Here is a 72,089-nt window from a genome sequence, read left to right on the forward strand (position 1 = left end):
TCCGTACTCGCGGGTTCGAGTGGCTGTCAGAGGGGAGGGCCGTGGCAGCGAGGGCGACCAGGGTCGGGGACGTGCTGGGTGCCGGGGGCCTGGGCTGGACGCTGCCGCAGGACATAGCGAGCAGGGCAGCGGTAGACGTCCGGTACGTGGCCACCGCCATCCGACGCCTTAAAACGGCGGTGCTCGGACCCGACGTAGTGCACCGGTTGGAGGACGCTCAGGTGTGCGGTGGGATCCCGTCCGCGCTCACCCCGGCCCGGACGGAATTTCACATTGGCCCCAAGGTCCCGTACTTCCCGCGGGAGCCTGTGCCCCACAACCTGAGCCGCCTCCGGAATTTTAATTTTGTCCCTTTCAGGGATATAAAAAGGAAGGCCCTGTATCGACTGCTGCTGCACACCGTCCACCTCTTCTCCCTCATCCACCGTCCGGACACGCCTTGGCGTGCCCATTTGCCACCGGGCGGTGGGGATCCCCAGTGGAGGGCTCTCTACGCGGGAGTCCTCCCCCTTTCTCTCGGGGATCTGGGGTGGAGGGTGCTGCACGCAGCGGTCCCCTGCAACCGCAGATTGCGGTGGTTCACGGACTCCCAGCCCAACTGCTTGTTCTGTGGCGCTGTGGAGTCCGTGGACCATGTATATATTGGGTGTGGGCGTTTGCACTCCCTTTTTGATTTTCTAAAAAACCTCCTCCTCTGCTTTTGGTTGCACTTTAGTCCCAAGCTCCTGATCTTCGGGCACCCGATACGGAGGAGGGAGGACAGGTCTGAAGACCTCCTCGTGGGTCTGCTCCTAGGCCTGGCCAAACTGGCCATCAACAGGTCCAGGCAGCGGGCCGTGGAGGGGGTCGTTAGGGCCAACTGCCTGCCCCTCTTCCGGGGTTACGTTAAGGCCCGGGTATCCTTGGAGAAGGAGCACGCGGTGTCCACCAACACCCTGGAGTTGTTCAGGGAGAGGTGGGTGCTGCAGGGAGTGGAGTGCATTATTTCCCCGTCCAACTCTATTTTGATTTAGTCCCTACCCTCCCCTTCACTGTTTTGATCACACAGCACAGCTTTGATGTGAAGGGCAGTGCTTGTCACTGGCCACTCGGGTATTTTCCTATCTTCCTGGTGGTGGAAATTGAATAAAGATTCGTGCACTTTATGTCTCTCACTGTCAAAATAAACAGGGATGGTTCCCCTTCACTGTTTTGATCACACAGCTTTGCCTTTTTGTGAAGGTCACTGCTTGTCACTGGCCACTCGGGTGTTTTCCTATCTTCCTGGTGGTGGAAATTGAATAAAGATTCGTACACCTTGTGTCTTTCACTGTGTCTCACACCTGCACACACACACACTATGGGTGCTGGGGAATAAAAATAAGCACTATCGCAGTTAGGTGGTAGTGTGGGGGTTAATTAAAAAAAAAGAAAGAAAAAGAAAAAAAATAAGAGATTCACACAGCATTGCCCTTTGATAAAAAAAACAGGGATGGCTCCCCTTCACTGTTTTATCACACAGCATTGCCTTTTTGTGAAGGGCACTGTTTGTCACTGGCCACTCAGGTGTTTTCCAATGTAAAAAAGTATAAAAACATGGTTCACTTGCATACCTTGCTCTTGGACCCTCTTGAATCTTCTGGATGAGAACAGCATGGCAAGAGGCAGAGATCGGCTGACCATCTACAGAGAGACAGAGAGACAGAGAGAGAGAGAGAGAGGAAGAAAGCAGCTTCGGAGACCCAGAGACTGAGCCAGAGAGAGAAAATGACTGTGTAAATCTACAGGCTTCTCAGGGAGTATTGTAAGGGGTCAAATAGGATTAAAGGCAATATGTTTACTTTTAAAGGTTATTGTAACTTTGTTCCTTATAAATTTGGGATTGTTTTGCATTGGTACTGGCTTGTGGTCGTATTGATTTGACCACTTAGGTATTGTGGGATACCTGGGCAAATTCATTCACAACAGTCTGGTTGGAGTTAGCTAACTTGTTTTAAGGGTGAACTAGATATTATCTCATTAAGCGTACTTTCAGCAGATGCTAAGGCATATCAAGTGAAGGCTCATAGTACTCCAAAGCTGTGCAGGAACAATAAAGGAAAAATGCTGAGAGGAACATTTTCTAGTCAGTGACCACTTTGTAGGTGTCTTGAGGGAATGCACTAGCTGATATGACTCATATGTCTTTGGCACAAGGATCACTTTAGCACAAATATCAGGAGTGCCTCTTAATAGTATTGCTCACTGCTTCACAACTACTTTATCACTGACATTGGTTGAGGGCAAGGTTTGCTCAGGCACTTCACTTTTCAGATATGTAAAACTATAATTTTAGGATAAGGAGTGATAAATCTAAAATAGGTATGGGGAAGAATTAGAAATCAAAAGAACTGCAGATGCTGTAAATCAGAAACAAAAGCAGAAGTTGCTGGAAAATCTCAACAGGTCTGGCAGCATCTGTGAAAAGAAATCAGAGTCAACATTTTGGGTCTAGTGACCCTTCCTCAGAACTGATGGTAGTTAGGAAAATGTCAGAAGAGAGGGTCGGGGAAAGGAGTAAGGAGTAAATGATAGGTGGGAATAGAGCCCAAAGAGTGAGAACAGTTTGACAGACAAAAGAGTGGATAACAAGCTGGCTAGGAGAGTGATTTTTGTTAATGGAGACTGTTAGTGGCTGACAATACGTAGTGTATAATGGTAGACTAGGTGACAGGAGTCAAGGCCTGGTGTGTGGGGGTGGAGCTAGGACATGGGAGAGTTCAGGCCCTAAAATTATTGAACTTGATATTGAGTCTGGAAGGCTGAAGGGTCCCCAAGTGGAAAATGAGATGTGTTCTTGCAGCTTGTGCTGAACTTCGCTGGAATGTTCAATGTCAAGTTCAATCATTTTAGGGCCCAAACTCTCCCATGTCCTAGATCCCTAACCTACATACCAGGCCTTGTTATCACAAGTCTGTCTTTCTCCACAGCCCATTGTCAGTCACCAACAGTCTCCACTAATAGCTTTTCACTCTCCTAGCCTCCTCATTATCTACTGTTTTGTCTGTCTAATTGTTCTCTGTCTTTGGTCTCTATTCCCACCTATCGTTTACTTCTTACCCTCCCCCACCCTATCTTCTCCATATAAACCAACATTTTCCTAGCTGCCACCAGCTCTGAGGAAGGGTCAGTGGACCCAAAATGTTAGCTCCGATTGATCTTCACAGATGCTGCCAGACCTGCTGAGCTTTTCCAGCAACCTCGGTTTTGTTGATGAGGAAGAATTACTTTTCTCAAGAAATCATGACTCTGTGGAATTCACTAACTCAGAATATGTTTGACACAATGGACATTGAATCAGCTTAAAGAGGAGATAGACAGATTTTAATTTAGTCATGGGTTAAAGGGACGTGGGCAGAAAGCACAACTGAGAGCACCCATGAATGTATTAAAGTGATGGAGCAGGTTTGAGGGGCTGAATTACCTACTCCTGCTACTAGTTCTTATGTAAGTGATGACATTTGGTCCATATTTGAAAGTAAAACTGAAGGTTTTATTGAATAATGAACTATCAAAACAGGTAAATCCAATACCAATGTGGAATACAAACAGAAGACTGTTGACTATTCAAATTAAATTATAACTTGCAAATGGAAAGTTTTAGACATCTTGGATGTGGATGGCCATAAAGTTCTCTTTAGCCTTTTGGTCTTTCTGGACCATTGCCTTGTCTTGCAGAAGGCAATTGATAAGGTGCCGCACAAAATGTTAATATACAAGGTAAGATCACGTGGGGTTAGTGGTAATGTTTTAGCTTGGATTTAGGGTTGGTTAAGAACAGTAAGCCGAGGGTCAGGATAATGGGTCTTTTTCTGATTGGCAAGATGTAACTAGTGGGGTACTGCAAGGTTTGATCCTTGGGCCCCAATTATTTACAATCCATCTTAATGACTTGGATGTGGAGATAGAGAGTCTTGTAGTTAAATTTGCAGATAATGCTGAAACAGGTGGGAAAATAAGTTGCAATGAAGAAATAAGAAATTTACAGATGGATATGGATAAGTATGGTGAAATCATCAAAATTTGGTAGAAATAGTTCAATGTGGATAAGTGTGAGGTTATCCATTTTGGTTGCAGGAGTAGAAAGGCAACTTATTAGGTAAATGGAGAGAAAAATCAGAGTTTTGCAATGCAGAGGTACTTAAGTCTGGAAATGTTTCTTCAACTGTATTCGGCATTAGTGAGATTGCACTTGGAGTATTGAGTTCAATTTTGGTCCCCTTATTTGAGGACAGATGTAGCTGCATTGGAAGTAGTTCAGAAGAGGTTCACTGGATTGATTCCAGAGATGAGGGGTATGACTTAAGAAGAGAGATTGAGCAGTTTAGGTCTATACTCTCTGGAGTTTAGAAGAGTAAGAGGAGATCTAATTGAGGTACAGAAGATGCTAAAGGGGATTGACAAAATAAAAGTAGGAAGGATACTTCCTCATGTTGATCAGTCACAAGAGTTCATAGTTTTAGGATAAGGGGCAGAACCCCACTAGTTACATCTTACCAACCAGTAAAAGACCCATTATCCTGACCCTTAGCTTTCTGTTCTTAACCAATCCTCTATCCAAGCTAATAAGTTACCACTAACCCCATGTGATCTTATCTTGTGTATTAACATTTTGTGCGGCACATTATCAAACATCTTCTGCAAGACAAGGCAACTACTTCTCCCAACGGGGCGTGAATCTGTGGAAATCACTACTCCAATAGTGGTGGATGCTAGGACATTGTGGAAATTTAAGAAGATAGACAGAGTTCTAATTGGTAGTGGGTTGAAAGGTTATGGAGAGCTGGCAAGAAAGTGGTTGAAGCCAAGATGAAATCAGCCATGATCATATCAAATGCTGAACTGTCTACTCCTGCTCCTAATTTTATGTTCTTATCCTGTTTTTCCCCCTCTTTCATGCTGTTCCTGTTCCATCAGGGGATCCTCAACCTCATCTTCCTCCTCAGAGAATTCCTTTCAAATCTTCTCATCCAACAAGTCTACTGTTTGGTGACTAATTGTAAAAGGTACTGTACAGCAATATAATGCAAGGCAGTGTGACTGGAATGCACTGTGCACGAACTGGATCCTGCCTCATCCAGGGTTTGAAACCTCCCCTCTTGGAGATCTGTCTTACACACTGGCAGTGGTTGAAGCATGGGCAACAATTTCCCTTTTCTTTTGTGGAGACCTGGGGATTTCTTCGAGTTGCATCAGCCATGTCCAGATCGGGCACCTCTTGTTGCCTAACTACGGGGCCTAATGACCTTTGAAAGATACTGGCACCTCTGATGTTCCAGTATGACAAGTTGAGGCAGCTCCCTGAATATTAGGGCAAACCTGCAAAATCCAGCAGTTATAGTCAGAAATGAGTTGAACACTAAGGGAGTAGAACTTTTATCTGTTCATGAACACTGCTGGTTAGTAATAGGGTGCCCTCAAAGCTCGGTGGGTACATTTAGTTGCACCCCACAGCAAGTGAGTGATGGCTGAGAATCCTAATGTCTTCACTGCTTGACTGGCCAGGTCAAGGGGAATTATATGAGTTGATGGTCTCTAATAAACATAGCATCAGTGAAATTCCAGAGGTCCCAATTGCTCCCTGTGACAAACCACTTACAAAAGAATTAAGGGCATCTGTAATCTGAAGAGCTACCAAGTCCTTGCAGGCATGAATCCTTGTCGAGCAGCTGTCATATTTGTGATGTGATGGATGGGTCAGGGTATCCCTTACTTCTTCTGCGATAGCTCTCAGACATTTACAGATAGTTGCATCAAGATTGGTAGATAAGTTTCTGCACTAGGACTTTCCTCCTTTAATGTTGGAACGTGTCCTGTTGCTATTACCCCTGGAGACTGAATAGCATTCAGTGGTGGATGCTGTTCTTATTGTGTTTTCGGAAGCAGCTGTCTTGTTTTCTTTTGTGCCTGATTCTTTATAGTAGCAACACCACCAGAAAGCAGCTGTTTTGATCTTGGCCATTGAATCCTCAATTGAAGATGATACGTGAAGGTATGAGACAGTACATGGTCTGATTAAAAGCTGCCTGAGTCCTGATCCCTTCGCAACGAAGTCACATATTATGTCCTCACAGAGGGTATTGTAGAGCTGACACAAGGAACTAAATAAAACCTGAAAATGCTGGAGAAACTCAGCAGGTCTGACAGTGTCTGAGGAGAGAGAAGCAAAGTTAGTGCTTCAAGACAAGGGAGTCTGGAGAAGTCTGAAGAAGAATGATTATACTGGAGACGTTAACTCTTGTTGCTCTCTCCAGAGATGCTGCCAGACCTGCTGACTTACTTCAGCATTTCTGTTTTTGTTTCAATTTTCCAGCATCTGCAGTATTTTGCTTCTAATCCTTTGGCATGAAGCAGTTGTCCACCTCCAACACCTCCACCACCTTCTAGCTCAGTAGTCATGTCCTAGCAGTGTTCCTGTCATATGTGAGACAATGGCAGCTAAAATTCGTTGGCTTGCAATCTTTGGGACTGTGTGCCAGGCCAGTTGGGAAGATGAGGTTGTGATTGAAAGTGCCTTGTTCCACTAAGTTTTGTTGAGCTCAGAAATCACGAAGTATTTCCGAATGGATGGATGTTGACATTTGGATGAACTGTGAATTGAAGGTAAATTGTCCAGTACAATCTGGAGTCATGATGGCTGCACTCACCTCCACATTTCTCGTGCTACACTCTGCCCCACTGAAAAACAATTATTTACCCCTTCCACTTCGGGTACCTTTTGCAGCACCTTGCGACATTGTCGCCCTATTGACTTTTGAATGAATATGTTGAGATTCCAGCTTTGCATTTGCATATCAGTCTTGTAGGCTTTACCTGTGACCCCCCAATTTATCCTCCACCTTTCATGTGCTTTATTGGTTTGCTATCCTTGTGTCCCTGATGGGGACTCTTGAGGGTTCACATTGCTCTGATTAGGGATGGGGCAGTTGTGCTGAGGTTAATGCTGGGTACAGGGTAAGGTTGATGACTTGCCTGGATTAGCACCAAGGATGTGATTTCTGACTTTGACCATACTCCCAATGATTGTTCACTCTCCTCCCATTTCAATTTAGCTCCATTACGTTACCATTAATGTGCTCGGCTTACAAACAAAGAAGCAAAGAAAATAAGAATGGGAGTAGGCCATCTAGTCCTTTGATCCTGCTCCACCATTCAATATGTTTATGACTGATCATCCAACTCAATATCCTGTTCCTGCTTTCTCCCTTTATCTTTTTATCCATTTAACTATATATATATCTCCTCTATGAAATTGAATTTAATTTATTTTAGTTTATTGTCACGTGTACCGAAGCACAGAGAAAAGCTTTGTCTTGCGAGCAATACAGGCAGATCATAGATAGATAAATAAATAATAGATACGTAAATAATAGGTAAACAGCAGCAAAAACAACAAAAAAAAACACATGTACGGGTCATGATTTGGAGATGCCGGTGTTGGACTGGGGTGTACAAAGTTAAAAATCACACAACACCAGGTTATAGTCCAACGGGTTTAATTAGAAGCACTAGCTTTCGGAGCGACGCTCCTTCATCAGGTGATAGTGGAGGGCTCAATCCTAACACATAGAATTTATAGCAAAAATTTACAGTGTGATGTAACTGAAATTACACATTGTTAACAGGCAATCAATTTTTCAATGTATAATTTCAGTTACATCACACTGTATGTTTTTGCTATAAATTTTGTGTGTTAGGATTGAGCCCTACACTACCAACTGATGAAGGAGCAACGCTCCGAAAGCTAGTCTGCTTCCGATTAAACCTGTTGGACTATAATCTGGTGTTGTGTGATTTTTAACCATGTAGAGGTGAATGTTAAGAGTTTGTGAGTCCATTCACTATTCTAACCACAGTAGGGTAGAAATGTTACGAAACCGGCTGGTGCATGTGTTCAGGCTTCTGTACCTTCTCCCCGATGGTAGGGGTTGTACAAAAACATTGCCAGGGTGGGGTGGATCTTTGAGAATGCTGGCAGCCTTTTATTGACAGTGGGCCTGGTTGATGGATTCTATAGATGGGAGGTTGGCCTTTGTGATTGTCCAGGCCGAGTTCACCATTCTATGTAACCGTCTCTGATCTTGAATAATACAGTTGCCATACCAGGTAGTGATACATCCAGACAGAATGCTCTCGAGGGCATACCTATAAAAATTGGCAAGGGTATTCGCCATCATGCCAAATTTCCTCAGCTGCCTGAGGAAGAAGAGACGTTGTTGGGCCTTTGTAACTAGTGTGTCCACATGAAGAGTCCAAGAAAGCTTGTTGTGGATGACCATTCCCAGGAGCTTGACACTCCCTGCTCATTCCACCTCTGTGCTGTTAATGTGTAGGGGGGCATGAGTAACATCTCGCCGAAAGTCAAGAATGAGTTCCTTGGTTTTGCCGTCATTGAGAGCTGGGTTGTTCTCAGTGCACCATTTTTCCAGGTCTTCCACCTCCCGTCTGTAGTCTGTTTCGTCGCCATTGGAGATTCAACCGACTATGGTGGTGTCATTAGCGAACTTGTAAATGGCATTATGAAAACATTATTCAATAGGTATGCTCAATTGCTTGCCGTGGCAGAGAATTGCACTGTATGAAAAGAATTCTCCTCATCTCAGTCTTACTCTGTATCCCTAGACTGTGACCCCTGGCTCTGGACTCCCTGGTCATCAGGATAAATTCTTCCTGTGTTTTCCCTGTCAGGCTTCATTGAGATCACCCCTCATTCTTCTAAATGAACATAGTCCTAACTGACCCAGTATTTCTTCATAACTCAGCACTGCCATCTCAGGAATGGTAAACCTTCATTGATCCATCACCAGAACATCCTACTTCAGGTAAGGAGACCAAAACTGCACACCATACTTCCACTGTGGTCTCCCAAGGATCTGCATAATTGCCTCAAAACATTCCTGCTCTTGCACTTGAATCCTCTCACTATGAATGTGAACATATCATCTGCCTTCTTCACCACCTGCTGCACCCGCAGGTTTACTTTCACTTTCACAAGGACACCAGGTCTCATTGCACTTCCCCCTTTCCCAAACTATTGCAATTCAGATGATAACCTGCCTTCCTGGTTTTGCTACCAAAATGGATAATGTCAGTGGGGGGAAGGTAGCTGGGAATGTTATAGTAAATGAAAGTGGGGATGAAAGTGATAGGTTGCAGAGGAGGGTAGAGCAGAGAGGTGGGAAGGACGATGGACAGGTAGAACCATTCAAGAGGGTGATGCCAAGTTGGTAGGTTGGGACTGGGATAGGGTTGGGGGAGGAGAAATGGGGAAACTGGTGAAATCACACTGATCCCATGTAGTTGGAGGGTCCCAAGGTGGAAGATAAGGCATTCTTCCTCCAGGCGTCGGGTGGTTAGGGTTTGGTGATGGAGGAGACCCAGGACTTGCATGTCCTTGGTAGAGTGGGGGGGAGGGGGGGTTACAGTTAAAGTGTTTCCTCATCTAAATCATTAAAATATGTTGTGAATAGCTGGGGTCCAAGAATTGATACCTGCAGCATGTCAGTAATTATTGGCTGCCTCTTGGAAAAAGACCCACTTATTCCTACAATTATCATTGGTACAATTGGTACAGGTACCATGGGTTTTGAGGTGATTATGCCCTTGCTGGCCCTGCAGGCTCCCCCTATCAGGCCAGAGAACCTGAACAGCATTCCTGCTAAACCTTTTTTCTTCTGCATGGACCTCTGATATGCGTGGATGGCAGTGACCTCCATAAGTAGAAGTCAATGCTGTCTGCCCATCAGTTGCCATGGAGCATAGAAGGAACATTGACTCTGACTTGCCTTAACCCTCACTATGAGACAGCATAGTTCCCTCTGATTAACTCCTGATCCCACCAATAATTGCCCCTTATCACTGCAACTATTCCCTTAGTAATAAATACACCGTGAGAGGATTCCCCAGATTTGAGCTACCGCAGCTTTGACAGTGACATGAACTGACCCCTGAAAAGGCCTTGGATTATTTCATTCTGGCTCCCCTATAACTGATCATGGCCTATCTTCCAGTCTAATAGTTGCTCTTCAAACATAATCTCAATCACCAGTTATTTCTTTCTCATTTGTACATGGTATGAGGCATAAATGAAGTTCATTAACTGACCTTTGCTTTTACATTGATATGTATTTCATGTAGTTAAAGCAACAGGACTGAAATTGGAATGGATGCCGACTTCCGGTCATTTTGCCAACATATCTCCAAACTCTCCCCAGAACTAGAAGCAAATGAGGAAAACAGGTGCAGGTAGGATAGCCCTAGCTCACCTCTAGCCAACTCCTGGACTAATTTTGAAATAACATCCCAAGTGACCAATGTGCAAGGCTTAGCTGCCTGTCAGCAAATAAGTGTTGGAGAAAATGAGGACTGCAGATGCTGGAGATCAGAGTCGAGAGTGTGGTGCTGGAAAAGCACAGCAGGAGAATTGATGTTTCAGGCATAAAGCCCTTCATCAGGAATGAGGCTTGTGGGACAGGGGGTGTGGGTGGGAGGGGGAAGGTAGTTGGAAATATAATTGATAGTTGAAGGTGGGGAAGAAGTGATATGTTGGAGAGGAGGGTGGAACAGATAGATGGAAAAGGTGATGGACAGGTCAAGAGGGCGGTGCTGAATTGGAGGCTTGGGACTGGGATAAGGTGGGGGCAGGGGAAATGAGGAAACTGGTGCAATCCATGTTAATCCCACGTGATTCCAGGGTGCCACAGTGGAAGATGAGGCATTCTTCCTCCAGGCGTGTGGTGGTTAGGTTTAGTTAGGCCTGCCCATATCCTGGTGGTCATATCACTGCACACAGAATATTGTGACATGAGTCACACAAGCACAAACACTTCTTGCAGTCTGTCATGATCAGCTGATTTCACAAAGTGAGTCTGCACATGCTTGGGCCATTTTGATGGACAATTCCCCTTCTAAACCCTTTGTTCAAGTGAAGGGAACAATTCTGAAGGTCATGATAGCGTGGGATAGTATAGACAGGGGGATAAGTACAGTCCTCCACAGTCCAGAGCATCAATCAGAAGCCTTTGTTGCCTACTTATTAATAGGGTTTAGAACATCTGTCCTGGATTGCAGAGAATCTCGCAGTGGGAGAGGGAAGTTCAAGTTGTTCTGGTCTCAATTCAAACCAACGACACAGACAGGATTAAAAAAGAAGTTCTGCATAGAGATTATGAGAAGCTAGGGACTAAATTAAAATGGAGAACCTTTAGCAATCTGAGCTATGAACAAATTGGTACAAGGTAATTATGAGTATAGAGACACACACAGTGGAAAACGGGAGCTGTACTGTTGCAATGGGCTTTACCAGAACAATGCTGAGACCAGTATCCTGGTGTGTCATATAACTAGCGATTTAAATGTTTTTTGGGGGTGGAAGCGTGGAGAACAGGGATAATGTCAAAGGAGATGTGAGGAGTCAAAGGAAAACAATGATGTATCAGATAAGGGCAGCAATCTGGGTAATGATAATCACTTTGGCAGGAGAAATGGACAGTACAAACATAAGAAATTAAGGACACAGATTACAAAAATGATATTAAAAAACTATGAACCTGCACCTGTTTTCCTCATTTGCTTCTAGTTCTGGGGAGAGTTTGGAGATATGTTGGCAAAATGACCGGAAGTCGGCATCCATTCCAATTTCAGTCCTGTTGCTTTAACTACATGAAATATATATCAATGTAAAAGCAAAGGTCAGTTAATGAACTTCATTTATGCCTCACACCATGTACAAATGAGAAAGAAATAACTGGTAATTGAGATTATGTTTTAAGAGCAAATATTAGGCAAAGGTAATTACTTAGAGAAAATAGGTGGCTGAAGTTTTATTAAAAATTAAGTGATGAGCTGGAAAGGAGCCTGTGGTTGAGGTGCTACATTTGGGAGCAAATAAGACAACTAGACCCTGTCATCAAGAGTGGAACGAGTTTCAAGTTTGGTCTGGGAGAAAACAGAAAAGTCATTATTGCAAGTAAGAATGCCGGTGGATGGAGGGGTGGGTGGCATCAATTGGGATCCATTACAGATCAGGGGTACTGTTGGTTAATTTGCATGTACAGATGGTGTGGAAAGCCTAGCAAGCATGTGTTTTCTACCGTCAAAACAAAAGAATACAGAGCAAACAAATGATAAGATGAATGGATAAAAATACAGAGCAGAAGCAAGAGATCCTGAGTTTAAAGCTTAATCTGTAACTGCAGGGTAACCACAACTGATCTCTGTCCACCTTCAGGGAAAAGAAATATCTTGACCTAGTAATAGTACATGTGGTGGAGGTGAAGTAATAAACAACGTATGCAAAGAATAGCCTCAAAAATCTTCTGCTGGAGTACTAGCAGCAGTATCCAAAATATTAATCACTGACTCCTGAAGATACCAACCAACTTTAACATTATAGAGAATAAGGCAAGATGTTCAATGAGGATGACTGCTTGGTGCCTCTCAGAAAGGAGACACCCAGTCATACAGTTAAACCCCAAATCAATTATGGCTTCGGACTCAATGATAACTTATTTATATAGCTTCCTTTTACATCATAGTGTCTCTCTCAGAAATATTATAAAACCAAGACACATGTGAACATATGAAAATATTAAGCAAGATGAGCAAAAACTTTGTTAAAGTTGGATTTAATAATTATCATAAAGGAGGAAAGTGAGGTAGAGAGAGATGGAGTAGGATGGGAATTCCAGAGATTGGACCCTAGATAGTTGAAGGTACAGCCACCAGTGGTAGAGTAATTACAATTGGGAATGCAAAGAAAAACAGAATTAGAGAAGCACAGCTATGTTGGAGAGTTATGGGGTTTGAAGTAATTAACAACATGGAGGTTGAGACCTTGCAGGGATTTGAGAACAACGATGAGAATTTTAAAATCAAAATGTTGCTTGACTAGGAGTTGATGAGGGTCAGTAAACATAGGGATGATAAGACAACAGGAATTAGACCATAAGACGTGGGAGCAGAAGTAGGACAATTGGACTATCAAGTCACTTCCACCATTAAATGAAATCATGGCTGATCTGATAATCCTCAACTCTACTTTCCTGTCTTATGCCCATCATCCTTGATTCTCTCAATAGTAATCTATCTCAGCGTTCAATATATTTAACAAACCAGCCTCAAAGGCCCGCTGTGATAAAGAATTGCACAGACCCATCACCCTGAGAGAAAAAAAAAATCCTTGGCTGTCTTAAATGGGTGACTCCTTAGTCTAATTCTCCCACAAGGGGAAACAACCTCTGTTTCTACCTTAGTTGTGCTGGAAGAGCACAGCAGTTCAGGCAGCATCCAAGGAGCAGTAAAATTGACATTTTGGGCAAAAGCCCTTCTTCAGGAATAAAGGCAGTGAGCCTGAAGCGTGGTGAGATAAACTAGAGGAGGGTGGGGGTGGGGAGAAAGTAGCATAGAGTACAATAGGTGAGTGGGGGAGGGGATGAAGGTGATAGGTCAGTGGGGGGGAAGGTGGAGTGGATAGGTGAAAAAGAAGATAGGCAGGTAGGACAACTCATGGGGACAGTGCTGAGCTGGAAGTTTAGAACTAGGGTGAGGTGGGGGAAGGGGAAATGAGGAAACTGTTAAAGTCCACATTGATGCCCTGGGGTTGAAGTGTTCCGAGGCGGAAGATGAGGTGTTCTTCCTCCAGGCGTCTGGTGGTGAGGTAGCGGCGGTGGAGGAGGCCCGGGACCTCCATGTCCTCAGCAGAGTGGGAAGGGGAGTTGAAATGTTGGGCCACAGGGCAGTGTGGTTGATTGGTGCGGGTGTCCCGGAGATGTTCCCTAAAATGCTCTGTTAGGAGGCGTCCAGTCTCCCCAATGTAGAGGAGACCGCATCGGGAGCAACGGATACAATAAATGATATTAGTGGACGTGCAGGTAAAACTTTGATGGATGTGGGGTTTTACAACAACTGCTGTTTGCGAGGAAGCCCAAGGATGGAGCTAACATCGGCTTCACAATGCAGACCACAAACTGATTTGGAGATGCCGGTGTTGGACTGGGGTGTACAAAGTTAAAATTCACACAACACCAGGTTGTAGTCCAACAGGTTTAATTGGAAGCACTAGCTTTCGGAACGCTGCTGCTTGAGCAGGTGTGTGTGGAGGACACCATTGTAAGATACAGAATTGATAGCAAAAGTTTACAGTGTGATGTAACTGAAATTATACATTGAAAATACAACAAACAATCAAGGCATTTTTCAATGTGTATACAATGTTACATCACACTGTAAACTTTTGCTATCAGTTCTGTATCTTACAATTGTGTGCTCCAAAAGCTAGTGGGCTTCCAATCAAACCTGTTGGACTCTAACCTGGTGTTGTGTGACTTTAAACACTGACCACAGAGTTGAGTAGTCCACACCCGGAAGAAGGATGAGGCTGCTCCAGGAGACGGGCGGAAGTGACCTCACAGACTGCCCGACAATGGAGGCGTGAGGCGGAGCGTGCCGCTTCCGGTTCTTGCGCAAGGCGAGTGTGTGAGTGTGTGGTGGGGGCGGGGCTCTCCAACCGTTGGCCCGGTCGCGCGATGGCGGAGAAGTTCGACAACCTGGAGGAGCAGCTGGAGAAGTTCATCGAGAACATCCGGCAGCTCGGCATCATCGTCAGTGACTTCCAGCCCAGCAGCCAGGCCGGACTCAACCAGAAGCTGTAAGCCGGGAGGCGGCCTGGACTTGGGCCGGGCCGTCCCGTTAGATGTGGGGGGTGGGGAATGGGGGCAGTGGGGTTGGGCTGAAGCAAAGCTGGGGGTGAGCCGTGGGGGTGGGGACAGAATGGGGCAGCGAGAGAGGGGGATGGTGGGCAGGGCTGGGGCTGGAGGGTGGGACTGGGACTGGAGGGTGGAACAGGGCAGAGGTACATCAAGGAGACCAAAATAAAGTAGAGGGGTGTTAAAAGTGCCCAGACAGTAAAGTGGTCTGATCTGAAGGTCTTTTGTAGTTGCACTGTGTTCCCTCTATTTTAAGTTGAAGATGGGTGTAATTGCAGCCTGCAAAAGCTTAATTTCATTGTTCACAACAATGCTGTTTCTTTAAGTTACATTCCAGCTGGATGTGGACCTCAAGTAACCTAATCAGGATGCATTTCCATGGCGTAGGCTTTTCCAATGCACATAATTTTATTAATTGGTTTGTGTGCTGATGGTTGCTTTGTGAAGCAAAGTGATGCCAACAGCAAGTTCAATCCCTGCACCGGCCGAGTTACAGTGAAGGGCACTCCTCAACCTTTCCTAGAACCTGAAGCAATGTAACCCTCCAGTTAAACCAGTTACAGTCATGACACACTAATGAGAGCAGTTCCATGGTCTGGTAACACAATGGTGACTTTACCTTTGCTTAAACAGGCAATTTGGCCCTGCTGGGTCTGTGCCAGGAGTGAGCAGGTAGGTGGAGATGGAGACCAGAGAGAGAGAGAGAGAACAGCAGTTAGGGAGACAAAAGGATAGGTGAATGTGTGCTCAGTAGAAAGAAAAACTGATAATGAGGACCATAAGTAGGTGAAAATGGGTTTACTGTACTGAAAGCAGTCCATGTCATGACAGGGCCTGGGGTTCCATTTGGTAAGTGGAACGGAAGAAAGTGTTTAGGTTCTGAAATTATCAAATTTGATATTCAGTTCTGAAGACTGCAGGACGCCCCAGTGAACTATGAAATGTTGTCCTTCCAGCTTGTGCTGCCTCGATGGAGTGCTGCAATAGGCCCAAAAAGGGAATTGAAACATGGTGGTGTGTTGAAGTGGCAGGCAACCGGAAGCTTCAGGCTATTTTTGCAGACAAAATGAAGGTGTTCTGCAAAGCAGTCACCCAGCCTGTGTTTTGTCTCCTCTGTGTAAAAGAATGAGTAGTGAATACAATAGATTAGATTCAGTGGAGTGCAGCTAAATTGTTGTTTCACCTGGAAGGTGTGTCTGGAGCCTTGCAAAATGAAGAGGGAGAATGCAAAAGGGCAGGTTTACACATTCTGCAATTGCATAGGAAGGTGCTGCAGGGATGTGGGGAGATGTTGGAAATGGCGAAGTAGTGGACCAGGGTGCCCTGGAGGGTACGGTCCCTATGGAATGCTGATGAGAAGGGTGGCAGTATATGTCTGGCAGCATTCCCCTGCAGTTGGCAGAAATGGAAGCTTATGATCCTTTGGCTGTCGATGTTAGTCGATTGGAAAGTGAGGACCTTATTGGTACTGTTGGAGGGAAGGGAATAGGTAAGAGCAGAAGTGTGCAAAATGAGTCAGCCATGGCCGAGGGTCCTGTCACCTTGTCTGTCTTTGCCTCAATGCAAGTTTAACCCACAACACTATGTCCTGCACTGAGTCAGCAGGATCCATTATGGCCAAACAGGGATTGAACCCTGTGCAATTTGCACCAATTTGATCAATTTGTGGTATCCAACTAACTGAACAACTATCCTCCTCCTAAGGAGTCTTGTGTGTTGTGACATTGTAAACTTTACGTGCATTTTGTAGGCTGGAGCTATAGGTAGTGATAAAACATAAGAAACTTAAACTTGTAAAAGCATTTGGCCCCTTGAGACTGCATCTTTGTTAACTACATTATGGCTGATCATGCTTGATGCCATTTTCCCACTCTATCCCCATATCCTTTAATATCTTTATATCTGGAAATATCTAACTTGAACAAGCCCAATGACTGCACCTCTACAGCCCTCGGATAGAGAATTCTAAATATTTACCGTACTTTTTGTGAAGGAGTTCCTCCCTATTTCAGTTCTGAGACTTTTCTGGGGTTAGACCTCCAAGCTGGGGGAACATCCTGCAACTATGTTGTTAGGCCCTGTAAAAACCTTGTATGATTCAATGAGACCACTTTTCATTTTGCCAAACATGACAAAATAAAGGCCAATCTCCTTGATTTAATCTGCCCATCGCAGTATGATTAAATGGGAGTTGAACACCAGGACCTGATAAAGTAAAAATAGCATGGGTATCAGTGAATTGTTGGTTATATTCTAATTCAGGTTTCAGAATATGGATCTTGTTTATATTTAATGTACTTACGGTGGCAATTTAGCAAATCCAGGTAAAATTGTTCACTAGTATAAATAAAGGTGAAGCCTTCTAAAATCTAAATCAAGGTACATAATTAAATCTTTTAACAGGATTCATCAGTAATCATAGGGTCATTGAGATATACAGCACGGAAACAGACTCTTCGGTCCAACTTGTCCGTGATGACCAGATATCCTAAATAAACCTAGTCCCATTTGCCAGCATTTGGCCCATATCCCTCTAAACCCTTCCTTATTTACGGTCACTGCCTTTGTCTTCCTTCTTTTTTAAAGTGCTGTTGTTTTGATCTCGCTCCCTTCTCTTCGTCTCTTTCCTCCTCCCCCCCCCCCCCCCCCCCCCCCCATTCTGAAACAATGCAACAGCTTATAAAGCTGTAACTACTGCTTCTAGAATTTGAGGAAGTCCGCTCCAACACTGAAAATACCTCAAAAAAAGGAATAGCTCTTAAACAGCCACAATTTATTCCCATCAACCATCTTGGATTCCTTTCTGGGTGTTTCACAACAAGGCTTTGTAAAATAGTCTGTTTTTAAACATTAAGTTAGAGTATATGTTTTACATATAACATTAATCAAGCAAAAAGTACGATTGCCCAAAGATTTTGCTGATAATATCTTGTACAAATCCTTGATTTAATTTGATAGTTTGTTAGTAAAATCATATTTCACTCTTCTTCTCCAGAAATTCTATGATTACGGGGTTGCAGGATGTCGATAAATGCCGACAACAGCTGCATGATATTAATGTACCTCTGGAAGTATTTGAGTAAGTATGAATTATAACTCATAATTTGTGACACAAAGTAAGTCTTGACAAATAATTTTTGCAGCCAAGCTTGCAAGTGTGGACTCAGCAGGATATTTGTATGAGATATCTGTAGTATGCAATGTATTACTGAATTGTGAAGATCAACTTTCATTTGGTGAGTTTTTAATATGTAAATAGGTTAATGCAAGTCACTTCAATTGTTTCACAAGTGAAAGTGGTTAAAGTACCTATAGCCTTTACTGTAATTATATTAAATCTTTGTTGTTTAAAGCTGCATTTACACAAGAACAGTTGATTGCAAAATGGGTGTACTTGAACTATTTTTGTAAATCCAGAATCAAACTTTTTTTTGTAGGGTAAAGTGATAATAAAATTCCCTGAAATTTTTTTAATGTACTTTTAGTTTCATCACAGCAGTCTAGGGCTTTGCAGCTTCAAAGTCTGGATTATGATTGTTGTCATCAGAAAACTCTTGATAAAAGAAATACTTCACTGTGAGACTGAATCGCTGTTGGTTTTTCTAACTTGACTGATGGAATCAGCTTTGAAGAGGAAGGCCTCTGAATAAAGTGGGAATGATTGGTCTCGACATCATGGCAGGATTTGGCTGGCAGCAACGAACCCCAGCAAAATTGAAATCAGTGGGAGTCAGGGCAACTCTCCATTGGATGGAGTCATAACTAGGAAAGAAAGATGGTTATGGTTATTGCAATGAATTATCTCAATCTCAGAACATTGTTGCAGGAGTTCTGAGGGTAGTATTCTAGGTTCAGTTACCTTCAACCATTTAATGACATTTCTGTATCGAGGTGAAAAATGAGGACGTTCTCTGCTTGTACAGCATCAAATACTACTCTTGAAGACCTCAGTTACTGAAACAAGCAATAAGACTTGGACGGCATGCCACCCAAGTCGCTGATATTCAGTGGTATTATCATTATTATTTCCTAACTATTAACATTTTTGGGTTGCTATTGACCAGAAATATAACAGGATGAGTCATATAAATACAGCCGCTATCTAAAGCTCTCTGAAGAAGTTTGTTTTTGTTCTTGTTCTAAATCTCTTGCATTTAATTTTGGAGCAGTGTGGAAATAGAATTGGTAAATCTTCCTCTTCTTTCTCCTCTTCAAAGTTTAGCATTCAGTCTAGTTAAAAGGTTAATAAGGTAGCTGACTCCAATGATATGCAATAAACAGTGCATACATGTGAGGAATATTAAAACTGACAATAAGACCTTTTAAAAATACTTCCCAGAAAATTAATCTGGGAAGGTACTACTGGGGAACAAGGAAATGGCAGAGGAATTAAACACATATATTGCTTCAGTTTTTACAGTGGAAGATATTATGAGTATCCCATTAATAGTAAAGAAAAACAGGGAAGAATTAAGTACCACTATCAGAGTAGTAGTATAAGGCTAATTAAGTTAAAGACAGATAAGCCCTTTGACCCTGATGTCTTGCTTCCTAGGATCCTAAAAGAGGTAACTACAGAGGTACTTGGATACATTAGTTCTAATTTTCCAAAAACCTTTGGATTCTGAAAAACATTGGAAAACATCCCTATTCAAAAAGGGAGGGAGGTAAAAAAGTGGGTAAGTATGGGGGTTAATTAGCCTGCCATCTGTTATTGGAAAAATATTGGAATCAATTGTCAAGACTTAATAGCAACACATTTGAAAATCATAATCCAACCCAGCAGAGTCAGCATGGCTGCATGAAAGGGAAACTGTCTAGCTAATTTATTCGAAGTCAGATGTCACAACAAGGTTATAATAAACCAGGTTTATTTGAAGTACTTTTGGAGTACTGAAAGCTTGTGATTTCAAATAAACCCGCTGGACTATGACCTGGTGTCATGTGACTTCTGACTTTGCCCACCCCAGTCCAACACTGGCATCTCTACATCATAATTTGTTCAAGTTTTTCGAGAAAGTCTCAACCAGAGTAGATAGAGGGGAGCCAGTGAATGTGCTGTATTTGGATGACCAAAGGTGTTTGACAAGATACCTCACAAGAGGTAACCTAAGATAAGTATCCGTTATGTTGGAGGTTGTATGTTGGCATAATGAATTGGCTCATGGGCAGGAAACAATGAGTGGGGATAAGGGGTTATTTTCAGGTTGGCAATGTGACCAGTGGATTCCGAAGACAATGATTAAACAGTTGCGGTCCCAACACTAAAATATATATGAATGATTTGCAGGAAATACTGTAGCCAGATTTGCAGACAACACTAAAATAGGTGGTAAGGCAGTTTGTGAGAAGGATGCAAGCAGTTTACAGAGATATTAATAGGTTATGAAAGTGGACAAAAAAATTGTAAATGGAGTATAATGTGGGAAAATGTGAACTTGTTCATTTTGGAAGGGAAATCAAAAGGACAGTATTATTTATGTGGCGAAAATAACTGCTGGAAGCTGCAATTCAGTGTTTGAAACACAGGAACTAGCGCACAGCTGCAGCAAGCAACCAGGAAGGAGAATAGAATGTTGGCCCTTATAGCTTAGGCTTTATGATTATGGGATATGATTAGGGAAGTCTTACTGCAACTGTACATGGTGCTGATGAGACCACATCTACTTCTGAGAGCAGTTTTGGTCCCCTTATTTAAGGTAAAAGATAATTTTGGTGGGGGGGTGGGAAGGGGAATTGTCTTGAGCAAAGGCTGGAATTATTTGGAAGTTTGCTCACTGAGGTTTAGAAAAATGAGCGGTGATCTCACTTAAATATATAAGATTTTTAAGGGGATTGGCAGATAGATGCTGAGAGGATGTTTCATGTTATGGGAGAGTCCAGGACCACCGGGCATAATCTCAAAATTAAGACTGAGATAAGGAATTTATTATCACGATTGAGTCTTTGGAACTCCTTGCCATAGAGAGTTGTGGGTGCAAAGTCCTTGTCTACATTTAAGTTTGAGAAAGATAGGTTCTTGATTAATACAGTGTAACAATTAAGGGTTAAGTGGATATGACAAATATTGAATCAGCCACAATGCTTTTAAAGGTGGAGTAGGCTCAAGGAGTTGAAAGGCTTACTCATGTTTTTTCTGAATTTTGTTTCATGATCAGTCACTATGAAGAGAGGAAATGCACCGTAAGCAAGGATGGAAATTGCCAGGGCACTTGCCATAACTTTCCAGTTCTTCTTAGGTACAGATCCAGTGCCAGAGCTCTGGAGAATTCCCAATATTATACCTTTTTGTTTAAAAACCCAGCAGCTACAGGCTAGTTAGTTGAGCCTCAGTAGGAGGCTGTCCTTTGGAACTGATAATTTGGGACACAATTAGCTCACTTTTGCAAATGTGGGTTCTTTAAGGAAAGCCAACATTGAGCCCATCCGTTTTTGTTCTTACATAGCGTTAAAGGCTTACAGGTTTTGAAACTGATTAACGAGCACGTTAATTTTTTGATGCAAGTCACTATAATTCAAGCATCAGGATATGAATGTATTTCTTGAATAAAATAGCATGATAATTTAAGTTTGTTCCAGTAACTGGGTTGAAGGAGTAATGTGGTTGCCATGGACTTCCAAAACACATTTAATAAAGTGCTCCAACAGTTTTATAAACAAAGCTAGGACTCCTAGAATATAAGGGACAGCAGCAACATGGATGTGACATTCACTGAAAAATAGCAGTGAACAGTTTTCTTTTGGACTGGAGGAACATTTATATTGCGGCTGCTCAGAGACTGATGTTGGAATCTAGCTCTTTTTAAAATTAATGACCTAAACTTTGGTGTAAATGGCACAATGTCAAAGTTCCAGATGAAATAAAGATTGGAAGTAATGTGAACTGTGCACATTGAGGAAACTTGTGTAGAATGCAAAGTGGTCTAGACAGGTTTGTGGCAATAAATGGACAAATGACAACTGGAATTTAATGTAGAGAGCTATGAAGTGACTTATTTTGGTCTGAATTCTAACTCTAAAGAGAATTCAGGAGCAAAGGGACCATTTGCACGAACCATTGGAGGTATCAGGATGATAAAGCATTCACAATTCTGCGAGGTATATAAAATCAAAGCAAGTATAAAAGATTGATTCAGCTTCATCCTTGTTTTTATTTCACCAATTCTTAATGTTGTGAAGACATTAGAATGCAGGAAAAACTTAATGATTCCATGGATGAAAATCTTCAGTTATGTGGATAGTTTTGAAAAGCTGGGCTTGCTCCTCTTGTAAAAGAGAAGGTTAAGAGGAAATTGATAGAGATATTCAGAATTATAAAGGATAGTGAGAGTAGATGGGGAGAAGATGTACCCTTGGGAAGAATTAAGAACCAGAGTGCCCATTTAAGGTAATTGAGAAAATCAACATTAGTATGATGAGTAACTTGAAGCAGTGAATGGTTAAGATCTGAATTGCACTACCTGAAAGTTTGGCAGAGATAGATTTAATTATGGCTTTCATGATGAATTGTATGAATTTGATTAAGTAAAGTTTGCAGCACTGTGGTGAAAAAGGTAGGGAATTGGAACTCAAATTGCTCTGGTAAAGAACTAATCCTGTTACGAGTTGAATCACTGCATTTGTACTGTAGCTATTCTGATTCTATGATGTGTTACCCTTTAATTATTGGAAGTAGTCTTTTTTTTTTAATCAACCTTGTCTCATCCCTTCATAATTCTGGGAAAAAACAACACATTTGCATTCTTTCACATGATTTTCCTTGTATTTCTATGTCTTCAATGTGTGCCATATATTTTCAAAACTCTTAGCTTTTATTTCGCAGACTCCAATAGTCTGTACCACTCTATAACTGAGGTGTTAAGGTTTTATAAAAGCTCATGATTGCCTGAGAATTTTTATATCTATATTTTTTGGGATAGTTCTATTAGTATTTTTACTGTTATCCCAGTTGATGGTAAAACTGGACAAGTCAGATCCCAAAGTGAAACATGGCTAGACCGACCATAAGTTTTATTTTTGCATTTGTTTACTTTGGTGATCTGTCACTGAACATTTTCTCAAGAGGATGCTGAGAGGTTTATAGAAAGAAAGTAAAGATTTGGGGCGGCATGTGGCTCAGTGGTTAGCACTGCCGCCTGACAGCACCAGGGACCCGAGTTTGATTCCAGCCTCTGGCAACTGTCTGTGGAGTTTGCACATTCTCCCCGAATATATATGGGTTTCCTCCGGGTGCTTCAGTTTCCTCCCACAATTCAAAGATGTGCAGGTCAGGTGAATTGGCCATGCTAAATTGCCCATAGTGTTAGGTGCATTAGTCAGGGGTAAATATAGGGTAGGTATATGGGTCTGGGTGGCTTATTTTTCTGAGGGTCGTTGTGGACTTGTTGGGCCGAAAGGCCTGTTTCCATATTGTAGGGAATCTAATTTAATTTATTATACAGGAAAAAAAATTACACTCTGAAAGAATTGTTTGAAATGGTTTTATTGCAAATATCATGCATAAGATTTCAACTCTTTTGCGCTCAGCAAGAACTGTGCAGGTATTCAACTTTTGGAGAAGGGTCATTCTGTCTCCACTTTAAAGCAGCTTGTTCAGTTGGCATACTTATAATTGGTCTACTTTGGAAATTTATTTTGCATTCACTCCATATTGCTTTCTCTAGTTAATGTCTTTTCTTGATATCCTTAAATAGTTGGCTAACACAGCTCACTTGTTATTTAACATTGGCTGTTTAAATGCATCCAGAAGGAATTTTCTTCCAAACAATTTGAGACATTTTCACCACCTCAGCTGCTTTGGAGACTGGTATAAAAGTACTTCTGCAGACATTTTCCTCTCTGAATGAAGCCTGTTATTGCCTGACCTTTTTTGGGTTGTTCTGATTTTATGTTGCTTCACTCTTGTTTTTTGCTCCTACCTTTTTGTTCCTAATGCACTGAACTAATAATCGTCTGTGTTTTAAAGAGCTTGTCTAAATGCATATAAACAAACCTAGTCTGTCATCATTCTTGCAACACATCTAAAATGAAAGTACAAAGAATTGAAATCTATTAAAAATGCTCTCTCCTTAACACACAATGTAGAAATACAAAACAAACTTAAATCCATAGATCATCCTTCCACTTAGATTAATAATCTATTATGAACCTACACCACATTGCAGATACATTTACCTTGGATGCTAACATTAATGTTTTAATAGGCTCACACAAGTGGCTCATTCAACAAATTGTCCTGCTCCATCATTCCATGTGATCAGTGTTGATCCTCTCTTCCACTGTCATAGTCTCACTTTCTCCCATATTTCTTGATATTTTTTAAACATATTTTATTGAAAAATAGATTTTTTGCTATTACAAAAAATATAAAACATTATAGATCAATGTTTAGGTAGTCCAATAAGGGCTGCCATGTCTTATAAACATTCTCAGTTTTATGGTGTACCATACATGTAAGTAAATTCAAAGGGATATGCTCCAAAACTACCTTACACCAACCCGACAGACCCGGAGGATTTTCAGACACCCAATCAAACAAAATATTCTTTCTTGTGCAAAAAAGTAAGTATGTTGAAAAGTTTTTTTTTCTTATGCACACCTACAGGACAGGCCAGGAGGAGGAGAAACCAAGTCCATCTCCACCCTTTTCCCTGAGATCCTCACTATTGCACCTACCATAGAGCTCCAGTATGTCCGGAGCCTGCAGCAGAACCAGAGGCAATGAGTAAGAGTGCCCGTAATTGCTTTGCATTTGGGGCACGCTGAAGTGGACCCTGTGGAGAATCTTCAACTGTAAAGCATGGCTCCTATTGCAAATCAAAATCTTTCTCGTGTTTTCCTAAATATCTTCCCATGTCTCTGAAGTGGTCTCAATACCCAACTCTCTCTCCCGCACTCTGCAAAGCCATTTGGTCTCAACAGGTGATAGAGTGCTGACAGAAAGTGTTTTCTTAGCACTGAGCACCCTCTTCTCTGTCAGATCTGTAGAGATTGGTTAAAAGTATAGCCCTTTTTTGAATGAAATCCCTGGCCTTTGGCGAACCTGCTCACCCCTAAGGCATGCTTGGATGGCGAAAACGCAGGTAAGTGTCTTAGAACTTCCTAGGACTCTGATTTTTTCAGAATTCTAGAATACTGCGATGACCTGGGTAGCATGGTTTTGGACTTTGCCCCGCCTGCAAACCGAGCTCTGCAAAGCGATCTTCCTACCAGATCACTACCAGATATTCAAGTTTGTGCTCGTGAGGAATTACCAGAGTAAAGATGTGACTTGCTCCTGATAGGAATGATCAGGATGGAAGGGATTGAAGATTTTCATAAGTAGACAAGGGCAGAAGTGGGATTAATTGATTAGATCAGCAGCTGCCAAAGTATTGCAGTGAATGGAGGGCCTGAGTTTAAACAATAAGGTATCATGACTGTTGAGTGCTAATAGTATTTGGAAAGCTTTATCTTTTCTGGACTTTAAGGTGGGGTGGGGAGGGGCGTGGGGGCGTTTGAGTGAATGCAAGAGAATAATCAATGTGGTCTTATAATTGGAGACTTGTTTGAACTTCTGTTTCTTCTGAGTTCTTAGTGCTCAGAATGGCTACTCTTGTGCAATATTGCTGTGTAATACTTCGAAAAAAATACACACACAGCATCTCATGCGTTTCATGTTCTTAATTTTAAACAGGTATATTGATCAAGGCCGAAATCCCCAACTTTACACCAAAGAATGCCTGGAGCGAGCCTTGGCCAAGAATGAACAAGTCAAAGGAAAAATTGACACATTAAAGGTAGACAATCTGAAGAATTACTTAGTCAGTACTGATTCAAATGAATCATTTTACGAGACTACCAAAGAGTATGCTTATTCAAGTCCCAGCTTTGGCCAAATTGCAGCCTCACTTCCACAATATCAATGAGATTGCACTGGTTTGTTTTTACTTGTTCGTCTTCCTTGCTTTGCATGTTGCGTGCATTGAGAAAGTCTTTGAATTATCCTTTTTAATATTTTTCCATTTTGTGAGCCTAATTAAGGACAAAAGGGTAACTAGGGAGTGAATAGGGCCCCTCAAGGATCAGCAAGGCGGCCTTTGTGTGGAGCTGCAAGAGATGGGGAGATGTTAGATGAGTATTTTGCATCAGTATTTACTGTGGAAAAGGGCATGGAAGATATAGAATGTAGGGAAATAAATGGTGACATCTTGAAAAATGTCCATATTACAGAGGAGGAAGTGCTGGATGTCTTGAAAAGCATAAAGGTGGATAAATCCTTCGGACCTGATCAGATGTACCCTAGAACGCTGTGGGAAGCTAGGGAAGGATTGCTGGGCCTCATGCTGAGATATTTGGATCATCAATAGTCACAGGTGAGGTGCTGGAAGACTGGAGGTTGGCTAACGTGGTGCCACAGTTTAAGAAGGGTGGTAAGGACAAGCCAGGGAACTATAGACCAGTGAACTGATGTTGGTGGTGGACAAGTTGTTGGAGGGAATCCTGAGGGATAGGATGTACATGTATTTGGAAAGGCAAGAATAAAGCTACAAGAGTTCATGGTTTAAAATAAAAGTTATTTTTCCTATACAAGGGTCAAACAAGGGAAATGCTAAATACTATCTTAGGTAAGGAGTGATACCTAAACCCAGAATCACTATAAGCTAAACACGAATTAACAGAAATTATAATTAATTATAAATGACTAACTTCTTGGTCGATGCAACCAACATGTTATGATTGGCTCAGCAGTCCATTTGGCATTTATGACATAAACGTCTGGCAGAAAATCCTTCAAAACTCTCTTTCTCAAAGAATTTTAGCCTTCTAGTGGCTAACTTGCTGTTCAACTGTCAGCATTTTCCAAGTTCTTCACCAAAATGGCGTACATCTGCAAGCTCTTCTCAGCTTTGAATGTACACCACACAGATCACAATGTTATCATTAAGTAATAGACACAACTGCAGTAACTAACTTATGTTAATAGAAAGCTTTGTGGTTGAGCTACTGTCGTCTTCAACCTGTCTGTACTGCATCATTAGACTTGTCTACAACTAACAGCTCTAGTTTTTCCTTTTTATATAGTTTCAACTGCTCTTTTTGTTTTGTTTTCCAATATTGGTTTCAGCCTTCATTTCTGTAACAAATGAAAGGTGATTTTTCAGTCTGTGTCTTTGTCAAAAACAATAATCCCTTTTCTCAGATTTAATCACGTTAACATTTCTTCGTTTAATAGGCAAATGAGTTATTTTAGTTTTTTGTTTTGAATAAAATAATTTGGGTCGAATGTTCACAAGGGAATATTTGTACTCAAGGAAGTGAAAGTAACACATGGTCACAGCCCATTTTCTTTCAGGTAACACTTGGCCAATTTCTGGTAAAATTCACCCCATACTCTTTAGGGCCTCTTGTATCACTCCGAAGTTTCTAAACAAGACAGCCATCGGAACGTAGTGAGATAATAGAAGTCTAATTGTGTCAGGTGGGCCAATGTAAAGAAGAATGATATAAGTGATCAACATTCTGAAAAACATGTTAGAAAATAAAGTCCTGCAGGAACCGAAAAGTATGTATGTTTTACTGTGAATTTGAAATCTAGTTGCAAGCGATTAAAAACGCCTAATTGTGGGAAACTATATAGTAGACCCCTAATAGTCAGCGGGAAATTGAGTAACAAACATGTAGGGAGTTTTCCGTTATCTGTAAGAATAAGAGGGTGGGTATGGTAGGGGATTTTAACTTTCCAAACATAGACCGAGATTGCCATAGTGTTAAGGATTTAGATGGAGAGGAATTTAAGTGTGTACAAGAACATTTTCTGATTCAGTATGTGAATGTACCTACTAGAGAAGGTGCAAAAGTTGACCGACTCTTGGGAAATAAGGCCGGGGACGTGACTGAGGTGTCAGTGGGGGAGCACTTTGAGGCATGTGACCATAATTCTACTAGATTTAAAATAATGATGGAAAAGGATAGACCGGATCTAAAAGTTGAAGTTCTAAATTGGAGGAAGGCCAATCTTGATGGTATTAGGCAAAACTTTTAAAAGCTGATTGGGGTCAGATGTTCGCAGGTAAAGGGATGGCTGGAAAATGGGAAGCTTTCAAAAACGAGAGAACAAGAGTCCAGAGACAGTATATTCTTAGGGTGAAAGAAAAGGTTGGTAGGTATAGGAAAAACTGGATGACTAGAGAAATTGAGGTTTTGGTTTAAAAAAAATAAGCCTTTGTCAGGTATAGACAGGAGAGATCGAGTGAATCCTTAGCGTATAAAGGCAGTAGGAGTATACTTAAGAGGGCAAAAATTGGACATGAGAAAGCTTTGGCAAATAGGGGAAAGGAAACTTCCACAGGGTTTTTATAAATGCATTAAGGACAAGACGGTAACTAGGGAGAGAATAGGACCCCTCTAAGCTCAGCAAGGCAGCCTATGTGTGCAGCCGTTGAAGACTGGGGAGGTACTAAACGAGTATTTTGCATCAGTGTTTACTGTGAAGGGCATGGAAGATATAGAATGTAGGAAAATAGATGGTGACGTCTTGAAAAATGTCCATATTAGAGAGGATGATGTTGTGCTGGATGTCTTGAAACACAAAAGTGGATAAATCTCCAGCACCTGATCATATATACCCTAGAACTCTGTGGGAAGCTAGGGAAGTGATTGCTGGGACCTTGCTGCGATATTTGTGTCATTGATTGTCACAAGTAAGGTGCTGGAAGACTGGAGGTTGGCTAATGTGGTGTCACTGTTTAAGAAGGGTGGTAAGGAAAAGCCTGGGAACTATAGACCAGTGAGCCTGACATCAGTGGTGGGCAAGTTGTTGGAGGAAATCCTGAAGGACAGGATTTACGTGTATTTGGAAAGGCAAGAACTGATTAGGGATAGTCAGCATGGCTTTGTGCATGGGAAATCATGTCTCATGAACTTGATTGAGTTTTTTGAAGAAGTAACAAAGAGGATTGATGAGGGCAGCGCGATGGGCGTGATCTATATGGACTTCAGTAAGGCGTTCGACAAGGTTCCCCATGGGAGACTGGTTAGCAAGGTTAGATCTTATGGAATACAGGGAGAACTAGCCATTTGGATACAAAACTGGCTTGATAGTAGAAGACAGAGGGTGCTGGTGGAGGGTTGATTTTCAGACTGGAGGCCTGTGACCAGTGGAGTGTGAGAAGGATTGGTGCTGAGTCCAGTACTTTTCCAAATTTATATAAATAATTTGGATGTGAGCATAAGAGGTATAGTTAGTAAGTTTGCAAATGATACTAAAATTGGAGGTCTAGTGGACAGCAAAGATGATTACCTCAGAGTACAATGGGATCTTGATGAGATGGGCCAATGGTCTGAGGAGTGGCAGATGGAGTTTAATTTTAGATGTGAGGTGCTGCATTTTGGAAAAGCAAGTCAGAGCAGGACTTGTAAACTTAATGGTAAGGTCCTGGGGAGCGTTGCTGAACAAAGAACTTGGAGTGCAAGCTAATAGCTCCTTGAAAGTAGAGTCGCAGGTAGATAGGATAGTGAAGGCAGCGTTTGCTATGCTTTCTTTTACTGGTCAGAGCATTGGGTAGGGGAGTTGGGAGGCCATGTTGTGGCTATACAGAACATTGGTTGTGCCACTTTTGGAATATTGCGTGCAATTATTCTGATCTCCTGACGGAAGAATGTTGTGAAATTTGAAAGGATTCAGAAAAGTTTTACAAGGCTGTTGCCAGGTTTGGAGGATTTGCGCTAAAGGGAGAGGTTGCGTAGACTGGGGTTGTTTTCCCTGGCACGTTGGAGGCTGAGGGGTGACTTTCATTGAGGTTTATAAAATCATGAGGGGCATGGATAGGATAAAAAGACAGAGTTTTTTCCCTGCTGTGGGGGAGCCCAGAACTAGAGGGCAATAATTTAGGGTGAGAGGGGAAAGACCTAAAAGGGACCAAAGGGATAACTTTTTCATGCAGAAGGTGGTCCGTGTATGGAATGAGCTGCCAGAGGAAGTGAAGGAGGCTGGTACAATTGCAACATTTAAAAGGCATCTGCATGGGTATATGAATAGGAAGGATTTTGAGGGCTATGGGCCAGGTCTTGGCAAATGGAACTAGATTTTAGGTTACCATATCTAGTTGGCATGGACAAGTTGGACAAGTTGTTTCCGTGCTGTACATCTGTATGACTCTATAAATGTAGTAAGTGGACAAGCATGGATGAAGTGAGAAACAAAGGAAAGATGTTGAGGATTTGAAATTACAAGAGGACAAGAATTTTTTACAGTAAGTTTTGTTCTTCAATTTCCATTATTTAATATTACTGAAGAAGGTAATATTTATCAAAACATTCTTGCATGTATCAAGAAAATTGACAAACATACCAAGCCGAAGGGAAAATCAACATTTATACTACATGAGGAGAGTGCTGATTCATTATCACCTGAGTTCTGGTCGATTGTTCTCATGACAAGTGTACCTAATAATGATTGACTGTTAACTGTCAGGCTGTGTTTAAATTTGAAACCAGACAGGTTGACCCTAATTAGCCAGGCATTGGACAGAAAGGTGATACTACTTTTATTGGGTTGAAACAGGCACAATATGTGAATGTATTCTTTCTTTTTGCAAAGAGCAGGGCCCTGTGTATTATGTGCAGCTTCCATTCCACGCAAGTCCCTCACAATGTGAGCCTAACTGACGATCTAAATGGGATGTCAGTGTGATTCTATGTACAATCAGGATTATCCAGCAAATATTTGGTTTGAGATAAACATCAAATGTGAATATGATTTGCTGCAGTCTTAATGGCAATGCCTCTACCAGTGAGAGACCATTTTCAAGAACTGTTATCTCATGCGGTATGAATTTTGGTATTCCCCTTGAATTAGTGTTGTGAATTATCCTGATGAACGCAAAATGAAAAGCTTTGACAAATTGATTTCTTTTCAACAATATTCAAGAAATGGAAGAGGTAACAATAAGTTGCACTTGAAAGAAAACAATGAAGATCAAGATTTGGAGATGCCCGTGTTGGACTGGGGTGTACAAAGTTAAAAATCACATCACACCACCTAATGAAGGAGCAGCGCTCCAAAAGCCAGTGCTTCCAATTAAACCTGTTGGACTATAACCTGGTGTTGAATGAAGATCAAAGAATTCTAAACTGTTGAGCAAGGACAAAAACCCTAGGATTAATTTTCTTGTATGTCTCAACAATGATCTTAGGAATTTTTGATGTAGCTGAGCTGTAAAAGATTTGGAGAGAGTAACGATACAGGAAGAAAGGGAAACCTTTTCTGTAGTTAACCTGCTAAGGTTGAATGTTGTGCTTTCACTATAGCAGTTTTTCTGACAGAATTGACCTCAAGCATACATGTCCATTGTTGAATGCATCTCGCTAATTAGTATTCTTCACATTTCTGCACACCTGCTTTTAATTTGGTCTCTTCTGAGCTACATTTCTAGCACTTTGGCCTTTCAGAAGATATTTCACTCCATACTACTCAAATCACTTCTCTTTTCATCAATTGTGCTTCTTTCACTGGTCTTCTCTTCAATTCAGTTGCACATTTCAAACAGAAGATGGAGTTAAAATCAGTTCAATGTTGCTACCACGTGGGAATGTTCAATCTGGCAACATGGCATCACAACTGTTTTATAATTCTTGACTTCCAAAATTTGTCAGGTTGTCACTTTATTTTTTTTCCTTTCTAATACTTGCTGAAACTTAATGCAATTTGAACTTTTCTCTGTTCAGATAAAATATTATGGATGTGAAACGTGACCTCTATTTCTCTGTCCTTGTTACTAGCTGACCTTTGGTGTAATTGGTGTGTGATTTGATATTTCTTGATGAAAGGATGACTATAATTTAGGCAGCAATGAAAACATACATTGGTTCATGGAGCTATCAGTGATTCATTTGTCTAGGTGTATGCTTCTCACTTTTGGCGAACTAGTTAATTAATATGTAAGAGGTCCCAAATTCACATCCCAGAGAAGCTGTCATATGCTGCCAGGTTGTTGGTAAGATGTCCGGTAAGACCGTGTTGCTAACACTGTGGAGGCAAAGAGTTATCTACATATATGTAAATCACACCACATCACTTGTGTGAGAGCTCTCTCCATCTGTTCACTGGACATGTTGTTGATTGCTGTCTGACACTGCATCCTCCAGTTCCACCCCATTCCCTTCCCCCACATTACTCACATCTCTCCTCCATTTGATGGTAGGGTTGTCAAAAAAACACAACCTTTTAATTGATCTTGTACTTAAGCAGGTGGGATTTACTAAAATAAGGAGTAGATTTCCTAACCTTAGGAGTCAATGCAACCAACTTCTCATTGCAGCACACATGCAGGGAACAAAAATGTACTCAAAAGCCTATTTGCTTGTGTGATTATACTCTGAAAATATGAATGAATACAACTCCATGCTTGTAGGTTCAGGGAACTGGCTGAATGTATGTAATACTGACAGAACTAGGAGTCCTACAGTTTAATTTGCATTCACTTTGTTCTGAGGCTTTCAATGAACCAAAAATGAGTCTTTGTGTGGCTGAGCAATCTAAATCAGGACAGTTGGGTTAGACTAAAATCAATTGCTGGGCAGCAAATGTTTGACAATGGTTTCACTTGTCAGAGTTAAAAATCTCACAACACCAGGTTATAGTGGAAGTACAAGCTTTCGGAGCTTTGTTTTGCTACTAATGAAGGAGCAGTGCTCCGAAAGCTAGTGCTTCCAAATAAATCAGTTGGACTATAACCTGGTGGTTGTGACTTTTAACTTTGCCCACCCCAGTCTAACACCAACACCTTCACATCATTGTCCGATAGTGTTAGAGAGAGAACGTTGCACAGCAAATGTTAAGAGTGGCAGTTTATTTTCTGACAACCTGGTCTAGTAAATGAACCAGACTACCAATGAACTCATCCACAGAGTCAAGGTGTGAAAGAAAATGATTGACCACCTGCCATCAGGCTGACCGCAAGGCTATTGGCTATCTCCAGTGAAGCTCTGTGCTCCCTTGTGGGATAACATCTCCTCTTTTCAATGCAACACTTCACAAACTTCCAGAGTCAACACGGAGTTCAATAATATCACTTTGGATGCTGCCCTAATTTTAACTTCTTCACTTTGCAGGTATGAATCTTAGCCTTGTACAAGTGAATGTTGTTTGGATATCAGTTGTTCATCAGTCTGCTGTTCACACTTCTTCCAGACACAGCTTTTGGATTTTGTTGTGTTGCTTCATTTCAAATAATTTAGAGACATTGTATCCCATTCATGGTCTTTCATCTCCTCTCTTTTGCTTTGTTTGACTTTCTTTTTCCTTTCCTCTTTCTCTCTGTCATAGTCTTCCCTCCTTCTTTGCCTCCTAGTCTCTGTCACAGGTAGTATCGAAGACTTATTCCTGATCCAAGCAGTTTGTTCTTCAGGGATAACAAGAGATAAAGAATTGGTGAAATAAGCAAACAACTGTCTGGATTCAAATCATGCTTTCTGGTTATTATTCAGGAATTCAACCTTCCAGACCCATCTTTCTCATAGATTAAGATCCTTGAATCTTTTTAAAGCAGTGGTCGGTAGATTATGAAGCTGAGGGGTTATTGGGCAGGTGGGAGTGTGCATTTGGTGTTGCAAATCAGGTCAATAAGTAATTATTCTAGTGAAACAAAGCACTTCTAAACTGTCTGTGATATTTCTGGGAAAATAATCATTTGATGGTGGTGCGTTGTATTATCAAAAGCCATTTTAATCTTTCAGTTAATTCTGAATATTTCAGCTCCTTTAGCAGGATGTAGGGGTGAATGGCCTCATCCACTCCTAATTTCAAAGTTTGTGTAGAAAGTATTTGTTAAAGATGTTGCAGAATCAATTGCATTGTAAGTTAAGGGAATGTCCGTGTGCCCTCAGATATGTGTTAAATAGATCTCCATAAAAGTGGAGTGTATGGAAAGCGTTTGCATAGGGATTAGGTAGTCAGAAAAATAGAGACTCTGACTGTTGGTTTGTTTGTTTTATGAAGTATGCATCCAAAGGTTAAGGTGAATCTAAGCAAAGGAGATGAAATATGAATGATGGTACTGATATCATTGTTCTGTCATGGTGATTTTTCTTGGAGAGAAATGAGACATAAATTATTGCCAAAGCTTGAAGTTGAGTGTGAAAAGGATAAGATTAAATGGTTTTCAATCATAGAATGTGCAATCATTAAATAGTTATTTTCGCAAAAGTTAGAATCTAATTATTATTTTTATGCACTAAGGAATTATGTAGGCTGGAGAAATTACATGACCTGTATAATTTAAAGGACACAACTGTAGTTGGGGAGTTGGTTAGGATGTTTGAAAGGTGAAGAGAAGGAACAGATTTGTGTAGGATGACCTATCAGGTGACAGGACTGCATCATTGCTGGATTAATGAGTGGCACTTAATTTGATGAAGCTTTCGCTGACTATCCAGCTGACTGGCGGGACCACTGCAGCCAATGATAAATACTTCCTGCTGTTTTCAGTTTGCACCAAATCTTAGCTACTGACTCCACTCCTTTTCCAGACAATAGTCTCAGGCTGAACCAAACTAGTTGACTTCAAGATAAGCATGAGTTGATATCAGTACTGCATCACCAAGGATGTTTATTCTCTTGTTAGATTAGATTAGATTAGATTAGACATTTTGTGTCGAGTCCATCATATCATCTGTTCATCTGTAATCCTTATCCATGCCTTTGTTATCTATTAACATGGCTAATTCATCGCACCTATGTCTGGTCTTCAATCTTTCACACTCCATAAATTTCAGAATTCTACTCCACGTTACCTTACATTGCATTCCTGTTCTCAGAGATAATTTGACTCCTGGTCAATTAACAGCACAATTGAAAAAAATGTTCATATTTGTTGGAACATATCATCAAGTCACCTCTTTTGTAACCTCCTCCAGGCATACATCTCTCATTCTTCCACTACTCCAGTTGTGGCATCTTGTTCACACCAGATTTTAATCATTTCAGTGATCAGCCATTCCTTCTGCCTTTGCCTTAAACTATGAAATTGCCTCCCTAAACCTCACCCCTCTCTATTTCTTTCTTTCCTTATTTCAAGATGCTCCTTAAAACCAACCTTTTAACCAAGCTTTCAATTATCTGTCCTCGTCTAATTTTGTTCATGTGCTTGTGAATGTTTTCATGTTTTGCTATGTTAAAGATTTTTATAAGGAACCTGTTGCCTCCTCATTTTGCATCAACATCTAAACTCCAATCTAAGACTCTTCTCTAGATACATGCTACTTTGTATCTCTCTTATAGAGAAAGACACAATGGAAACAAATTGAGACATGGTATCTCGCATTGGCACTAAATGTCTGCAACAGAGCATAGCTAAGGGAGTCCACATTTTTCTTATTTATGGGATCAGTGTTTACTGCAAAGAGCTGTTCTGTTATGTTTCCTTATCTGTATTGATATTTGTATTAGATGTTTGTAACTTTTCAAAGCTGTGAGGTTTAAAAATGTTGAGCTTTTAACTTTTGTACTGATTTCAGTATCATTTGAGTGTTTTTTGGAAACATTTTGTTTTGCTTAGACAATACTGCCATAAACGTTGTACTTCCATATTGTCCCTTCAGTGTCATGTTGCAAGTATTCACTGAAGCTGTTTAATGCATAGGGTCACATTCCATGTTTTTATTGTTAACCCTGCATAGTAAACCTGTGTGCCTCAAATACAAATAGTGCATTACATATCCAAAAAATTGAGGCTGTATGATGTGATGACTATGTTCTTGTAGATCTATCTTGATAAAATAATGACCCGAATCTTCTATTGGAAACATAAAAACCTAGAAGATAGGAAGCCAGTTGGTCCTTTGAGCCTGCTCTGCCATTCATCGCGATCATGGCTGATCGTCCAACTCAATAGCTTAATCCTGCTTTCTTACTGTTACCGTTGCTCCCATTCATCCCAAGTGCTTTATTTAACTGCCTATTGAATACATTCAATGTTCTGGCATCCTGTAGTAATGAATTTCACAGGTTCGCCACTCTGTGTGTGAAGAAATGTCTCCTCATCTCTGTTTTAAATGGTCTACCCCGATTCCTCAGACTGTGACTCCTGGTTCTGGACGCACTCACCATTGGGGACATGCTCCCTACAGAATTTATAAGTCTGTTAGAATTTTATAAGTCATTATGTGATGTCCCCTCATTTGTCTGTACCTCAGTGAAAACAATCCTAGCCTAGCCAATCTCTCCTCATGTCAGTCCTGCGATCCCTTAATGTAGGGACCAGCGAATTGTTGAACTTGGCTGATGTGTATTGCGACCCTGAAGAAGTCTCAACATGCACAAATGTCTGATACTTACCTGGGAAGTTTCGGTTTCTAATTGTTAGTTTTACTGTTCTTGAATGATGTGCAGTTCTATAAAACATAAGGATCAGGTAACCAGAAAAATAGAGACTCTGACTGTTTGCCCAACTTGGCGCGCAAGTTCAGATGTTCAGTTGTTTGTGAGATTCATTTGCCCTGATTATCTCAATTATCAGCATGGTGGCTCAGTGTTTAGCACTGCTGCCTCAGCGCCAGGGACCCGGATTCAATTCCAGCCTCGGGCGACTGTCTGTGTGAAGTTTACACATTTTCCCCATGTCTGTGTGGGTTTCCTCCGGGTGCTCCAGTTTTCTCCCACAATCCAAAGATGTGCAGGTCAGGTGGATTGGCCATGCTAAATTGCCCATAGTGTTAGGTGCATTCGTCGGAGGGAATTGGGTCTGGGTGGGTTACTCTTAGGAGGGTTGGTGTGGACTTGTTGTGCCAAAGGGCCTGTTTCCATATTGTAGGAATCTAATTTTCTTAGCAGGTGTGTGTAAAGCTTGCTGGAAAGTGTAGCGTGAAGTAACTCTGTTGTGAAAGCATTCTTGAAAACTATGTTGACACCACTCCCATTCCAACAATGTTTATGGACCCCCTTGCTTCCCACAACTCTTTCTCTTCCTCTTGTCATCCATCCTCTGCGATGAGTGTGTCCAATCCTCCTTACCAAGGCTCACCCCTCCACTGTTATCACCTGCTCCCAGCTAATATTTGTCACTCCTCCTCATTTGTCTTATGGGGTCCCTGTTCACAGTTGGGGGAGTGATAATTTTTTTTGGGCAAGTTTCTGAGCTGACATAGCAGTTTAAAACAGTAAATGGTAATGAACCGAAGACATCTTAAATGGCGAGCCTTCAGTTCACGATGACAAAAGGCCTAGGCATGGCTTCATTGTAGTTATTCTTATTACTAGCCTCCCAATTTTGTCACTGCTGGATTTGAACTCAACTTTCAGGTATCCAGTGCCAGCTATGATTTGAGGAAGAAGGCCCAGGGGCCAATGCATCTAGATGCACCAAGCACACCAGAAGCAAAACTGTAAGGTAAAACTGCGAGCTTCCCAGGTTCTGAATACTGTAGTGACTGTTGATGAACTGCAATAGGCAGAATTTCCTTTCGGCCATCTTAATTATGCATTTGCCTGTTAAGATGTGAACTGAACTGGGAGTATTTCTTGTCTAGTCCATTTTTTGTCTGTTTTGTGTGCAGTTAATTTACTCTAAACTTGAGAGAAACTATCCTTCTGCACCCAGGTTGAAAGTAAGGAAGTTTGTCCTTCTGTCTTCTATTTCTTATAATAAATTTGCTGCTTATCTTCAGCTGACATTGTTGTGAGCATGGTTTTGAACTAGGAGCAAACTTGTTTCGGTTGTGTTTTTTTCCTATTTCACACTGGTAATTACATCCAAGTTCATTGCTTTACAACACAATGAGAATCTCAAAATTGTGTGAAGAATTGCAACATTTTGCATACTATTCTGAGCCATCTTAATATTTCGATAATCATTTTTCTTTGTTTTGCTTTTTATATATAAAAGTCTTCAAACGTTGCAGCAATCTTTCTTTTGAACATTCAAAAATGAATGAGGATACTCAAACTCTAAATAATAGAACCCGAAAATAACTAGTATCCATCAAGATTGCATGGAGAGGTAGATGGTGTTGGTGTAATGGATGGATAAAACACAGAGAACTATGAACTAAAATGAAATAAAACTAATATTTTAAGCTTGTCATGTAAAAACATCTTGCAATTAATGAATCTTCTTCATTGTTCTAGAAATTCAAGGGACTTCTGATTCATGAACTGAGCAAAGTTTTTCCTGAAGAAATGTCCAAATACCGAGCTATCCGATGTGAAGATCACCTGTCCACGTAGCTGGATACAATAAGTTCTATTTGATGGAATGAAACTGCTTCCTTTTTTCAGGAACTAACTGAATGTGGCTAACTTTTTGCACCCAGAGTTGTTCTTCCTCGATGCTGAAAAGTAATACAAAATTTGTTTCCGACTGGAAAATTGACTAGAAACTTATTTGAGAAATGTGCAACGGCCTTCTTACTTCCTAGATGTATTAGTGTTTGGACTAAATGGGATTTATTTAGTACATGACATAATGTGAAGGCACCACTGTTTGGATGGGAAGATAAACTCAATAAAATAGATTGAAATACTTTTCTACCAGTATATGTGATAAAATCACTTTGTAGAGTGCTAGTCAATGCAGTAATTTTTGTAACAAAATAAGTTCTTTGCTACCAGAGTGCTTAAACAGATTTTTGGCTTATCATATTTATTACTAACTGTACAATTTTTGAATGGATTTAAAAGTGGCAAATGAGACCATTAGAAAACCGATACAAAAGAGACTGTTTAGCTCAGCGTATATTATCCAGAGTCCATGGGTGTCCTTCCACACTGCAGTAACAAGTACTAAAGTTTTTCCATGACTCTGCTGATAGTGCTGAATCAGGTAGTGATGTTAATTCTTTCTGAAATCTCAATCTCACTGTTTAACAGTTAATATCACAGCTTTAATACAGTGCTAGTCATTCCCAATCAATCATTGTCCTGAAATGTTCATTGTTTCTTTGTCCACAAATGCTGTCAGACCTGAGTGTTTCTGGAATTTTCTGATTTTGTTCTAACTCTGCTTTGTGGGTTGGTGGGGGGAGGAAAGGGTATTTTTCTGATCCCTGAGGTTTGTGAATTTTTATGTCTTTAAGGCATATGTCCATGGAAATAAAATTAGATTTTTCCAGATGTTTACTGTACAATGCCTTTTTATTATGTACTGTTATTGACAAAATAAATATCAACAAACTCACTTTATTTCCCCTTTCACTGATCCCATGAATGGTGCCATTTCCCATTGAATTTGATGAACAAGTAATCATTTAAAAGCCTTCAGCCATAACATTTCAACTGCAGCTCAGATTTCTAACTGAGTTTTCCTTAAGACTAGTAACTTAAACTTTGCAGTTAATATTTTTGCAACTGAAATCATAACCAGTACAATTATTAACATTTTATTATTTTGTAATAGTCATTGAAATTATTGACATCTTTTTTGAATCTTTAAATTTGTAAATGTTTCCTCTCAGCACTATTCTGATTTTTGTTTTAATGTAAATTTGATATCCGACAATGAAAACTTGCCATTAAGTTAGCAAGTACCAAGGTAAGGATATTAGATTTAATTTAGACTTGGGGATTTTTCACTTTGCCAACCCTGTAGGCTTCCATGGAACCATTTTGAAAACAGTATTCCAGTATTTTGAATAAAAGTTGGATCCTAAAGTAAATTTGGTCAGAAACAACTAAATAACATAGACCAAAGCTAGTTTAATAACAATTATTATTAAAAATATTGCCATGTAAGGAATTAATGAGATAAATCAAGATTAGACCCCATGGTCTGATGGGGCAAGATACTGGCGTGTATAGAGATTTGGCTGACTGACAAAAGGCAGAGAGTAGGGTTAAAGGGGCCTTTCAGGATGACAGCTGGTGACAAGTAGAGTTCTGCAGGATTCATTGTTGGGACCACAACCATTCATGTTATACATTAACAAGCTAGATGAAGGAATTGAGGGCATCTTTGCTAAGTTTGCTAATGATGGAAATGTAGGTGGGACAGATATTGAGGAAGGGGGATGCTACAGATAGACTTGGGTATGCTAGGCAAGTGGTCAAAGAAGTGGCAGATGCAATACAATGTGGGAAGGTGTGAGGTTTTGCACTTTTGTAGGAAGAATAGAGGTATAGACTATTTTCTGAATTGGGAAAGGCTTTAGAAATCTGAAGTGCACGGGGACTTAAGAAGTCCTAAGGTTAGCACGCAGGTTCAGTTGGCAGTTCGAAAAGCAAATGCAATTTGGAATATTGTGAGCGGTTTTGGGTCCTGTATCAAGGAAAAGTTCAGAAGAGATTTACAGGAACGATCCTGGGGATGAAAGGCTTGTCATATGAGGAGTGGTTGAGGTCTCTGGAGTAGTGAAGTAGCATGAGGAGAGATCTTATTGAATTTTTCGGATACTGAGAGGCCTGGATAGAGTGAACTTGGAGAAGATGTTTCCGCTAGTAGGAGTAGACAGGACCTAGGGGCACAACCTCAGAAAGAAGGGGCAACCATTTAGAACTGAAATAGGAATTTCTGCAGCCAGAGGTTCGTGGCTGTGGAACTTATTAACACAGGGCTATGGAGGCCAAGTCATTGAAAGTATTTAAGACAGAGGTTCTTGATCAGCAAGGCAATTGAAAGTTAGTGAGAGATGGCAAATGAATGTGACTGTGAATAGTCATGATCAACTGGCGGAGCGGACTTGATGGCCTATTATTTTGCTCCTAATCTTATGGTCGAATGTTTTATAGCTAACTCTACGTTTACCATTCTGTGAATAAGAAGTGTTATGGCAAGCAGATCAAGGAGTTTTTGTAGTCGAGGGGTACAGCAACTGAAGCTTCATTTGCTCTCAATTTGAAGTGTTCTATATGTGGGTGCAAAATTCTGAGCTATAGCTGCAAGAACTTCTGAGCTTTTGCTATGAATGTTGAAGACTGGCTTGAATGCTGAACCAGCACTAATTCAGCACCAAAATAATCTTATGGAAGACTTAATTTCAGTTATGACTTTTTAGTTAATCTACTTAAAAACAGTTCTTGCTGTATTCTGAGCTGAGGAAAGTGCATGTGCAACCAGTATCCATCCAAATTATATCTGCATAGTGATTTAGTTGCCATTTTAGATGGTATTTAATAATCCTGTAAAAGTGTGGTCAACGTGGATATAGTTACTTTTAATTACTTTGATGCAAACATTTGATAAATGAGGAAATAATTTAAAACAAACATTTTTAATTTGAATCTTTTGAGAATTGGGATAAGAAAACGAATAATAACTGAATTTAATGTATTTTGTATGCCATGTGCAAACAGCTCTGCATTGAGGCTCAGTACACTACTCATCCAAAAACTCTGGCATTGTGTTTAAGCTTAGTTCAGTGTCTCAGATGGACAATTACTGTATTTCTTGACGAAGATAGGCATTAAAAAATTAATTGTTAAAAGCTTTAAAATCAAATTAGAGATTAGTTCACAAACATTTACGTGATATTGCACTGCTTTGAGTTATTTGATTTCCTTCAAATTGGACATATTACCAATAGGGGTAATAGTCTATAAGTACTGTTTAATTTTGATTCCCATCTGGCAAATTGGCACATTGCCTTATTTGAATCTGGTAATGCTCATTCAAAAATGCAAATACCCTTTGGGCCATTAACATGTATCATATAAAGATATTTCACTTGTGTCTAATCTTTATTGGACTCACTTAACAATGATTTTTGTACATGACTTTGATTTTCAGAAAATAGAAGTAACAGCTCCCAATTGTATGCACATAGTCTCAAGCTCACCTTGAAGGTCAGAAGTTAGAAACACTTGTCACTTTGATTAGTCCTGTGGGCCCGTATGAAAATGATGCTGTTCAGTTAGCATGCGATTTTCTAAAACGGTAAACTTGAAATTTCTCTTATCACAGATCCGGCTAAACATACTGCATGTTTTCAGCAGTTTGTTTATTTTGTTATAAATAAACCTTAATTGGGGATTAAGCTTTTGTTGTAATCCTTTTGTGTGAGAATTTTGATGCTTATGCCTCAGAGATCAGTATTGGGACAGCACTTGTTTACATAGGTGGTTTAGAATTGGGAACAAGTATAGCATGTTCAAAATTTGCAGATGAACTGGTAGAGCAAAATGTACAGAGGATACTAAAAAAGTCTGCAGAGAGATATAGAAGTGAGTGGGCAAGGGTCTGGCAGATGGAGTACAATGTTGGTAAATGTGAGGTCATTGATTTTGGATGGTGAAATGGTGAATTGAATGGTGAAAACTGGCAGCATGCTGCTGTGCAGAGGGATCTGGGTGTGGTTATGCATAGAACATAGAACAGTACAGCACAGAATAGGCCCTTCAGCCCACGATGTTGTGCTTACCACTGATCCTCATGTATGCACCCTCAAATTTCTGTGACCATATGCATGTCTAGGAGTCTTGTAAATGTCCCTAATGACCCTGCCTCCACAACTGCTGGCAACGCATTCCACTCTCAACTCTGTGTAAAGTACCCGCCTCTGACATCCCCTCTATTCTTTCCTCCAACCAGCTTAAAACTATGACCCCTCGTGTTAGTCATTTCTGCCCTGGGAAATAGTCACTGGCTATCGACTCTATCTATGCGCCTCATTATCTTGTATACCTCAATTAGGTCCCCTCTTCTCCTCCTTTTCTCCAATGAAAAAAGTCCGAGCTCAGTCAACCTCTCCTTATAAGACAAGCCCTCCAGTCCAGGCAGCATCCTGGTAAACTTCCTCTGAACCCTCTCCAAAGCATCCACATCTTTCTTATAAAAGGGCGACCAGAACTGGACACAGTATTCTAAATGCGGTCTAACCGAAGTTTTATAGAGCTGCAACAAGATATCACGACTCTTAAACTCAAACTCAATCCCCCTGTTAATGAAAGCCAAAACACCATATGCTTTCTTAACAACCTTGTCCACTTGGGTGGCCATTTTAAGGGATCTATGTACCTGCACACCAAGATCCCTCTGCTCCTCCACACTGCCAAGAATCCTATCCTTAATCCGGTACTCAGCTTTCAAATTCAGCCTTCCAAAATGCATCACCTCGCATTTATCCAGGTTGAACTCCATCTGCCACCTCTCAGCCCATCTCTGCATCCTGTCAATGTCCTGCTACAGCCTACAACAGCCCTCTATACTGTCAACAACACCTCCAACCTTTGTGTCATCTGCAAACTTGCTGACCCATCCTTCAGTCCCCTCATCCAAGTCACTAATAAAAATTACAAACAATAGAGGCCCAAGGACAGAGCCCTGTGGAACACCACTCACCACAGACTTCCAGGCAGAATATTTTCCTTCTACTACCACTCGCTGTCTTCTGTTGGCCAGCCAATTCTGTATCCAGGCAGCTATGTTCTCCTGAATCCCATTCCTCCTGACCTTCTGAATAAGCCTACCATGGGGAACCTTATTAAATGCCTTGCTGAAGTCCATATACGCCACATCCACAACTCGACCCTTATCAACTTTTCTAGTCACATCCTCAAAGAACTCGATAAGGTTTGTGAGGCATGACCTGCCCCTCTCAAAGCCGTGTTGACTGCATTTAATCAAGCCATGCTCTTCCAGATGGTCATAAATCCTATCCCTCAGAATCCTTTCTAACACCTTGCAGATGACAGACGTGAGACTTACTGGTGTGTAATTGCCAGGGATTTCCCTATTTCCTTTCCTGAAGAGAGGAATTACATTTGCCCCTCTCCAGTCCTCAGGTACGACTCCAGTGGAGAGCGAGGATGAAAAGATCTTCGCAAGTGGCAAAGCAATTGCATTTCTCGTTTCCCAAAGCAGCTGAGGACAAATCTGGTCCGGGCCTGGCGACTTGTCAATCTTAATGTTTGACAAAATTTTCAGCACATCAGCTTCCTCTATCTCTATCCATTTCAGCATGCACACCTGCTCTTCAAAGGTTTCATTCACTACAAAGTTCGTTTCTTTCGTAAAGACAGAAGCAAAAAACTCATTTAGGGCTTCCCCTACCTCCTCAGACTCCACACACAAATTCCCTATCCCTGATCGGCCCTACTCTTTCTTTGACCATTCTCTTATTCCTCTCACAAGTGTAAAATGCCTTAGTGTTCTCCCTAATCCGTTCTGCCAAGCTTTTCTCGTGCCCCCTCCTGGCTCTCCTCAGACCATTTTTGAGCTCCTTCCTCGCCTGCCTGTAATCCTGTAGAGCAGAGCTTGACCCTAGCTTCCTCCACCTTCTTCCTTTTGACAACAAGCTCCACCGCTCTTGTCATCAAGGTTCCTTTATCATACCACTTCTTGCCTGTCTCGGATATATTTATTCATCACTTGCAACAACTGTTCCTTAAACAGTTTCCACATGTCTATAGTGCCTTTACCATGGAACAATTGCTCCCAATCCATGCTTCCTAACTCATGTCTAATCGCATTATAGTTTCCTCTTCCCCAATTAAATATCCTCCCATTTTGCCTAATCCTCTCCTCCTCCATAGCTATGTAGAATGTGAGGCAGTTGTGGTCACTATCACCAAAATGCTCTCCCACCACAAAATCTGATACCAGCCCCGGCTCATTGCCGAGCACTAAGTCTAGAATGGCCTCTCCCCTTGTCGGCCTGTCAACGTACTGAGTTAGGAAACCCTCCTGAACACACCTTACAAAAACAGCTCCATTGAAATCTTCTGCTTGAAGGAGGTTCCAATCAATATTGGGAAAGTTAAACTTATCCTACTACGTCCACACTTTTCCAAAATCTGCCGACCTATGCTTTCTTCTATCTCCCTGCTGCTATTGGGGGCCCTGTAGTAAACCCCTAACGAGGTGACTGCTCCCTTGCTGTTCCTAATTTCCACCCATACTGACTCGGTAGGCAGATCTTCCTCGACAATGGAAGCTTTTGTAGCTGTGATACCCTCTCTGATTAGTAGTGCTGCACCCCCTCCCTATTCTTTTTAAATGCTCTAAACCCTAGAACATCCAACAATCGTTCCTGCCCCTGAGAAACCCATGTCTCTGTGATGGCCACAACATCATAGCACCAGGTACTGATCCATGCTCTAAGTTCGTCACTTTTATTCCTGATACTCCTTGCGTTAAAGCAAACACACTTTAACTGATCCCTTGGTCCCTTCCCAGGAAAATCCTTCCCACTAGCTGGTCTACCTCTTGCTATTGCCTCATCTGCATCAACTCTCACCTCCGGTATACAGCTCAGGTTCCCACCCCCCTGCCATACTAGTTTAAACACTCTCAAACTACTCAAGCAAACCTTCCACCCAGGACATTGGTCCCCTTCCAGTTCAGATGCAACCCGTCCTTCTTGTACAGGTCCCACCTTCCCCGGAAGGCATCCCAATTATCTACATATCTGAAGATCTCCCTCCTACACCAGCTGCGCAGCCACGTATTAAACTGCGCCCGCTCCCTGTTCCTCACCTCGCTATCTCGTGGCATTGGTAGTAAGCTAGAGAACACTACTCTGTTCGTCTTGCTTTGCAGCTTCCATCCTAACTCCCTGAAATCACTTTTTATATCTTCGATCCTTTTTCTGGCTATATCATTAGTGCCAGTATGTAACAAGATTTCTGGCTGTTCGCCCTCCCCTTTTAGAACCTTATACGCCTGATCGGAGACGTCCCGGACCCTAGCACCAGGGAGGCAACATACCTTCTGGGAATCCCGATCCTGACCACAAAATCTCCTGTTGATTCCCCTAACTATCGAGTCCTCTACTATGAGTACTTTTCTATTCTGCCCCCTTCCCTTCTTTGCCACAGTGTCAGGCTCAATGAATCGCCAAAAGTTGATTTGCAGGTGTAGCAGGTAATCAAGAAAGTAAATGAATATTGTCCTTCATTGCTAGAGGGATGGAGTTTAAAAACAGGAAGGTTATGCTGCAGCTATACAGGGTACTGGTGTGGCCTCACCTGTACATTTTTGGTGTTCTTCCTTGAGAAGAGATGTACTGGCACTGGAAGGGATGCAAAGAAAGTTCACTAGGAGTTGAGAGGGTTAGTTTATGAGGAGAGATTGAGTAGATAGGGATTATACTCATTGGAATTTGGAAGAATGAGTGGGGAACTACTAGAAACATAAAATTGTGAAGGGGATAGCTGAGATAAAAGCAGGGAGGTTGTTTCCACTGGTGTGTGAAACTCGAACTAGGGGACATAGCCTCAAAATAATGGGAAGCGTTTTTAGGACTGAGTTGAAGACCTTTTTCAGCCAAGGTGTTATGAATCTGTGGAGCAGTTGAGACTACCTTGTTGAATGTGTTTAAGGCAAAGATAGATTTTTGGACAGTTAATGGTTATGGTGAGAGAGCTAGTAAGTGGAGCTGAGTTCATGAAAAGATCAGCTATGATCTTAGAGCTATAGAGTCGTAGAGATGTACAGCATGGAAACAGACCCTCTGGTCCAACCCGTCTGTGCCGACCAGATATCCCAACCCAATCTAGTCCCACCTGCCAGCACCCGGCCCATATCCCTCCAAACCCTTCCTATTCATATACCCATCCAAATGCCTCTTAAATGTTGCAATTGTACCAGCCTCCACCACATCCTCTGGCAGCTCATTCCATACATGTACCACCCTCTACGTGAAAATGTTGCCTCTTAGGTCTCTCTTATATCTTTCCCCTCTCACCCTATACCTATGCCCTCTAGTTCTGGACTCCTCGACCCCAGGGAAAAGACTTTGTCTATTTATCCTATCCATGCCCCTCATAATTTTGTAAACCTCTTTAAGGTCACCCCTCAGCCTCCGATGCTCCAGGGAAAACAGCCCCAGCCTGTTCAGCCTCTCTCTGTAGCTCAGATCCTCCAACCCTGGCAACATCCTTGTAAATCTTTTCTGAGCCCTTTCAAATTTCACAACATCTTTCTGATAGGAAGGAGACCAGAATTGCATTCAATATTCCAACAGTAGCCTAACCAATGTCCTGTACAGCCGCAACATGACCTCCCAACTCCCGTACTCAATACTCTGACCGATAAAGGAAAGCATACCAAATGCCGCCTTCACTATTCTATCTACCTGCGACTCCACTTTCAAGGAGCTATGAACCTGCACTCCAAGGTCTCTTTGTTCATCAACACTCCCTAGGACCTTACTATTAAGTGTATAAGCCCTGCTAAGATTTGCTTTCCCAAAATACAGCACCTCGCATTTATCTGAATTAAACTCCATCTGCCACTTCTCAGCCTATTGGCCCATCTGGTCCAGATCCTGTTGGAATGTGAGGTAACCCTCTTCGCTATCCACTGCATCTCCAATTTTGGTGTCATCTGCAAACTTACTAACTGTACCTCTTATGCTCACATCCAAACCATTTATGTAAATGACAAAAAGTAGAGGGCGCAGCACCGATCCTTGTGGCACTCCACTGTTCACAGGCCTCCAGTCTGAAAAACAACCCTCCACCACCACCCTCAGTCTTCTACCTTTGAGCCAGTTCTGTATCCAAATGGCTAGTTCTCACTGTATTCCATGAGATCTAACCTTGCTAATCAGTCTCCCATGGGGAACCTTGTCGAACGCCTTACTGAAGTCCATATAGATCACATCTACTGCTCTGCCCTCATCAATCCTCTTTGTTACTTCTTCAAAAAACTCAATCAAGTTTGTGAGACATGATTTCCCATTCACAAAGTCATGTTGACTACTCCGAATCAGTCCTTGCCTTTCCAAATACATGTACATCCTGTCCCTCAGGATTCCCTCCAACAACTTGCTACCACCGACGTCAGGCTCACCGGCCTATAGTTCCCTGGCTTGTCTTTACCGCCCTTCTTAAACAGTGGCACCACATTTGCCAACCTCCGGTCTTCTGGCACCTCACCTGTGACTATCAATGATACAAATATCTCAGCAAGAGGCCCAGCAATCACTTCTCTAGCTTCCCACAGAGTTCTCGGCTACACCTGATCGGGTCCTGTGGATTTATCCACCTTTATGCATTTTAAGACATCCAGCACTTTCTCCATTGTAATCTGGACATTTTGCAAGATGTCACCATCTATTTCCCTACATTCTATATCTTCCGTATCCTTTTCCACAGTAAATATTGATGCAAATATGCAGTCAGTATCTTCCCCCATTTTCTGTGGCTCCACACAAAGGCCACCTTGCTGACCTTTGAGGGACCCTATTCTCTCCCTAGTTACCCTTTTGTCCTTAATATATTAATATAACCCTTTGGATTCTCCTTAATTCTATTTGCCAAAGCTATCTCATGTCGCCGTTTTGCCCTCCTGATTTCTCTCTTAAGTATTCTTTATGCTCTTCTAAGGATCCACTCAATCTATCCTGTCAATACCTGACATATGCTTGCTTCCTTTTTCTTAACCAAACCCTCAATTTTGTTAGCCATCCAGCATTCCCTATACCTACAAGCCTTCCCTTTCACCCTGACAGGAATGTACTTTCTCCGGATTCTTGTTATCTCATTTCTGAAGGCTTCCCATTTTCCAGCCGTCCCTTTACCTACGAACATCTGCCTCCAATCAGCTTTCGAAAGTTCTTGCCTAATACGATCAAAATTGGCCTTTCTCCGATTTAGAACTTCAACTTTTAGATCTGGTCTATCCTTTTCCATCACTATTTTAAAACGAATAGAATTATGGTCGCTGGCCCCAAAGTACTCCCCCACTGACACCTCAGTCACCTGCCCTGCCTTATTTCCCAAGTTTTGCACCTTCTCTAGTAGGTACATCCACATACTGAATCAGAAAATTGTCTTGTACACACTTAAGAAATTCCTCTTTATCTAAACCTTTAACACTATGGCAGTCCCAGTCGATGTTTGGAAAGTTAAAATCCCCTACCATAACTACCCTATTATTCTTACAGATAGCTGAGATCTCCTTACAAGTTTGTTTCTCAATTTCTGTCTGATTATTGGGGGTGGGGGGTCTATAATATAATCCCAATAAGGTGATTATCCCTTTCTTATTTCTCAGTTCCACCCAAATAACTTCCCTGGATCTATTTCCGGGAATATCCTCCCTCAGCACAGCTGTAAAGCTATCCCTTATCAAAAATGCCATTTCCCCTCGTCTTTTGCCTCCCTTTCAATCCTTCCTGTAGCACTTGTATCCTGGAACATTAAGCTGTCAGTCCTGTCCATCCCTAAGCCATATTTCCATAATTGCTATGATATCCCAGTCCCATGTTCCTAACCATGCCCTGAGTTCATCTGCCTTCCCTGTTAGGCCCCTTACATTGAAATAAATGCAGTTTAATTTATTAGTCCTACCTTGTCCCTGCCTGCCCTGACTGCTTGACTCACTTCTGTTCTCAGCTGTACCCGTCTCAGATCGATCTCTTTCCTCACTATCTCCCTGGGTCCCACCTCTCCCCCCCCCCCCCCCCCCCCCCCCCCGCCACCTTACTAGTTTAAATCATCCCAAACAGTTCTAGCAAATTTCCCTGCCAGTATATTAGTCCCCTTCCAATTTAGGTGCAATCCGTCCTTCTTGTACAGGTCACTTCTACCCCAAAAGAGAGATTCCAATGATCCAAAAATGTGAATCCTTCTCCCATACACCAGCTCCTCAGCCATGCAATCATCTGCTCTATCTTCCTATTCCTGCTGTCACTAGCTCGTAGTACTGGGAGTAATCCAGATATTACTACCCTTGAGGGCCTCCTTTTTAAATTTCTGGCTAACTCTCTGTAATCTCCCTTCAGAATCTCAACCTTTTCCCTTCCAATGTCGTTGGTTCCAATGTGGACAATGACCTCCTGCTGGCCCCTCTCCCCCGTGAGAACATTCTGCACCCTCTCTGAGACATCCTTGATCCTGGCACCAGGGAAGCAACACACCATTCTGCTTTTTCGCTGCTGGCCACAGAAATGTCTGTCTGTACATCTGACTACAGAATCCCCTTGGAAGTCGAAGTACCCCTCGTTGCATTAGAGCCAGTCTCAATACCAGAAACTTGGCTGTTCGTGCTACGTTCCTCTGAGAATCCATCACCCCTTACATTTTCTAAAACAGCATACCTGTTTGAAACGGGTATATCCACAAAAGACTCCTGCACTAGTTGCCTACCTCTCTTACCTTTCCTGGAGTTAACCCATCTATGTGACTGTATCTGAGACTTGCCCCCCTTCCTATAACTGCCATCCATCACATACTGTTGCTGTTGCAAATTCCTCATCGCTTCTATCTGTCTCTCCAACCAAACCACTCGATCTATAAGATTTGCATCCAACAGCATTTATGGCAGATATAATCCGCAGTAACCCTTAAACTCTCTTTAAACTCCCACATCTGACAAGAAGTACATATCACTGCAAAGGCCATTTTTGCTCCTTCACAATCTACAGACCCAGAAAATAACACTTATTGAATGGCTGAGCAGACTTGATGGGCCAGATGGCGTACTTCATCTCCTATTTCTTGTCTTTATTTGGCACATCATAAAGCAAGAAAATAGTGAATTCTTGTGTTCATGCAATGTAAGCAAAGTTAGGACAATCTGTAAAGTTGTATCTTTTGGTGCAACAGGAGAACCTGCAATTTTTTCACCAGTAAACTTACCTCTTCCTGCTGCACAATGCCTCAAGTTAGTAGTATCCTAGTAGTATGATATGAAAACAACCTTTGCAGTTTTCTTTAAGTTCAATCCCTCAATTGTATGCTGCTATAGTAGAATACTATTCCTTTATAACATACAGTGGAAATATCTAATAATGTTTCAGTAACACTTGAACATAAATTGCATGATTTGCAGTGTCTATTCATCTGTTGTGGTATGAAAGCCAATTTGGGGCTAAAAATGCTTGTATTTATAAAATGCCTTTAATATTGTACAAGGTTTCAAGGCACTTCACATGATCTGAATCAGAAGGCTAGCCAAATAATCATTGCCATATTATGAGCTGGAGAAATTGTTGAAAAATTGTTAGATTCTATGAAATTGATTGTAATATTTTAATAATTTGGAAGCAGATTCAGCAGTGACTGACAAAAAGAAATTGGTAGATACTTGTAGGGGAAAATTTTAAGATCCGTGTGGCAGGGATGAACAAGTAAAATAGTGTTTTCAAATTGCTGACACAGGCTCAAAGGGCCGAATCACTCTTTTGTGAGACATTTACTCGACCAAATAACAATTGTGTTCTGATTGTTCGTTAATGGTTTAAACATGCAGAACAGGTTTATCTAATCTTAATCCCTTAAAGCAAAATCAAAATGCTGGATAGAAAAACAATGTTGGAATTACTGAGCAGGCAGTTTCCATCTGTAGAGACAGAAATAGAATTAACACGTCAGGTCAGCAACCACCTGGAAAAACCTAGAAATGCAATGGATTTTAAGCAGGCAAAATTGGGAGAGGGTGCAAGACAGGGAGATTAATTGATAAGGTGATGGCTCAGATTCTAAAAAGAGATAGTAAAACATAAACAAGATATAATAAAAGAAGGATTAAGTTGCACACCGATGAGCAGCTGCTGTCCAATGCAAAGCTGAGACTTGAGAGGAAACATGCAAAGAGAAAATAGGGGTTGAGATAAGGTCTGATAAAGTTGAATTCAAAAGTTGCAATCTGAAGTTTAACCAAATGAAGCTGTTCCTTGAGCTGCAAAAGGGCAGAGAGGTTAGCATTAAAACTGGCTGCAGAATGAAAGGATAAGTGACCAGAAGTTTAGGGTTGTATCAGTGGACTGAAGAGGGGTATTTTGCAAAATGGTCACCCATTTGGTTTCTTCTGTGTAAACTATTATGAGCAAAGGATGCAACATGCTAAATTGAAATAAACACAATTAAATCACTCTTGATGCAGAGGAATATTTGGGTGTCATGGACTGTGGAAATGGAGGAGGTAAGAGGACAGGGTGTTGCATCTCCTGTGTTTGTGTGTAAACACAGCATTAGAAGTGGAAGATTTTTTAAGAGTACCCCAGGAATAGACTAGGATGTTACAAAGTGAACATACCCTTTTGGGCTGTCAAGGGAAGGGAAAATGTGTTCATTGGTGGTATTCTGCCAGAGGTGGAAGAAATGGTGCACGATGATCCGTTGAACATGGGGGTTGGTGAGGTTAAAGATGAGGCCAAAAACAAACCCATTGGAGCTCTGGGAGTGAAAGAGTAGGCTAAGAGCAAAAGTGTTAAGTGCAAAATGGGACCGGCATACTGAGGCCCCTGTCAACTGTCCCTCTTGTAGTGATATCCTGGGTCTGAAATGATATTTATTTCCAACAATCTCAAGCCATGCTACTTTGTGCTGGGTATGGCTCCAACCAGCAGAGAATCTGAAAGATTCTGTCCCCCCCCCCACTCCTACAGTTCCCATTGACTCCTGTTTGCTAGGAATCCTATCTACACGCTGAGCACAAGCCTTCATTACTAATGCCAGGATGTTATTCGGTCACTTCAGCCATTTCTTGATATCATATGGAGTCAATTGTATTAACTGAAGACTGGTAACTGTGATACTGAGGACATCAGGAGGAGACTGAGATTGATTATCCACTTGACAATCTTGATGGAAACTTTAAATGTTGACTGTTTCTCTTTTCACAATTCTGACTGAACTGAGTGTTTCCAGCATTTTTGATTTTTGACTGTTTCATGTACTGCTTGTTCCTTATTCTCAACCAAGGAAGATGCAGACGCTATAACACATCTGTGTTCCCAGGTTTGGAAACAGAAAAACGTTCTTCAAACTAATTAGTGTGCATCATGTCATACTGAAAGATGGCCTGTACAAATCATTGGTGAAACGGAAATGCTTTGAACTGTGTTCTCCCCTACAGTCAAGAAACCTCGCTATGATAAACCTCTTTGTAAAGAATGCTTACTTGGATTTAAGAGTGACTAAAAATCATGGTGCTGATTCCCAAGAAGAAATAAATCCCTTCAAAGTACAAGTTTAAAGATAAATTAACAAGGGGGGTGGTTCATTTCTGAGAGGGCCTGGTTAGAACAAAACTAAAGCAATTTAAATCATAGTCTATTTGTGCTACAGCTAATATAGCAAATAGCCTGAAATAAATTGGTGAAGCTGTTTACATTGAGAAACTCAGCTACCATGAACTGAAAATGGCTGGCAAAATCTGAATCCTGTAAAGTGTTTTTGCCTGAAGTAATATTTCCATACAAGTAGAACTCAGTGGTGGGTTATTCTGTGGACTTTGTTTTGGTACTTGTGGAGTTTTTGCATCGAACTGCAAGTTAAAGAAAACATGCTGAAATAGTTTGAGTTGAGATGTCATGGTGAGTTTAAGTGGAAAGGTATTGGATTTTCCACGACATGTTATACAGAAAAGCACACTATCAGAAGGCAGTCATTTCTGAAGAACTGAATTTGTAAAGATCAGAAGGAAAGGTTGAATTGCTGCTGCTTCATCAGCACTCCATCTGTATCACTGATGTTGGATATAAGAACAGGTGTAGACCATTCAGCCCTTCAATCTTGCTCTACTATTCTAGATCATGGCTGATCATCTCCCTCAATGCCATATTAATGGGAGCTTGAAATCTATTGATCTCTGTCTTGTACTTACTTCAATGACTTAGCATCTCGAGTAGAGAATACCAAAGATTCACTATACTCTGCATTTTAATCTTAAATGGTCTTTTATTCTGAGACTGTGTCCTTGGATCCATACTCCTCAGCAGGAAGATATCCTTTCTACAGTTACACTGTCAATTACTTTAAGAACTTTATGTCTCTGAGACAGTCTTTCATTCTTCTAAATTTCAGTCTTCTCAGTCTCCCTTAATATTATCATTACCATTATAGCAGAGGTCAATTTGGTGAACCTCTGTTGTAACCCTTTGCAGAATAGAGATGGGAGGGGCAATCTTTTCAAAAATCTTTTTTGCTCTGAAAATGATTTCATTGTACAAGTACCTTTTTAATGTTTTTATAGAAACAATTTGGTTGACAAGTGCTCTGACTGAAACTGCAAAAAGACAATGCAAACAAAGGCCATTTGCATTTTTGAAATAATGGCTTAAATTAAGATGATCTTGCTAAGAAGTATTTAGGCAGGAGAATTCACATACCAGTCTGAGTTACTGGAGTTACATACTTTCCTGGATAGTAGCAAGGGGCTCTTGAGATGCTGTGGTAGTGATTGTGCCTCTGAGTCAGAAGGTCTGGGTTCAACTTCCACCTACGCTGGCAGTGTGCCTAAACAGGTTTCGCATTAGACAGACTTTGCTGGGCTGACATATAGTACATAAGTGAAAATTTGGATTAGAAGGGCTTCTGACCAGCTTCCTCTAAAGGGAAGTCCATAGGACATAGGAGCAGAAATTAGGCCATTCAGCTCAAGTCTGCTCTGCCAGTCAAAGATGGTTGGTAAGTTTCTCAACCTTATTCTCCTTTCTCCCTGTAACCTTTGATCCCCTTAATATTGTACTCAAGAACCGATCTTTCTCAGTCTTAAATACACTCAATGACCTGGCCTCCACAGCTTTCTGTGGCAATGAATTCCATAGATTCAACACTCTGGCTGACTAAGTTTCTCCTTATCTCCATTCTAAATGGTCTTTACTGTAAAGCTGTGCCCTTGGGTCCTAGTGTTTCCTACCAATGAAAACATCTTCCCAACATCTACTCTGTATGTTTCAATTAGATTCCCCCCTCTTCCTTCTAAACTCCATTGAGTATAAACCCAGAGTCCTCAAACGTTCCTCATATGTTAAGCTTTTCATTGCTGTCTGTGTATATGTTCGTAAGGGCAGTTTATAAGGGTGTTAAGAGTTTTAACCGGTAGCGTTACATGCCAGCAGTTAGAGTCTATTTACTGTAATAACTGGTAATTCTGATCCAAGCTTTCCATCAACTTGGGTCTTAAAGGCAAGTACATTGAGAGCGTTCTGTGTGCTTTTTAAAACCTGTAACTTTTGTGATAACTCTGGAAATAAAGGGGCTTGAATTCCAGTGTGCTTACCTCAGAGAGGCATAATAGGAGCCAAATAACCCACCTGTAACATATCAGATTTGAATGTCACAGGCAAGGATCTATTAGTTGCTCAACCACAATTGCCCTTGAGAAAGTCATGCTGGGCTACCTTCTAAATGAACAACTTGCTTGGTCCTTTCAGAGGGTATTTAAGAAGAAACAATATTGCTGAGTCTGAAATCACATCTGGGCCAGACCAGACATGAACATCATGTTTCCTTCCCTAAAGGATGCTAGTGAACCAGATTGGTTTTCACGGCACTCTATAATTCTGCTGTCAGTGTTTCTCAGTCAAACTTATAATTGTAGATTTATTAATCAATTGAATTTAGGTTTCAGAACTGTTATGGAATTTTGAACCCATATCCTTACCAAATAGTCTGCACTTTTGGATGACTAGTCCATTAACATGGTAGACTTTGGGAAAGGGGGAATGGAGGATGCGTTGGATGGAGAAACCATAGAATTTAGTTATTTTCAAGTAGGCGTGTTATAGGCAGTGGAGTACTGCAGCATTCAGTGCTGGGATCTCAGCTCTATACAGTCAATTGAATCAAAGAATGATAGAATTTTATTGTAAAGAATGAGGCCATTCTATCCAATGTCTGTACTGGCTCCTGAAAGAGCTACCCACCAAGTCCCATCTCCATAGGTCTCTAAATTCTTCACTTTTAATATATATCTAGCTCTCCTTTAAAACTTCCTTTGGAATCTACCTCCACCATTCTTTCAAGCGGTCCATTCCAAATCCTAACAACTGAGTTAAGAAATGTATCCTTATCTCAATCTAAGCTCTTTTGGTGACAATCTTGAAATTGTGACCTCTAGTTACTGACATGCCAATCAATGGAAACAGAATATCCTTATTTACCCTGTCAAAATTGTGCATAATTTTGAACACCTTAATGAATATTTTAATCCTCTGCTCCAAGAAGAATAGGCTCAATTTCTCTGATCTCTCCTATTAACTGAACTCCCTCATTCCTGGTATTATTCTTGTAAATCTCCTTTGAACTCTCTCCAAAGCTTTAACAGTCTTCCTTAAATAATGTGCCCAGAACTGAATATATCAATCTAAATGTGGTCTGATCAATGATTTGTAGATGTATGTACTGCATAATTTCCTTGCTTTTATACTGTCAGCAGCAATTTATAAATCCAAGGATTCCATAAGCCATCTTAATAACTGTTTCAACTTGCCAGACCATCTTCAGAGAATTATGCATGTAAACCCCAAAGTCCCTCTACTCCTGTATTATTGAGCTGGAATTGCCTGTACATGTTTCTTCTAACAATACACATAACCGCCTTGAAATTCATGTACCATGTGTCTATCCATTTGACCATCTTGTCAATGTTCCTCTGAAGTCGCTCAGTGTCATCCTCACAATTCACTATTGTCCCTAGGTCAGCATCATCTGCAAATTTATAGATTTTTCCCACAACACTAATCTCCAAATTGTTTATATAAATCAGAAAAAGCAAGATCCCAACACCAATCCCTGGGGATTACCACTTTCAACTCTCCAATCTGAGAAATGCTCATTTGTACCAAACCCCCGTTTCTTATCTTTCAGCCAAATTCTAATCGATGCTGCTGAGAACCCGCCAATCCCAAATATTTCTAATTTCTTGACCAGTCTGCCATGTGGTACCATATCAAATTCTTTTTGAAAGTCCAAATATACAACATCCACAGCACTACAACTCATCCACTGCTTGTGTCACCTCATCAAAGAACTCAATCAAAGTTATGATGTGGAGGTGCTGGTGTTAGATTGGGGTGGCCAAAGTTAAAAATCACACCACACCAGGGTATAGTCCAACAGGTTTATTTGAAAGTACAAGCTTTCGGAATGCTGCTCCTTCATCAGTTAGCTAGTGGGGCAGGACCATTTTACTAAACATTTTGTGTCTGATGATCCTGATGAGAGCAACGCTCTGAAAGCTTGTGCTTCCAAATAAACCTGTTGGATTATAACTTGGTGTTGTGTAATTTTTAACTCAGTCAAAGTTGTCAGACATTACCTGTCCTTGCCAAAGCCATGTTAATTGTCTAATATTAACTTATTCTTCTCTAAGTGTATATTTATCTTATCCTGTATTATGGCCTCCATCAGTTTCTGTGCTATTAATGTCAAGTTTAAAGGTCTGTGGTTTCTTGGGTTATCCTTTGCCCCTTTCTTAAACAATGTTAATTACTTAAATGAAATGACAGTAATATATGTATATCTAAGCAAAATTGTAAGGAAAGCTGTAGAGAGGACAGAAAGACTGCAAGGTGATGTAGAAAAGTTAAGTGAGTAGGCAACAAGATGATGGATGGACTATAATGTGGAGAAGTGTAAAGTTATCACTGGTTGTAAGAGTAGAAAAGCAGAATACATTTTAAAAGTTATGAAACTTGTAAATGTTGCTGCTCAGACAGTACTGGGAATGTGTATACAAGGAATGAACAAAGCTATCTTGCAGGTACAATAAATATTTAGGAAGGCCATTATTGCCAGGGAATTGAAGTACCAGAATAAAAAATTCTGGCTACAGTTGTACTGCGCTATGATGAGTCCACACCTGGAATTCTGTGTAGTCTTAATCTTTGGATTTAAGGCAGGATATATCTTGCACTGAAGGTTCACTAAATTGATCCCTGGGATGAAGGTGGTCTTCTGCAATGAGACGCTGAGCAAATTTAACCTCTGTTCTCTGGCGTTTAGAAGAGAGAGATCTTATCAAGACATATATAAAATTACAAAGGGGCTTGGTAGAATGCATGCCCAGAGATTGTATTCACTAGTCGTGGAATCACAGTCTTATGACAAGGGGTGAATTATTTAGGACTACCATGACAGGATTTATGTCACTCAAATTATTGAGAACTTCACTTCAATGTGCTGGCTGTTCACAGTGAATCAAATGATTTCAAAAGTGGATTTGATGTTCAACAGGCATTATGACTGATTCCTTCTACTTCCTGTGTAAAATCAGCATTGCATCATTGTTCCCTTTGAACTGTGTGTTTGTTCATTGGAGAATGTTACTATCCAATTAGGTGTTTCACTGGCAATTGTAAAGGGAAGCATTCAGTTTCTCTCCATGGATAAGCTTAGAATGTATCTGGTATCATCTAATGAAGCATCAAACCTTAATTTAGTATTTATACAATCAAGAGTACTCCAGTATCACCAGTTTAATTTCAAGAAGAACTTAATTTTTTAGTATTATTGTGAGGACCAATTCAGTTACATAAACTAAAGAGATATACAGCATGGAAACAGACCATTTGATCCAACTTGTCCATATGGATCAAATACTCTAAATTAATCTAGTCCTATTTGCCAGCATTTGGCCCATATCCCTCTAACTCCTTCCTACACAAGTACCTATCCAGATGCCTTTTAAATGTTGTAATTGTAGCAGCCTCCGCCACTTCCTCTAGCTGCTCATCCATACACGCACCATCCTCGACATGAAAAAGTTGTCCCTTATGTCCTTTTTAAATTTTTGCGCTCTCACCTTAATCTATGCCCTCTGGTTTTGGACTCCCCATTCTTTGGCTGTTCACCCTGTCTATGCCCTTCATGATTATTATAAGCTTCTCTAAGACCACTCCTCAACCTTTGACACTCCACGGAAAATAGCCTCAGCCTATCCTGCCTATAGGGAGACCCTATAGCTCAAACTCTCCAACTCTAACAACTCCTGGCATAGTGGTCAGTATCCCCACACAGCAGACCGAGGTTCAGTTCCCTGTTGGGAGGGAATACGAATATTTGTGGTGGCACAGTGGCTCAGTGGTTAGTACTGCTGCCTCACAGTGCCAGGGACATGGGTTTTATTCCAGCCTTGGATGACTGCGTGTGGAGTTTGCACATTCTCCCCATCTCTGTGTGGGTTTCCTCTGGATGCTCCAGTTTCTTCCCACATTCCAAAGATGTGAGGGTTTGGTGAATTGGCCATGCTAAATTGCCCATAGTGTTCAGGAATGTGTAGGTTGGGTGCATTGGGTAAATGTAGAATAATAGGTCTGGGTGGATTGCTCTTTGGAGGTTTAGAGTGGACTTGTTGGGCAAGATGGCCTGTTTCCACACTGCAGGGATTCTATGGAATCTTTTCCACACCTTTTCAAGCTTAATAACATCTTTCCTCTCACATGGAGTCCAGAATTGAACACAGTATTCCAAACGTGGTCTAGGCAATGTCCTGTACAGCTGTAACATGACTTAATGCATTGACCAATAAAGGCAAGTGGACCAAATGCTGCCTTCACTATCCTGTCTACCTGCAACTCCACTTTCAAGAAACCCCAAGATCTCTCTGTTCGGCAACACTTCCCAGGATACTATCAGTAAGTGTATCAGATCTGTCAATCCTGGTACAGTTCCATTTATTCGAAATTTGTTCACTTATGTTTAAATATAATTCAGTACAAATTGTCAATAATCCGATTCAAGTTCATTAATCAGCTGGTCAGTCTTTGAAGTAGGATTTGTGAAACACATTCATTTCAATAATACACAAAACATATTTTGTAAATTATGTTTTCTCTTTAATATCTTAACAATCTCAACAGTTCAGCCAGTGCTACTGCCAGAAAGGAATATGTCACTACTAAAAAGGAATGCATTTTAGACCCACCAGTGCTGTAAAGCTGGGGAAGAATTACATTAAGAGACATATATTGACTGTGAACCACATCATGTCTCTCAGCATCAGGTTGAACATGAACAAGGAAGCCTCCTGTTGACTACCACCTGGCATCCTCCTCAGGTTAAATCCCACTTGGAGGAAATACTGAGGGGAGCAAAGGCTCAGAAAATACTCTAGGTGAGGGACTTCAATGGTCAATACTAAATGTGCTTACGTAGATCCACTACTGACTGAGCCGGCCAAGTCTCGTTTATGGAAAATGGTGTGCAAATCCACAATAGGGAAAAATCTACTTATCTTGTCATCCCCAATCTACCTGTTGCCAATGCATCGTCAATGACAGTATTGATCGGAGTGATCACCTTATGGAGGCTAAATCTCATTTTCACAGTGTAATCATTGTATTTTAGAATTGTGTTCAAACATCTGTAAAACCCATGGCCTGGTGTATCCATCACTTCACCATTACCATCACACTGGAAGATCAACCCTGCGACAATGAGGTGTATAGAGGGATGTGCCAGGAGCAGGGATGAAGTGTCAACCTGATGAAGCTACAACATAGGAATATTTGCATACCAAACAGTGAAACTGCATGCAATAGATAAGGCTAAGTATCCCACAACCAATGGATTAGATTCAAGCTCTGCAGTCCTGCAAAATCCAGACTCCCTAAATATCCCTCACCTCAATGATAGGGAGCTCAACACATCAATGCAAGTAGCATGGCTGAAGTCATTGTATCCATTTCCAACTGAAAGTGCCAATTGGATGATGCTCTATCACAGCCACCTCCCAAGGCCCCCAATTAAAAAAACATGAGAATTTTCAACCATTCAATTTGTCAAGGGATTGACCAAATTATTGCAAAATGTATGGTGTCAATTAAGGTAATAGGAATTGCTTTAACTATATTGCATTATATCCTGAATTCTAAAAGATGCCAAGAAGTATCAGACAGAAATGGAAAATGTGTGGGACTCTGAGGCACTTTGGAAGGTAGCCAGACATTTGTGACAAAACCAGATGAGAGAACTGTTTGAGCCATATGAATTTGGGCGGCACGGTGGCACATTGGTTAGCACTGTTGCCTCACAGCGCCAGAGACCCATGTTCAATTTCCGCCTCAGGCGACTGACTGTGTGGAGTTTGCACATTCTCCCCGTGTCTGCGTGGGTTTCCTCCGGATGCTCCGGTTTCCTCCCACAGTCCAAAGATATGCAGGTCAGGTGAATTGGCCATGCTAAATTGCCCGTAGTGTTAGGTAAAGGGTAAGTGTAGGGGTATGGGTTGGTTGCGCTTCGGCGGGTCGGAGTGGACTTGTTGGGCCGAAGGGCCTGTTTCCACACTGTAATGTAATCTAATCTAATCTAATTCATGAGAAAACAGTATTAGCAAAATTGATAAGGTTGTTTTTGCGCAAATAGCAACAACAATGACATCCTACCTTGTTCAGAAACAAATCATAAAGCGATACATAGATATTAAAACAAAGCCAGAGAGGTAGAACAGTTGCCATATTAAGGCACAACAGGGTCAACTTTATCACAAACTTCCTACTGAGGAAAAGAATGTAATTAAAGTATATTGGATTTTGAGTATTATTGAATATTCAAGGTGCATTTAAACATTGTGTAAATTTAAACTGTTACAATATCATAATATAAGTATCTTTGATATTCTATGATATTGTAATTTAGAATTTGTTCTTACAAGAAATATCAATAAGCAAGTATAAGCATTGTCATTTCATACTAAAATCTTCACAAATCCTCATCTTGACATAATTCATTTAGAATTTTGAAATGTGAATTTAAAATGTTGGTATTAGTAAACTTAAGAAAATGAGTTATTTCTGCTTTAATATACTTGTATGGATATTCAATCCTGGAATAAATTTGCTGGTTTAAGCACATAACAGACATTACATTCCCGGACCCACTCTATAACTTGTAAAGGTGACAAAGTTCTTTTAACTATCTACAGTTTCTTCTTGTAGAGATGTTTTAACCTATCAAAAAGTTTGACTGGTTAGGTTTTCCTTGTCAGAGGTAAAAAGATATACAACATCAAGAAATGGCTGAAGGTACTGAATATGGCAAAAGCTGCAGGAGATACAGGGCGTGGGTGCTTAGTGGGAGGGCACTAACTACTGGTTCAATTAAGAGTGTGCAGGACAGCATGTTTTGAAATGAACTGTCAACCTGGTCAAGCTACAAAACAGGACTACATATATGATAAGAAGCAGCATACAAGATACAGAGCTAAACAATCATTCAACCAATGGATCACATCTAACCTCTGCAGTCCTGCCATGTTCAGTTGTGAATAGTGGTGGACAATTTAACAACTCACTGGAGGAGGTGGCTCCACAAATAACCCCAACCTCAATGCTGGGGAAGTCTAACATGTCAGTGCAAAAGGTGAAGGTTAAGAATTTGCAAACATTTCTATCCATAAGTTCTGACCAAATGACACATCTTGGCCTCCCCCTGAGATCCTTAGCATCACAAAGGCCATCCTTCTGGTAAGTCAATTCACTCAAGAAATGGCTGAAGGTATTGGATTGACAACATTCTGGCAAAGTGCTGAAAACATGTATTGTGGAACTATTTGCAACCTAGCTAAGCTGTTTCAGTAGAGCCAAAATGCTGGCAACTACCCAACAATATGGATCATTGATTAGGTACATAATGCATGCAAAAAAGCTGGGCAAATCCAAGTTGGTTCCAATCAGTCCTATCAGTCTACACTTGATCATCAGCAAAGAGATGGAAGGGATCATCAAACCAAGCAAATACTTCTTAACAATAACCTGCTCATTGATGCCCAGTTTGTGTTTTGGCAGGACCACTCAGCTCCTGACCTCATTACAACCTTAGTTCAAACATGAACAAAGCAACTAAATTCCAGAGGTCAGAGAGATTGATTGCCCTTGACATCAAGGCAGCATTTGACTGAGTGGTCAGAGATAGATTCTTGATCAGTAAGGGAATTAGGGGTTATGGAGAAAGGGCAGGAGAGTGGACATGATGAATGTTGAATCAGCCATGATCCTTTGAATGGCAAAGCAATCTCAAGAGGCTGAATGGTCTGCTCTTGTTCCTAATTCTTGTGGTCTTATGGAGTGTGGCATCAAGGCTCCATGACAAAGTTAGGGTCGATGAGAATCACGAGTAAATTCTCCATTAATTGGAGTGAAAGGACAAAACACAAAGGAAGATGGTTCTGATTGTTGGAGATCAATCATCTCAACTCCAGCACATCTCTTCAGGAATTCTTCAGAATAATGTTTTCAGCCTAACCGTCTCCAGTTGCTTCATCCAATACTTTATGCTCCTCATGAGGTCAGAACTGGGGAAATGTGCTGACTGCACAATGTTCAGCACCATTCATGTCACCTCAGATACAGAAGCAGTCTGTGCCCATTGGCAGCAAGACCTGGACAACATCTAAACTTGGGCTAATAAATACCAAGAAACATTTGAGTGACACAAGTGGAAGGCAATGGGCGTCTGCAACAAACCAGAATTTAACATTATCCTTAATGCTCAAGAGCATCATTGCTGAATCCCACAACATCACGGTGGCACGGTGGCACAGTGGTTAGCACTGCTGCCTCACAGCGCCAGAGACCCGGGTTCAATTCCTGCCTCAGGCGACTGACTGTGTGGAGTTTGCACATTCTCCCCGTGTCTGCGTGGGTTTCCTCCGGGTGCTCCGGTTTCCTCCCACAGTCCAAAGATGTGCAGGTCAGGTGAATTGGCCATGCTAAATTGCCCGTAGTGTTAGGTAAGGGGTAGATGTAGGGGTATGGGTAGGTTGCGCTTTGGCGGGGTGGTGTGGACTTGTTGGGCCGAAGGGCCTGTTTCCACACTGTAAGTAATCTAATCTAATCTAATCTAATCAATGTCTTGAAGGTTACCATTGACCACAAATTGAACTGAAGCATCCACAGAAATACATTGGGGAAAAGAGTAGGTCAAAGGCTAGGATTACAGCAGCAAATAACTCATCTCTTGCTTCTCCAAACCTGTCCACATCTACAAGGCACAAGTCAGGATTGTGATGGAATGAATGAATTTAGCTTTATTGTCATATGTATCAGATGAGTACAGTGAATAGTTTATAAGTCACCACTTATGACGCCAGTAGGTACAGTTCTTCAGTACAAGTTCTTAGCATGGTAAAAAAAGTTAGAAAATAAATAAAAAGTCCAGCTTTGCATATTGTAGGATAAGATTAGAAAAGGGAGACCGGTCCTTCCAACCCAGTCCATGCTGGCACCGAGCTATAAATCTGCACTGGGACTTGACTCCAGAATGTGCTGAGCTTCACCTTGAAGTTCTTGAGGCAGGGAGACTGCTCTGGAATCATGTCAAGACCAGAGGTTCACATTAAAGCCATGCCAGGCCAAAGCACCACGATGGGCTGCTGAAGTACCTCCACACTGAGCCGAGAGACTGCCATGTACTCCCAAAAGACCGCCATGCTAGGCTGCTGAGAGACGACCACGCTGGGACAAGAGTTCTCTCACTGTTATTGGGATGCAGTCCTGGAATGTCCTTCGTATCAACACTTTAAGTATACCTACTCCATGTAGTCTAGCTGTTCTAATCTCCAGGGTGATTAGAAATGGGCAATAAATGCTGGTCTAGCCAACAAAGTGCACAATCAATGAACAAATAAATAAAAACTATTGCAATGCATAATTTTATGCTGTTGTTAAGTTGTATAGAATATCTTTCCAACATGAGGAGTTTTAGGACAGCCTTGAGTTAATATTTTTTCAGTTTTCTCTTTATGAAAATAGATTGAAGAAAACAGTTTTTAAAAGTCCCCTGCCCTTTCTTCTCCCTCTCTCCTGAAGAGGTGAACTCACATTGATTCATTTCTGCACTTCTCTGTTAACATGACCCAGAGGCCTGAATGAGCCAGTCAATCAGTATTCATAGGTTACCTGCTTGGCAGTGATGTGGATAAAGTCTGGGGCTGATTTTCATTACCTCCCTGCTCTAAGGTGCTGAGCTCCAATCTATCAATTCTATTGTAGATATTCTCTAATCAATCCATTCAGTGAGGTTGTTCCATATCTCTGGGGCAGGTGGGACTTGAACTTGACTCCTGGCTCAGAGATAGGGACACAATACCACAAACTGCCCTCCATTCCCATTGAGCATGATGTTACTTAACATAGTTTAGATGGAGATCAAATATGGATCAATTGTTTTCCACAATTATTTCATTAGTTTAAATGTTCAGTTTTAATTTAATTAAATATAACCAATATGTTAAACAATTTTTCTTTTTAAATTTATTGCAACTGTATATTTTGCTCTGATTCTCACTTGCAATCACTGTAGGCTTGAAATTAACATGTACATGCTGAGCAGCATTTACTTAAGGCAACTATCCTAAATACAACGGTCTCATCTGAAGATCAAACTAACTTAAATAATGTTAATTATTAAAAGGAATTTTGTTTTTTGTTAATTAGCATCTTTGCATAAAATTATTTGATGTGATTTACTTTGCGACTCTGAGAAGTTCTTCATCATTTAAAGTTGTTAACTTTCCTTTAAGATTCCTTGATGTGAATGAATGATAATGTACAGATATCAAACAAAGCAATGATTCACATCATGCTAAGTAAAATGTAAAGCTTACTGCCGCACTCCTATTATACTGTCATGATGAAAGCGTGCATCTTTGTGATCACTCTGTGTTTACAGTGGGGAAACACCTTGAATCAGAAATCAGAGCCTAATGTGATAGTGGAAAGAAACTGACTGAGATTCCCCTATGGAGAATGTCCCACTCTGCTTCATTTTGGAATCCAATCTGATCTTGGTAACTAATTTGTACTCTAATTTCAACATTGGTATAACACAGATCTTTAACATACATTGGAACAGACAGAGTGGCCATTTAGCATTCTATTCAAACAAAATTCCAAAACAAATCCTGTAGTAAAACTATATCCTCTGATAGTTTAAAAATACCTCCAAGATTTTTGTTCAGTCTTCTCAATTATCTCTAGCTTTGCCTTAACATCCAATTATCACTTTTCTCTAATACAGTGGGTTCTTGTGCAATCCCATGTTATAAGAAATTTGTGTAATTAAACTAATGGGGCTGGAATCACGTTATAACTAATACATATTTTAAAAGTTCATACTTTAGAAAGTGTCGCCAATTCATCAATCATGTTATAGCAAATTCATGTGTTATAGCAGAATGACCTGTACAGTATAAATATTGTCTTCCCTTTACATTGCTTTTTGTTGTGACTTTCCTGACAAGGATAGGGCACCATGGTGGCTCAGTGTTAGCACTGCTGCCTCACAGCACAGGGACCTGGGTTTGAGTCCACCTTTGGGAACCTGTCTGTGTAGAGTTTGCGCATTCTCCCTGTGTGGGTTTCCTCCGGGTGCTCCGCTTTCCTCCCCAGTCCACGGATGTGCAGGCCAGATGGATTAGCCAGAGGGAAATGCAGGGAAAAGGTAGGGAGCTCAGTCTGGGTGGGATGCTCTTCGGAGGGGTGGTGTGGACATTATGGGCCAGATGGCCTGTTTCCATACTGTAGGGATTCTATGAGTGCAAGGTGTAAAGATTTGACAAAATATGTCTATGAGCAATGTTAAATTCTGTTTCCTCATAATAGGCCTCATAAGTGAAGTGTCTTGATATTTTTCTATGTAAAATATGCCAAATAAATGCAACTTATTGTTGATATACCAAACTGGATTATGTGCACAAATCTTGAAATAGGTCTTGAAAATAGAATTTTTGACTCAAAGATGAGTGCTACCAACAATGGCAACCTGACACTTGTTTACTTCAGGAATTTACAGCTTGCGTAGTCAGGGGAGTATGAAAATAAAATGCAATTTTGTTAAAGCAACACCCTGATTAGTGTTGTCATTATAATTACACCCTAGAGTGCTGCTAGTGTATATAAGCTGAGAACAAAATTTCACCATCTTCAGATGTAGAGTCTCTGAATATTGGCTCAGTGGTGAGCACTGCTGCCTCACAGCAGCACGGTCCCAGGTTCAATTCCTGACTCGGGTGACAGTGTGCAGTTTGCACATTCTCCCCGTGTCTGCGTGGGTTTCCTCTGGGTGCTCCGGTTTCCTCCCACAGTCCAAAGATGTGCAGGTCAGGTGAATCGGCCATGCTAAATTGCCCATAGTGTTAGATGCATTGGTCAGAGGGTCTAGGTGGGTTACTCTTCGGAGGGTTGGTGTGGACTTGTTGGGCTGAAGAGCCTGTTTCCACACTGTAGGGAATCTACTATTATGTCAGTCAAAATCAATACAGATCACTGGAGCAAGACAGTAAGATCAATGTGCCATATTTTGTCCCCACACTGTTTAGAATTGACAACAAGTCTTAAGCTTTAGGAGTGCAATTGTCATTTTAAAAAGGCAGGCCATATTCACCTTTCCTTTACAGTAGTTGTCAATCTTGATATTTTCTTTCATAGGTTTAAATTTTTCCCATCAACTCAAAAACTTCTTTATATCTGAACTGTATAATGAATATTCTCTGCAAAGAATCTAACTTGCTGTGTTTAAACATAGCTTGCCCACCTCCTCTGATGGCATATTGTGCTGAAGGATTAATTAAGCCTTGCTATAATGAGCAGAAAGCAAGATTTTTGTGTCAAAAGGCTCTTGGCTCCTGTGCAGAGCTTGGAGACTCCCTGGCTTTGAAGCTCCTTGTTGCCATGTGAACAATTCTGCTAAGAACTTGGCTTTCTTCACAACAGTCTTGGGAACAGGTCTACAGTTAGTCTTAACAGACAATTAATATTCATACAATTAAAATGAAATTAGCATAGCAAGGCTATTAGATTTACTGATCATCAAGTTTAACTCATTGTAGCTTAAAACCACTCCCACTAAAATGTATACAACTATCTCATAACTGTGGGGACTGATAATTGCCAATATGTTGAGTCAGACTACATTTATATGCAGTCATATTTTACATTTGCTGCAAATAATACAGTAACTCAGGAATTATTCATCTCTTGATGCCATGAAACACAAGCTTCAATCAACTATTTCAACATTATATGCTTCTCTCTTTCCCAATTGTGAAAAGCACATAGATCTAACCTATTGCATAAGACAGTCTAGTTCAAAGCACAAATCCACTACAAGACCTAAGTAATTATTCTCTTTTCTCTCTCCTCCTCTCCCTTTTCTAATATACATTGGTCTAGCCACTGAAAAAAAACATGCCAGGTACTGCTAGCAATCCAAGCTAATGAAGATGTGCTGAGCATCGTACAGGAACTTTTCAAAGTTTAAACCTAATATTGGAGGTGAGTAGGTTCAGTTGCATGGAAAATTATGGAAAGAGTTAAAGGGGGGATGGGAGAGGGTGAGTGGGGTGCTGAGACGAGAGGGCTCAGTAGAGGTTAAAGTTTCTAGAACAGCAGAGGAGTGGCAGATGGAGTTGAATTTAGATAAACGCAAGGTGCTGCATTTTGGAGAAGCTAATCAGAGCAGGACTTATACACTGAATGGTAAGGTCCTGGGAGTGTTACTGAACAAAAAGACCTCTGAAATCCTTGCAATTAGAGTTGCAGGTAGATAGGATAGTGAAGAAGGTGTTTGGTGTACTTTTCTTTATTGGTCAAACCATTGAGTATAGGAGAAAGGCAAAAGTGAGGATTGCAGATGCTGGAGATCAGAGTCTAGATTAGAATGGTGCTGGAAAAGCCCTTCCTTCTTTTGCCCAAAATGTCAATTTTCCTGCTGCTCGGATGCTGCCTGACCTGTTGTGCTTTTCCAGCACTACTCTAAACTAGACATTGAGTACAGGAGTTGAGAGGTCATGTTGCAGCTGTACAGGACATTGGTTAAGCCATTTTTAGAATATTGTGTGCAATTCTGGTCTCCTTCCTATCGGAATGATGTTGTGAAACTTGAAAGGGTTCAGAGGATGTTGCCAGGGTTGAGGATTTGAGCTATAGAGAAAGGCTGAATACGCTGGAGCTGTTTATCCTGGAGTGTCGGAGGCTGAGGGGTGACCTTATAGAGGTTTATAAAATCATGAGGGGCTTGGATAGGGTAGATAGACAAAGTCTTTTCTCTGGGGTGGGGAGTCCAGAACTAGAGGTCATAGGTTTAGGGTGAGAAGGAAAAATGCAAAAGGGACCTAAGGGGCAACTTATTCACGCAGAGGGTGGTGCATGCATGGAATGAGATGCCACTGGTGGAGGCTGGTACAATTACAGCATTCAAAAGGCATCTGGATGGGTATATGAATAGGAAGGGTTTAGAGGGATATGGGCCAAATGCTGGCAATCTGTTCGGCATGGACGAGTTGGACCAAAGGATCTGTTTCCATGCTGTACATCTGTATGACTCTAAGTAAGGACAGAGAGTATGGAAAGGAACAGGAATCTAACTTCAGGCACAGCAGGTAAGAGGACAACTATGAGAAGTGGGCAGTCAATGCAAGACTGAGGGATTTGTACTAAAATGCACACAGTATGTGAAACAGGGTAAGTGAGCTTATAGCGCAGATTGAAATTTGTAGGTACGATGATTAGACTCCCTACAGTATGGAAACAGGCCCTTCAGCCCAACAAGTCTACACCAACCCTCTGAAGAGCAACCCACCCAGACCCATTCCCCCTGACTAATGCACCTAACACTATGGGCTATTTAGCCTGGCCAATTCACCTGACCTGCACATCTTTGGACTGTGGGAGGAAACTGGAGCACCCGGAGTTGATAGGAGTTGTGCACTGGCCTCCTTCCTGTAGTCAGGATGTAGGGAAGAAAATAAATCAGGAGATAGAAAAGAATGTAAGAAAGGCACTATTGCAATAAGCACGGGGGAATTCAACATGCAGGTGGAGTGGGAAAATCAGATTAGTAACAAGTTTCAAAAAGAAATTTGTGAAATGTCTGTGAGATTTTTTTTGGAGCAACTTGGGGTAGAGCCCACTCGGGAACACGCAATTCTGGATTTAGTGATGAGGCAGAATTGATGAGCGAGTTTAAGGTGAAGGAACCCCTTGGGAGCAGTGACCAGAATGTGATACAATAGACCCTGTTTGAGAGAGAGAAGATTGAAACAGATGTAACAATATTAGGATTGAGTAAAGGGAACTATGAAGATGTGAGGGAGTAGCTGGCCACAATTGGAAGGGGAGCTTAGCAGGGAAGATAATGGGGCAGCAATGGCAGCAGTTCATGGGGGTAATTCAGGAAGCACAGCAGAAATTCATCCTGAGGAAGAAGAAACATACAAAGGTGTGGATGTGACAACCATGGCTGACAAGGGGAGTCAGGGACAGCATAGAAGCAAAAGAAAGAGCATACAATGTGGTGAAGATTAGTGGGAAGCCAGAGGATTGGGTATCCCTTAAAAACCAGAAGAGGATAATTATAAAAGAAATAAGGGGGAGAAGATAGAATATGATAGAAAATGAGAGTAAGGTAGCAAGTAATGCAAAAGAAGATAGCAAGAGTTTTTTTAGATATCTGAAAGATAAGAGAGAGGCAAGAGTAGATATTAGACTGCTGGAAAGTGAGGCTAGAAAATTAGTACAGTCAAAGATGTTCAGCATGGAAACAAACACTTAGCTGCAACTCATCCATGCTGACCCGATCTCCTAAATTGATCTAATAGCATTTGCCAGCGTTTGGCCCATATCCTTCTAAATCCCTCCTATTCATATACCCATCCAGATGCCTTTTAAATGTAATTGTACCAGCCACCATCACTTTCTCTGGCAGCTCATTCCATACATGCATTACCCTCTGCGTGAAAAAGTTGCCCCCTAAGTCCCTTTTAAATCTTTCTCCCCTGCCATTTAGTTTTGGACTCTGTTTATCCTATCCATGCCCATCATGATTTTATAACCTTCTATAAGGTCACCCCTCAGCCTCCGATGTTCCAGGTAAAATAGCCCCTGTCTAATCAACCTCTCCCTACTGCTCAAACCCTCCAATCCTGAGGTAGCGCCAATACAGTCATCGATGTAGCGGAGGAAATGGCAGTGGATGGTATTGGTATAGCTGCAGAAGAGTGACTGTTCCATGTACCCAATGAAGAAGATCCGTTTCAAACTCCCCATTCCACACCCCTGCCGGCATGTCCTTCCTGGGCCTCGCTCCACTATCAACACAAGGCCATGCACAAACTGGACGCATAACACCTCATCTTCTGCCATGGGAGCATACAAGCATATGGCCCTAACATAGAACTCACCAGCTTCCAAATTTACTCACTCCTCACCTCCCACCACCCACCTCATCCCCAGGCCCAGACCTTCCCCTTCACCCCACCTCCTTAACCTGACCCTACCTATCCATCTTCCTTCCCACCTATCGACTCCACCCTTCCCACTGACCAATCACAGCCACTTCCTACATGTATCCACCTATTGCCATCCCACCACCTTCACCCCAGCCCCACCATTTATTTTGCAGCCGTCTTCCCCTACCCCAGCCCTGATGAAAGCCTCTGACCTGAAATGTCGACTCTCCTCCTCCTCTGATGCTGTGCTTTTTCCTGCTCCACCCTTATAGCAGGGGAGGGAAAATTCTATCCTTAGTCTCTTATAAGCAATAAACATTGCTTTTTGTATCTTTGAGTTGTCACTAACAAAGTGCCTTATGGTCACCTATCCACCTCTGTGAAGTCTTCGACCAAGAGATGTTCATGTTTCTCAAAGCTATCCCATGTTACCTTAAAGAAAACTAGTACTTCCAAATAAACTGTTGGACTATAACCTGGTGTTGTGGGATTTTTAACTTTGAGACTGTGAGGTCTGCAAATGCTGGAGATCAGGGTTGAGCGTGTGTTGCTGGAAACGCACAGCAGGTCAGGCAGCATCTGAGGAGCAGGAGAATCGACGTTTTGGGCCTTCATCAGGATTCCTGATGAAGGGTTCCAGCCTGAAATGTCAATTTTCCTGTTGTGCTTTTCCAGCAACACACTCCCGACTCTGATTTTTAACTTTGTCCATCCTAGTCCAACACCGGCCCCTCCAAGTAAAGGAAACTCAGCAAGATAGCAGACTATGGCTATCTGCCACCCCCTAGTTTAAACAGCCTATGGGCATAACTGCTAATATCTAACAGTCTTCTTCTGTCATGTGCCCAATAGGCATATTTTGGAGTGTTACGTGTTCAATGATTGTTAGCAAAAACCAACCATCTCCAGATCTTGTGGAAATCCTATAGGCTTAAAGTCCTGCCACCCGTTGAGTGCAAAAATGAGGCTCATGACCAACTATTGGGCAACTCTCAGGTATCCATCAGAGAAAGAGGGTGAAAGTAACCAAGGGCGTTAAGCCATTTGCTAGCCAGCCAAGTTAAATATTTGATTCATCGCTAAATTAGCCTCAGTGTTGGTGAGGCAATACAGGTTGTTTTGCTATAACGTGCGTTCATCAACGTGAATCGGCTGTAATGTGATTGATGAATAGGTGACACTGTTTCTAAAGCGTGAACTTTTAAAACATGTGTTGGCTTTAACATGATTGCATTGCCAACACTTTAAATGCTATTTTTATTGCGTGATTTTTATACAGTGCGGGCTCACACAAGAACACAACCTCATGTTATGAAAGAACTATCTGTAACAATAAAGCTGACGACATTTCGATCAGGGGTCAAGGTAGTGAGAACTAGGCCTGGAAACACAGATCAGTTTCATTTCTACTTCGGAGTGTCCCAGAATACCAAGGCTCAGCTGGTGCTCAGCTCACTGAGCACTAGAGAGAACCTAGAACATAGAACATTCCAGTGCAGGACAGGCCCTTTGGCCCTCGATGTTGTGCCGACCTGTGAAATTAATCTGATGCCCA

At 41.3% G+C, this 72,089-nt stretch overlaps 1 protein-coding gene across 1 annotated transcript; it reads left to right on the forward strand.

The window, feature by feature from the left end:
- The first annotated feature begins 14,442 nt into the window (after window positions 1-14,442).
- On the forward strand, window positions 14,443-38,811 carry med10 (mediator complex subunit 10). Its single transcript, XM_072575152.1, has 4 exons — window positions 14,443-14,665; window positions 17,719-17,802; window positions 25,399-25,501; window positions 37,828-38,811. The coding sequence occupies exons 1-4, from the start codon at window positions 14,544-14,546 to the stop codon at window positions 37,924-37,926; spliced, it is 408 nt and encodes a 135-aa protein (XP_072431253.1). The 5' UTR covers window positions 14,443-14,543; the 3' UTR covers window positions 37,927-38,811.
- Window positions 38,812-72,089: the final 33,278 nt, after the last annotated feature.

This window comes from Chiloscyllium punctatum, chromosome 8 (genome assembly GCF_047496795.1).
Source record: "Chiloscyllium punctatum isolate Juve2018m chromosome 8, sChiPun1.3, whole genome shotgun sequence".
NCBI classification, from domain to species: domain Eukaryota; kingdom Metazoa; phylum Chordata; class Chondrichthyes; order Orectolobiformes; family Hemiscylliidae; genus Chiloscyllium; species Chiloscyllium punctatum.

Excerpts from the sequence above, each read along its gene's own strand:
- med10 (XM_072575152.1), top strand. The coding sequence starts at position 14,544 with ATGGCGGAGAAGTTCGACAACCTGGAGGAGCAGCTGGAGAAGTTCATC. Across the intron at positions 17,803-25,398 it reads GTACCTCTGGAAGTATTTGA|GTATATTGATCAAGGCCGAA; the intron begins GTAAGTATGAAT and ends AATTTTAAACAG. Across the intron at positions 25,502-37,827 it reads GAAAAATTGACACATTAAAG|AAATTCAAGGGACTTCTGAT; the intron begins GTAGACAATCTG and ends TCATTGTTCTAG.